The sequence below is a fragment of the Musca vetustissima genome, unplaced genomic scaffold, assembly GCF_032173495.1.
Source record: "Musca vetustissima isolate MV318-11 ecotype Yass unplaced genomic scaffold, APGP_CSIRO_Mvet_v1 utg107060, whole genome shotgun sequence".
Classification (NCBI taxonomy): domain Eukaryota; kingdom Metazoa; phylum Arthropoda; class Insecta; order Diptera; family Muscidae; genus Musca; species Musca vetustissima.
The window spans coordinates 58,042-121,868 of NW_026889147.1; the positions used below are offsets into that span (position 1 = coordinate 58,042).

General features: G+C 33.9%; 1 protein-coding gene across 1 annotated transcript; it reads left to right on the top strand.

The window, feature by feature from the left end:
- Nucleotides 1-19,116: 19,116 nt before the first annotated feature.
- Nucleotides 19,117-60,709, top strand: LOC133336859 (uncharacterized protein DDB_G0290685-like; the record flags this gene model as incomplete). The annotated part of the gene is made up of 15 exons (XM_061545132.1): nt 19,117-19,229; nt 19,260-19,324; nt 30,500-30,559; nt 37,721-37,881; nt 37,946-38,257; nt 38,415-38,558; nt 38,673-38,767; nt 42,218-42,515; nt 45,460-47,031; nt 47,104-47,304; nt 56,210-56,494; nt 57,110-57,256; nt 58,918-59,071; nt 59,151-59,308; nt 60,589-60,709. Coding segments are annotated over exons 2-15 (3,769 nt in total), but the record flags the coding sequence as incomplete, so codon positions are not given.
- Nucleotides 60,710-63,827: the final 3,118 nt, after the last annotated feature.

The window sequence follows — 63,827 nt, forward strand, 5'->3', positions numbered from 1 at the left end:
CTATAATCAGTAAAAAGGGCGCAAATATCACGAAAAATTGCCCAGGCTCAGAATATAGAACTGCCGAAAGTGTGTTTTTCGTGGTAGTTGTGTAGGGTATCCTCACTGGTTTTATACTGCAAAATGTCACCCTTCCAAAGAGCATAAGTCTGAAATCGATACTTTACGAGAAGTTTATCAGTACAGCCATCTGCTAATGAATTTCTTTTTTACCCATCTTTTACTTACTTATTTTTCGGTATATTCTCCTAGCAGCCTTTTTATTTTCGCAGTACATCTTAGTACTTTTCGATACTTATAGATCGAACTTTTTTTTAAAGCTTTGATACATGTATCTTACACTCCATCAGCGACTCTCATTCCAAATTTAAGAGTTCTAGCTCTACCTGTTCGCAAAAATACAAATAGTACCATATTTAGTACTTTTCGTGCCGTTTTAGTGCGAATTTAAGAAAAAAAGCCTTCGGACCAAGAAAAACGCTCACTCCAAATTTAAATATTCAGCAGATTCGTCTGGGCGTTGATAAATCGTAAGGTCAGTCAGAGTTCGGGAAACAAACCAAAATATTTGGGATTTTCAGTATTTCGGTGTGTTTAAAGACCAATCTGAGAATTTTCCAATCAGAGAACCTGTAGTTTGATATTTCGTTTTCTTCTGGGCGCAATTTATCATAACATATTAAACATAGCCCTTATATAAAGTTCCCTCCCCATTTATATATTTTGATCCGTTTTGTACTTTGCATTCTGGTATGCATTCGGATGGTGAAAAAAATATTTTTTACAGAAAATATTGATATAGGTCCTAAATATAGTCCCAGGTATTTTGAATTTTTAAGCCGCATTTTCCAATCATATATGTTGTCATGTGGCATTCTGGATACTTGGAAGATTAAAACATTTTCTAAAAAAATTCTGGTCCAAAAGAAATCTTCTTAATAGAAAATTTTCAATATACGCCCACCTTCTTTAATACATTTTCAGTATGCTGAACTTTGTAGCCCAGTTTTCCAACATGAGGGTCTGCAAATTTATATTCCCACCTAAAGGAACGGAAACATTTAAAAAATATTTGATTTAGTGTTGGAGGTTTTAAAACCCTAAATTAAGTTCGAAGATTGATGATATCATACCATGCCTTTTGGTTCTTACCTCACAAATTGGCCACTTTAGTTCAAAGTAAAATCATGGCGAGCATATGAAGTGTTGGCATTAGATACATTTGTCATTATCATTAATAATGTCTTCCTTAATTTGTCTTCAAAAATAAGTATATCTTTAAGAACGTATGTTTATCCTCCGCTAATAGCCATCCTTGCTATTGCGCATACCCAATACTAGTTTCAAAGAAATTCCAACGGTAAGATCTGCTATTATTTTACTTTTCACTCCAAAACTAATCATATTAATGATATTAAACTATTAAAATTGAAGTTAGTGACAAATATCGAAAGACAATTACATTAGCCAGGGTTGGAATTGAAGTCAAATTTATTTAAGCCTTTTAACGAATGATAAACCTTTGACAAGTGACAATCGGTTTTCAAGGTGAAGCAAATAACGAATATGAAAACCACCGAAAATACAACAACCAAACAAATACTAACAAAAAACACACACACATACACACTAATCATAATAATCAATTGACATACATTTTGTACAATGACCAAATGACCGAATGACCAAAAATTCCCAATACCACGGTGACGATATCGAACGTTGGCCGGAAATTAGGTCAAATTGTTGAAGTTATGACCACAAAAAACCAACAAAAACATAAAAGACAAAGAAAAAAAACTTTGGAAAATAAACAAAGCGCGATTTAAGGAAGGAAAGGAAAGCACGAGTCAAGGAATCGCCAAGAAATAAATGAATTAAGTGACTATGACATGACGAAGAAGTAAACGAAGGTGTTATCCTTCAAAGAGTTTGTTGTACTGCTGAAGTATGTGACAATGACGATTTTGGGGTGGTGGTGGTGGTGGATAGTAGTTGGTTGGTTTTTTGTTTGTCTTAGGTAAAGTAAAATAATAAAAAAAACTGTAAAGGGGAATTCTAGAAAACCCTAACTTCTAGAAAAGAATAAACATGAATATCCAATAATAAGGAAGTTGATAAATTCAAGGACACGTCATTATGTCTATTTTCGTGTTTGCTTAGTAATGTAATTGTGGGAAGTTATGCTGCCTAGGTTAAGTTAAAAATAAGAGGGGACAGTTGTGACTTCTCATGTCCTTCGAAATGGACACACGAGTCAGTAAACATTTTTTGGGGACTATAAATACATACATATTCAATTTTAATTAGTATGAAGTAATTTACATTAAAAAATCTAGAAATTGTGGGCTAATAATAAATAGGAGTTATTTTAAAAATAATAATAAAGAATTTCAAACTTTTAGAGTACATTTATGTTTCCCCCCACCATAAAATTTGATGTTCCGTTTTCAACATATCCATATGTTCCCTGGAGACCCCAAACAGTGTATTGTGGATTAGTATTGATTCAATGTCGATATATCCATGACCGCTCTGATGAAGGTCGATCCTTATTAAGCGGGTCAAATGGGCCCATACTTTTATGTGAAAAATTACAAAATTTGTATTCTATGGTGTATATATTTACTCCTGATGCACATAGACTTGAAATGTTTATAGTATATCCGAGAGGAGTGGTTAACCTTTATATTTAAACCAATTATATTGTTGTCTGTTTGTGGGTGTGATAATTTTAATTAAATACTTATCTACGTATTTATACCCTTCACCACACTGTGGTACAGGGTATTATGTCTTTGTGCATATGTTTGTAACAGGCAAAAGGAAACGAGATAGACCCATGGTTCCTTTTGAGAATATGCATAGAATCACTTTTTAAGTCGATTTATGAATGTCCGTCCGTCCGTCTGTCCGTCTGTCTGTCTGTCCATGTTAAATTGTAAACAAAGTACAGGTCGCATTTATGATCCGAATTGGATAAAATTTGGCATAGGTCACTTATTCGGTCCAAGGACGAACCCTATTGAAATTGGGAAAAATCGGTTCAGATTTAGATATAGCTCCCATATATATATTTGTCCGATTTAATGTAAACGGTCCCTATATATCATTCGATTTGCACGAAATTTGGTACAGCCTAATCATTTAGGTCTAAAATGATGTGTGTAAAATTTCATAAAAATCGGTCCAGATTTAGATATAGCTCCCATATATAGTTTCGTCCGATTTCATGTAAATGGTGCCCCAAAGTCCTAATATATCTTTCAATTTGCACGAAATTTGGCATAACGTACTGAATTGAGCCTAGAATGATGTGTGCCAAGTTTCGAGAAAATTGGTCCAGATATAGATATAGCTCCCATATATATAGTTTCGACCGATTTCATGTAAATTGTGCACCAAAGTCCCTATATATCTTTCGATTTGCACGAAATTTGGTACAATGTACTGAATTGGGCCTAGAGTGATGTCTGCCAAGTTTCGAGAAAATCGGTCCAGATTTAGATATAGCTCCCATATATAGTTCCGTCCGATTTCATGTAAATTGTGCACCAAAGTCCCTATGTATATTTCGATTTGCACGAAATTTGGCATAACGTACTGAATTGAGCCTAGAATGATGTGTGCAAAGTTTCGAGAAAATAATTTCAGATTTAGATATAGCTCCCATATATATTTTCGTCCGATTTAATATAAATGATGTACCAAAGTCCCTATATATCTTGCGATCTGCACGAAATTTGGTATAACGTACTGAATTGGGCCTAGAGTGATGTCTGCCAAGTTTCGATAAAATCGGTCAAGATTTAGATATAGCTGCCATATATAGTTTCGTCCGATTTCTTTCGATTTGCACGAAATTTGGCATAACGTACTGAATTGAGCATAAAATTATGTCTGGTATGTTTCGTGAAAATCGGTCCAGATTTAGATATAGCTCCATATATAGTTCCGTCCGATTTCATGTAAATGGTGCACCAATGTCCCTATATATCTTTCGATTTGCACGAAATTTGGCATAACGTGCTGAATTGAGCATAAAATTATGTCTGGTATGTTTCGTGAAAATCGGTCCAGATTTAGATATAGCTCCCATATATAGTTTCGTCCGATTTTATGTAAATTGTGCACCAAAGTCCCTATATATCTTTCGATTTGCACGAAATTTGGCATAACGTACTGAATTGAGCCTAGAGTGAGTTCTGCCAAGTTTTGTGAAAATCGGTCCAGATTAAGATATAGCTCCCATATATAGTTTCGTCCGATTTCTTGTAAATGGTGCACCAAAGTCCCTATATATCTTTCGATTTGCACTAAATTTGGCATTACGTACTGAATTGAGCCTAGAATTATGTCTGCCAAGTTTCGAGGAAATCGGTATAGATTTATATATAGCTCCCTTATATTATAGATTGATTTTAAGTAATTGACGCACCAAGGAACAAATATATATCTGATAGGAACAAAACGTACTGAAAGTAGTATAACCTAACCTGTACCAAGTTTCGTTGAAATAGGTTCATTTTAGCATCCATATATAAGTAAATTGTGCATCAAACTCCTCATATTTGTTAGATTGACATCAAATTTTGCACAACGTACAAAATTGAGCATAGAATAACGTAGTTGGGTTTTCTAGAAGTACAGACATAGCCCAATGGATTAACTATTGATATTTTTTTGAAGTCGATTTACATACTTTTGTCCCATTGTAAGAAACGAATGACATGTTTATGGATAGATCTAGGTCGTTTCACATTTAGATAAATATCACATATTTTATTTCATACAATTTCATGATAATAGTCCTGTTTAATATACCCATAGTGGTGAAGGGTATCATATAGTCGGCCCCGCCCGACTTTACTACTTTCCTTACTGGTTTGATCATGGTTATGAAATTTTACATGAGGTTTCGATTATGTTCAAGGACGACGCATATAATTTTCAATGATGATAAGTTCATCTAATGTGAATGAAATGAACCAAAAACTTTATTTTGTCTTGTTTTCTAGTCACTCTAGACGTTGTGTGTATCAGACGAACATCACAAATAATGATATAATTTTTTACTCCGGGAAAACATGATTCGGAAAAGATGGCGCAGAGGAGCTGTCAAGAGAGTACAAATATCGCGAAATATTACCAAGGCTCGGGATATAGATCCGCAGTAACTTAGAGCTCCGTAGTAGTTGTGTAGGGTATCATATGGTCATATGCTCGGGCCGTTCTACTATACTTCTCCGCTAATAATAATTAATGAATCGAATAAACTTTTTTTTTATTAATTTTTGATAAAAAAAAGTAAAAAAGACGTAACCCTAATATGTACCTTTCTAATATAGATAATTTGAGGGCCCTAACAATATTTTTCACGGAAGTAGGTATAATTTGGGCTTCCACAAGGTAAAGTGTATATTAAATTTGTCATCCCGTTTTCAACACCTCTATGTCGTTTTATGCATGCCGGTCCTGTATGTCTGTTGAAATCACGATAGATCCCACAATATTTAAGATAAAGCTTTAAAATTGTGCGTCTATCTATTTACTCCTAAATATAGGTTTAGTATTGGGTTTTTAACATAATTGACTGTAAATTACTATTATGGGTTCTCATTGGTTAGCAAATTTCTCTATTAAAAATGAGTCCACATTTTGGGACAATGGTACTCACCATTATTCGGTAGTTTTTGGAGTTTAAGCATGATTTTCTATCTACCAAAAATTATCAATATTGGTCAACTTCATACAAAACCGTCATATAAAGGTTTCGGTATTTTGGGAATTTTAGGCATTTTCTTAAGGGTTGGTAGCAAATCTCTCTACGAAAAATGATAAATTTTGGTATACTTTTGGGATATTGGTATTATGTCTCTCTCATGGAAGCCCTGCTCATATGTGCAAAAAACTCTAGTAGTCGATTTTCACAATCATTCCTAGATACCAATTTTTACCATTAAAGATATTTTGCAATGCAACTTCCCAGCCAAGCTTCCGAAGTTTCTGGCGAGTCACTGTGTGGCCTAGCGTTGTTCTGGTGGAACAACACACCTCTCCTGTTGGCCAATTCTGGTTATTTCTGATCATTGAGAATTTTTAGCTCCTGGGTGATGTTACGACTGCAAACATGGCGGTAAACTTCGATCATTTCTCAGAGGACCGGGATACTTGTGCGAGGTGCATCTTTAACATCAAACATTTCTGAACGGAATCTATGAAATGGATTTCATTTTCCCCAACCTAATATTACGATTTGCAAAGTTTGGATCAATAAAGACCTTCCATTATCTTGATATTGGAGCAACAAATTTTCAAAATGTTGACACTTTGTGGGAGAGGTACCAGAAGAAGTGTACTGATGGGCCACTTCTTTGAGTTCGATATAGGCTAGGTTCGTTTCATATACGATTTATACAATTTCAAAATTTTTATCCTTTGTGGGGAAGGTACTAAAACCACAGCTCCCATTTCCCAACAATATACAGGTGTGGTTAAAACTATTTTGGTTTGGTTTGATTCGTATGCTCTGTTCGCATGATGCAATTTCAGCACAATTTTCATAATTTTGTGGGGAAGCTACCGTATGAGTGACATTTTTGCCTCCATCTTCGAACTTTATTGGAGTTTGCAAAAAAAAAAATATATTTCGATGTGTAAAGTTATGATCATATCGGACATACCATTCACCAAATATTGAATTTAAAATTTTGACAATTTTACTCTTCGTGGGGGAGCTTCCAGAAGGAGTGTATGAATGGATCCCTTTTTCGAACATAATCTTGGCTTGGTAAGGATTAGGTTGTTTAAAGTTTGGTTAAAATCGGATAGTTCGTTCGCATGATGTTATGGAATTAATTTTTAACACAATTTTGACCATTTTGTGGGGGAGGTACCAGAAGGAATTCCCTATCTACGAACATAAACTATGTTTGGAACAAAAATAATACAATGTACAAAGTTCGAGCTATCGTGTGTATCAACCGGCCAGATCAAATCCAAATTGTCTGAAACGGATTTGCTCCAAAGAAACATGAGGTCGAAGACAAATATTTCGATGAAGAACATTTTTGCCGTATCAAAGTTTAGCCATATTCGCCATAAGGCTGAGGGTAAAACAATTATCAATGTTTTACTATAGCCCCCACATAACGGTACCCCAATTATCCGTTATTTTTGGGATTTTTCTATGGAATTATCTGTAATTTGATATTTGGGTTCTCATAGGTAATGGGTCCACTTTTTATCATTGATCCACATTTATCAAAGAACGGATTTTTGGCAATTTTTTTTTAACTGAATTGGCTGTCATTTGGTATTAACATCTTTTTACCAATAATTATTAATATGGGTAAATTTTGTAGGATAGATATAATGGTAATCCAATTTGCTCTAATTGGGTGTCAAATCAAAAATTTACCATGGCATAGCCCGTAATGTATAAAATATTACAGGTTACAGGTATTTTATATGTTCACTTCATGATGGAGAGTATAAAAATTTCCGCTCGGTTGAACTTAGCGACATTTTTACTTGTGTTACGGTATAGTTTTGAAATGCGGGTCAATGTTTAGACCTAGCATCAATACATAGGTACATTTTTCCATGTGACGTTAATTTGCAATTTTGAGTTTTTAAATCGGATTGCCTCTACCGATGTGGTTCTTATTTGGAAGTATGTAGTATTAGATCACCTCGCTGAAAATTTTCCATATAGGTTAATATGAAATTTTCGGTATTTTGAAGGTCACGAAGGTTTTTGTCGAATTTCTCCGAAGATTTCAGGCAACACATTGTAATGTAATTGGAGATCTAAATCAATCAATTGCAAGTCGTTCTTAAGGATTGGCATCGCACAGATAAGGCATGTTGCCTGTTATCATATCCATTTTGTGAAACCCTTTACATCTACGATTCAATACTCACTTGATGTTTTTATGTGGCTTAATTCTTCGTCTAATCATTTGTTACTTTATAACTTCAAGGGCATTCATTTGTTTGTTAATCACACTTATTTATCTTTCTTTTGTGCCCAAGGAGAACAAAACCAAAATGTATAAATAATTTCTAATATATGTTGTTGCTATTTCATTAAACTATTTTCCGATTAGTAATTGTTATTAATGACAAATTTCCTTATTAAAAGACATTTAATTAATAACCTTGAAAATGCGTATATCTGTAGGGCGGTTAATTGAAATCGAATTAAGGATGTTTAGCCTTCAATTTATTTGTCAACAAAACTATTAACTGTTTGAGCTTAAATTATTGGCACAAAATTGTTTTGTGTAGGAGAAATTTCTTTAACAATTTTTGAGGCATTACAAAAAGAACCAGTAAGGAAAGTAGTAAAGTCGGACTGGGCCGACTATATGATACCCTTCACCACTTTGGGTACATATGTATCCGAAAAGACGTCTCCTTTTTGGAGGAATTTTGACATGGAATTGAACGAACTTAAATATGTGATTTTTTTATCTTTCTGGAACTTATGCTAAATTTCATTTCATTTGGGCAAGTTTAGAGTCGTTTGCGCACAGTGGGACAGATTTGTGTAAATCGATTTAAAGCAAACTTGACACACGCTATTTGGTATGCTGCACTGTTTAAAATTTAAAATTTTATCTCAATAAATAAGTCGAAATTATATATGGAAGCTACGAGATATCTATATCTGAACCGATTTGAAGCAAACTTGCCAGAGATTAATTTATACCAATTTCAATACGTTGTGTCAATCGGTCTAGCTGTGGATCTTTAGTCCACAATTTACTTAAAATCGGACGAATATATATATAGGAGGTGTACACATCATTCCAGACTTAATTAAATACGCTATGTCAAAATTCGTGCAAATCGAATGATTTTCAGAGACTTTGGTGTACCATTAACCTAAAATCGGGCGAAACTATATATGGAAGCTATATCTAAATCTGAAACGATTTTCTCGAAACTTAGCACTCGTCATTCCAGACGCAATTCAATACGCTATGCCAAAATTCGTGCAAATCAAATGATTTTCAGGGACTTTGTGCACCATTTACCTAAAATCGGGAGCTATATTTAAATCTGAACCGATTTTCACGAAACTTGGCACACATCATTATAGACCTAATTCAGTAGGCTGTACCAAAATCGGAAGATATATAGGGACTTTGGTACACCATTTGCCTTAAATCGGGCGAAACTATATATGGGAGCTATATCTAAATCTGAACCGATTTTCACGAAATTTAGCACACATCGTTCTAGACTTAATTATGTACGCTATGCCAAATTTCCTGCAAATCGATGGATATATATGGACTTTGGTACACCATTTAACTGAAATCGGCCGAAAATATATATGGGAGCTATATCTAAATCTGAATCGATTTTCACGAAACTTTGCACACATCATTCTAAACATTATTCAGTAGGCTACACCAAATGTCGTACACATTTAATTTAGCACACATCATTCTAGACCTAATTCAGTAGGCTATACCAAATTTCGTGCAAATCGAAATATATTAAGGGACTTTGGTACCCCATTTACCTTAAATCGGACGAAAAAATATATGGGAGCTGTATCTAAATCTGAACCGATTTTCACGAAACTTTGCACACATCATTCTAGGCCTTATTCAGTAGGCTATACCAAATTTCGTGCAAATCAAAAGATATATAGGGACTTTGGTACACAATTTACCTTAAATCGGGTGAAACTATATATGGGAGCTATATCTAAATCTGAACCGATTGTCACGAAACTTAGCACACGTCATTCTAGACTTAATGAAATACGCTATGCCAAAATTCGTGTAAATCAAAAGATTTTCAGGGACTTTGGTACACCATTTACCTATAATCGGGCGATACTATATATGGGAGCTATATCTAAATCTGAACCGATTTTCACAAAACTTGGCAGACATAATTCTAGACCTATTTCAGTAGGCTATACCAAATTTCAAATCGAAAGATATTTAGGTACTTTGGTACCTCATTTACCTTAAATCGGACGAAAATATATATGGGAGCTGTATATAAATCTGGACCGATTTTTCCCAATTTCAATGGGGTTCGTCCTTGGGCCAAACAAATGAGCTGTGCCAAAATTCATCCAATTCGGATCATAAATGCTACCTGTACTTTGTTTACAATTTAACATGGACAGACGGACGGACATGCATAAATCGACGCACTTTGGTTTTCTATAATATCCATAGTGTATGGGGCTGCTATTGGAAAATCAATTATCCTGCAAGAGCACTTGGTCTTTTATATGAATATGTGTCCAGACATTATTTAAATCTCAACCGCGATTTCCATACCCTTACCTCCCACCCCATTGTTGTTGTTTAACACCCTTTATACTATTATACTCTTACCAAAAACTGCCATCAACAACCTAAACAATGTAATTGCGGCCAGTATGCAATTGACCGCAAGTAATCAATTATTTATAAACATTTTTATATGGAACAATTGAAAACCAGAAAACAAAGACAAACAAAGTTTCCCACAACAACAAGAACAACCACCATGGTATGTTTCACATGCAATTTTATGTTAGGGACATATAATCCTGCCGTATGATATACCCCAATAATAACAATGATGACTGATAATCATGGAAATATGTCGGGAACAAAATGACAGCTATCCCTTAAATGGTATCTGATTTAAATGAGGTGGCAAAAATGTTTCGTGATTTTTGTTGAGTTTGTTTTTTTTCTGGAATTTTTAAATGAAAAAAAAATGTAAAAAGGCTATTGTTGACACATAGGTTTTTCTATGGTATTCGGTAATTGATTCAAGGGGGCGTTACAAAAAAGTTATTGCGTTGGAAATATTGGGATTAATTTAAAACTCTAAGCTGCGAGTTGAAAATGTTTGCCAAAATCTTCAATAAATTCTAAAATTAGCTTAAATAATTCTTTACAAATATATTGAAAATACTTTAGAGACATTATCTACGCATTACCTTAGGTTTTTAGTCAGTTCTAACCATGTAGAGTGTAGAAACCCTATCGTGATATTTTGTTATATTGATTTTTTTTTTTCAAATTAAAAATTTAAGCAATTTCATTGCAATTCACTGAAATCGAAAAAAGAACAATGCGTGGGAAATCTATTGCAATTAAATTCAATTTAGAAAACGATTTTCGTTAGAAAATGCGAATGACGCTACGTAATCTTAGGCAATTTCCACGCTTTTGTCTACAGAAAAAATATTATAAATAATTTAATTTGTTTTTCATTTCAAATATGTTTTAATCTGCGTCAAAATTGAAAAAAAAACAGACTGGTGGACCTTTGATCAGGGTCACGTCAGGTTAATAAGACACAAAGGGAGATCAGAAGGTATCAACAAGCTCTTCTCACAGAATACATAAAGGTAGGTAGAATACCGGAAGGTATTATTATGGAAGACTAGAAAGACTTCTTGTTGATACCAGAAGATCAGAAGGTCTCATAGAAGATCAGGAGATCTTCTCATAAAAGACAAGAAGGCCTTCACGTGGAAGACCAAAGGGCTTCTCATAGATGTGATGAGCAGGAGGTCTTCTGATTGAAGACGAGAAGGTATTTTCATAACATATCAGGAGATCTTCTTATAGAAGACCAGAAAGCCTTCTAATAGAATACCAGAAGATCTTTCTATAGAAAACCATGATGTCTGCTACTGTAAAAATAAAATGTCTTCTCATAGAAGACCACATGGTCTTGTCATGGAAAGTGGGAGGTTTTTTTATAGAAAATGTGGTGGTGAAGTGAGGACCAGGAGGTCTTAGAAGACCCAGAGGTTTTCTCGTAAAAGACCAGGAGGTCTTCTCATAGAACAACCAATAAGTCGTATCATGGAAAGTGAGAAGATCCTTTCATAGAAAATGAGGTGGTGAAGTGAGGACCTGGAGATCTTCACATAGAAAAGTACGAGAAGATCTGTGAACACATACTGGTCTTCTATGCGAATGCCTCCTGGTCTTCTAGCCGTCATTCCCTAGTATTCTATATAAAGATCTTCAACTCTTCTATATAAAAACCTCCTGAATTCTGCAAGAAGACTTCCTGGTCTTCTTATAGACGACTTCTTAAAGAAGACCAGGAAGTCTTCTTGCAAAATTCAGGAGGTTTTCATATAGAAGAGTTCAAGGTCTTTATATAGAATACTAGGAATATGTGCAACTGAAAGAACAAAAGGTATTCTCATAGAAGTCCGATAAGTCTTCTCATGGGAAGTGAGGAGATCTTGTCAGAGAAAGTGAGATGGTGAAGGATAGGAGACCAGGAGGCCTTCTCATAGAAGACCAGTATGTGTTCACAGATCTTCTCGTAGAAGACCAGGAGATGTTCTCGTAGAAGACGTTTTCACATAGAAGTTAAAGAGATCCTACCATAGAAGTCCAGGAGGTCATCTCGAAGGAAATCATATCTGGAGGTCGAAGGAAATCATATCTGAAGGTCTTATTGGAAAGACCATAAGGATTTTTTATAGAAGTTTAAAATTTAATTTTATTGAAGACCAGAAGGTTTTCATAGATTAGACTAGAAGATATTCTTGACTGGAAGTTCCACTTATATAATACAAGGAGGTTCTCTTATAGTCAACCAAAAAACACTCTTATAGATGCCGGGATGATCAAATTATACTGTTATAGGAGGCGATTAGGCAGTATGATAAAGAAAATTCATAGGTATTAACAGAAGATCCGAAAGGCTTTCTCACGGAAGAACGGATGTCTTTAACGAAAACTTTGCAAGGCCTCCTCATGAAAGACTAGAGGGTATTCTGGGCTCTTAGGGGGCTGGCTTAAGATGCCGCTAACCACCCAGGTGGGTGTAATTTGGCATTTCGTCTTTGTCAGGTTTTGGCATAGTCTTCTCACTACATATTCCGTATTTTAAAGACTTCATCCGCATATTTCAACCTAAGAGGCTGCAATTTGGTATACAGGAAATCGTCTTTGTCGCTGGCTTAAGATGCCGCTAACCACCCAGGTGCGTGTAATTTGGCATTTCAAATTCTGGGTGAATTAAACTTCTTTCCAGAATATGTTCAATATAGGTCTATGCTTTTTAAAATCACTCACACAATGTCACCCCTATAATATCGGTGTGTTGAAGTTCCTAGCCAAGTTTTTCATCTTCAGTGTCTGTATTTTGGTGTTTAAACCTTTGTGGCCCAATGTTGCCCACTGGCAACAAAATGTTTTAGAGCTTATATTTTATATGTAGCTAGTAGATATGTATTATTTGGATTTCATATGTCAAGACCTGATTATGGACTACACATATCAAAAGAAAAATAAAAAAAAAAATCAAAATTTTGGTAATGTTATGAGATTTTCAATATAGAGAAGAGGGTAAATTAGTGTACAGTACTAATTTGTGTATACAGACCAAATTATTTAAATCGCTTCGTATTCAAATTGTACAAATTCTACCCTCAGAATTATTTTCGATTCTTGTAAAATTGAATATAGAGAATAATTTAAAATGATTTTTCTGACGATTTTGCATTTGGTTTTCTTGGTATTGGACTTTATTTTTTCCGAAAGAATATACTGTATCTCCCGAATGCAAGGTTATATCGATGTCAAATTTTGTGCATATCCTATTTAGGATAATTGCATTAAATCTGTGAACAGAAATTTGATCTAAATTTGCGGAAAAAAATTCGGGGCTCAAAGGGTTAATTTTCTTAGAGGTTAAATAATCTCTTGGCAGACATTTTACGAAATGTTTTCATATTTTATATAGCCCTATGGGTAATTTATGGTTCAGATTATGTTTTCGTTTTTTTGTGGTTTTCCTTTCAAAATCGATTTCACCATATATCGTATGCTGCTGGGCCATAGGTTCGACAACACGGTTCCATAATGCACTCCATTGTATTGGGTCTCTATGTCATTACAGCTCATTACAAATGCAACATGCTATAATGACAAAAGAAACGAAATCTGAATAGAAAAAAAATCACTTTAACCGAAAATCAAAAGCATATGTTTATTGAAACAAAAATGGACACGAACATGTGTTATCTCTAGAAAAAGAAGAAATAAATATAATAATCCTCCCCCATAAACCAGAAAAAGGACAAAAGAGAATAATACAAAATATTGTCACTGCACGAGAGAGAGAACCATCTTCGAGAGAATACCCACTATTCGTGTTGGACACAATATTTTATTATTATCCTTTAATGGAGATTGCGCCAGTTTCGAACATTAACTTATGGCCACAACTAAACAGTTATTCCTCTCCCCCCAAAACCCGCAAACACACACACTCACACATTTATATTCTCTAATCTAACTACAGTTGTACGCTGCCATTTAGTTTGAATAATTTCTTCGAATTCAAAACTCGTCGGTCAGTTGCAGTTTGTCTACGCCACTCTCAGCTACACGTTAACGTGTCCGGTCGATTGTCCACTTCTTTTTTTCTGTTTGTTTCGAATTTCAACGGGATTTGAAATGAAAAAATAAAAAAAGTTTTTAATGTAAATGACACAGCCTTATAGATTTTCAACGCCTACGGTACACAAATTTACTGCATGGTGAAAAAAGACACACACACACACATTCACGAACACAATAACTCAACACAAATGCAAATTGGCAATAGAACAAAAGGCAAACCTAGAAGAGAACGTGCCACTGAACGGAAGGAAATTCACAATAAAAAACGTGTGATTTTTAATGGGGCTAACCAACGTTCAAATTCGATACGCCCCACGTCAAACAAGTGGTTAAAAGTGTCAGTGTGCGAATGAGTGAGTTACGAACCGGTGCATAATGTTGTGAGTGTGTTTTGGTACGTTAGTGTGTAGATGTGTGTCGTGGAAATACATGTGAGATTGCAGTGCAGTTGATAAAGTTGTTGTATGAGCAATTTCATGTTAAGATAGATAATGTGAATGAAATATTTTCAAATTTTTCAGAAACGTGGTTTATCATTATTTGGGTTATTTCATAATTTTAGTGATGGGGTTCTCTGTGATTGTCTGACGATGCATTTTATTTTCTTAGCGTTCCTCAATTAGCCTCGGCGTCTGAAGGTTTGTTGAGCCTGGTTGACTTCTTTCGTTTTTATGAATGGTTTTTGGTCAACACCCTCATGGGCTTTAGGATGCAATAAAAAGTCGAATTCATCAGTGAAACTTTACATCTAGGAGGAATGGATTATACTTCATCATACCTTAACAAATATTCAAATAAGAATATGGGAAATTACACTGTAAGAAAAAGGTAATAGGCAATAGACTTTAAAGCTATTTAAACAAAGATTCGGCAGGATTTTACGACAACATACCATAAAAAGTTCGCAAAGTAGATTTATACTGGAAAAAAACTATAGCGTCCAATTGGATTCGTCAGAAGAAGACTTAAATAAGTCTTTGCAGAAAATGTTGGATATTGCCCCATTTAAGGGACCTGGCCAATTTTCCAATTTTGTTTTGTTTAAAACGCCGCCAACTTGGCTGCAATTAGATATTCCATATTCCTAATGAATAAAAACTTCTTTCCAAAAAATTTCAATATAGTTTTATGGTCTTTATAGTTTCCATTCAATAGTCCATCATAATTTTCTGTATGTTAAAGTTTCTAGCGCAGTTCCATGATATCATATAGTCCTCTATGACGGTGCTGACCGATTTTATCTATTGTAAATGTATACCTCATGGTATGGTCGGAAGTATTCCTGGAAGTATACGGGGGAATTCTTGCTTCGAAGTAAACAAGCAAGGGTACGTAAGGATTCTACAGACTTAAGTAGGTTACATGACTCTCGAAATATTCCTCGGAGATCCCTGCAAGCCAGATACATTGTACCGATATACAAATATAAATCAGTGAGCGGAGCAGTATAGTCCGACGGGGCCAACCATATGATACCCTACACAACTACCACTGGGCTCTGTGTTTCTGCGGTTCTACATTCCGAGCCCGGGTAATTCTTTGAGATATTTGTAATCTTTTGACCGATTTGAAGTCAACAGCTCCTTAGAGGCAAATATTCCAAATTATTTTTTACCGGAATAAAAATATTGTTATTTTACACAAAAAATACAATTGGTTGTATTTCAAGTCTGCTTAATATTTACTCTCTTGACCGATTAGCGGCCAACAGCTCCTCTTCGGCATAGTTTCCGAATTAAAAAAATTGGTTGATTTTCCCGGAGTATAAAAATTACTCCATAAGATTTAAATTTTGTTATTTACTCGAAAAAGTTTTGGTTCAATATTTAGACTGGCTATTCGAATTAGTTGGACAGATCCCCTTACCCATTGAAAATTCGTGATGTTCGGCTTCTATGCATCTAGAGCACTAGGCAAAAACAAGGAAAGATGTCTTCATCGGCGTTTCCAACTGATGTATATCCTCAGCCGTGGTTAGCGGAGGTCTTCAATTTGATGTTGATAAAATCAGTTATTCAATTCAAGGAGAAGACCCTTCGGGCTTGATCTAGGCTTGGTAAAGATAATAGTTAGTTCTATGTTTTGTTTAAATCGGAAATTGCATTCGCCTGACATTTGTGAGGAATGTACCAGAAGGAGTGGACCAATGGGTCTCATCTTCTGAGTTGATCTAGGCTTGGTAAATATGATAGGTCGGGCAATGTTTGGTCCAAATCGGACATTCCAATCGCCTGATATTGGATTTATAAATATTGAAAATATTTACCCTTTGTGTGGGAGATATTAGAAGGGGTGGACCAATGGATGCCATCTTAGGACTTGATTTTGACTTCGAGAAGATAATATTTTGTGAACATTTTGGGTCAAATCGTAAATTTCATTCGCCTGATATTGGATTTCAAAATATTGAAAATTTCGACCTTTTGTTAGGGAGTTTCCAGAAGGAGTGAGCGAATGAGTCTCATCTTCGGTTTAGATATAGGCTTGGTAAAGACAATATGTAGTGCAAAGTTTGGTTCAAATCGGACATTGGAAATATTGAATATGTAGACCCTTTGTGGGGGAGGTACATGCAGGAGTGGACCAATGGGTCCCATCTTCGGACATGATCTAGGTTAGGAAAAGATAACATGATGTGCAAAATTTGATTCAAATCGGACATTCATTCGCCCGATATGTGGAGGTATCAGAAGGAGTGAATCGATCGGTGCAATCTTAACTTAAACTAAGTTTAGAAGAAAAATTAGGACGTGCAAAGTTGTTATCCTGCGCACCAGCCAGTCCGGACATTTGTAAATCGACTTCAAATTGTGTGAAACGGATTTGGTCCAAAGAAACATGGGGCGACAATCAATATTTTAGATGAGACACATGTTTGCTGTAGCAAAGTGTATATACCCTCATTAGCCGTAAGATCTTCATCAGAGCTGTCATGCTTACTTCATGGTCAGACTTCTTTCTATGTGTAAAATTTCGTGATGTTCGGGTCATAATTGTGGTCTCTAGAGCGACTAGACAGAGAAACAGACAAACATTAAGTTTTTGGTCCATTCCAACAATAGCGATCTTCTTTGGCCACAACCCGTCCTACATGCAAAATATTGTGACGATTGGTCCGTAACTGTGGGCTGTACTGTGTTTAAAAAATTGCATTGAAGTGTCTGATTCTGACTCCACTCTAAAATAGATCCAATCCGCAGCTATTTAATGTATAACAGTATCAAAAAATATTGACTGTAAAACAGGATTTACATTAGAAGTTTTTACCGGGTTAACCTACAGTATGAGGATTTATTTGGCATATTTACAATATATATTGCCAATTTTTACCCACTATGTTAACGAAATCCGATACAATGTAAACGTACTATAATGTGGCCTTGTATGGTACCGATATATTTTTTTCATTTTTAATATCGAATCCGATAGTTATATATGTGTCACAGAATGGACCTATTCAAGTGGGTTCATATTGTCGCATTACAACCGATTTTGGTTAAATAGTTTGAGGATCCTAGTCGAATTTTACAACTAAAATGGCTTCTTCGTATAATAACCGAACTGTTCATATGTTCTCGGCACGTCCAATTTAAGGTGTCTTTTTCAACAAAAGTGGCTACACTTTCTTCGAACAATTTAATATTCGTCAAGTTCCAAGTTTGAGCGGAGACTAAAATATTTTCTAGCAGAAAATGTTTTGACATGGCCCCTGTAAAAGGGCTCCGCTCGATCTTAAGTATTTTGAAGCCCCAGCATCACTCTTCAGCCAAAATTATAGCAATTGGTTATTTGAGGTTCTCAGGGGATAAGATATCAGTTCAGATTTAGACATAGTTCCCATATGTATTTTCTTCCGATTTGATTAAATGATTTTGTAAGCAGATTTACATATAGCTTCCATATATATTTTCGCCCAAAAATATAGGAAAAAATATTTCCTATTAAAAAATGATAGATTACAAAACCTCCCACCGTAAAAAAACTTCGTCCCTCTGCATGCAATGGTTCATATTCATTTCTCTCAGTCATCAGTGTATGTGTGTGTGTTTTTTTAACTTTATGCATTTCGTTCTAATTTTTTTCAACATCATTATTACCACCAAAATAATAATAATTATTATAATAATCATCGACATGAATTGAATTGTCCAACAGGATAGTGACAAAATATGAAAAGAACACTAATACAAGAAATGTTTTGTGTAAAACCCCAAGTGAGAAAAATATGACTTATTTTCCGGTGTCATTTCTATTTCACAGAATATAATAAAACAACAACAAAAATGGAGAATGCAAAAATTCCACCTCAGGCCATAAGATATGATAAATTAGTTTCAAACACGATGTTGAAATGAGGTGAACGTGAGCTGATAGACATCAATGCAATGTTATTAGCAAAAACAACACCAAAAATAAATGAGAGACAAGTGAAATATATAAAAATGCATATGTATGAAATATTGTGGGGAAAATTTTTATTAAAAACAATTTGTGACTTGTAAAAAAATAATAAAAATAAATGCTAACCATTTGTTAAACATCAACGAAGTCTTCGTGAATACGGTCGTAATCTTCAATCGTCGTTATTGTCGAGTCGTATAGTTGTTGTATTATTGAATTCGTCATTACATTTCGTTTCGGTCATTCCATGTCATTCATTCATCGCCACCGTCGTCCTCGAGTTCAGTTTTCTTCCATTTATCGATGAGAATTGTAAAACGGAAATTAGACCAACAAATATTATCCGCCCTAATGAATTCATTGTACCCGGCGGGTAAATAATTAACAAAGTTTTTGTTGTCAACAATTAAATATTGAAACGAAACGAGACGAAAAAATAGAAGGAACAAAAATGCCTCCCAAACGTCGACGTCGTTTTCAAGGCTTATACTATCATTCGTCACCGCCTAAAGGTAAGTTGGGAAATTTTGTTCGTGTATTATTGTAAATCTATTTATTATTGTATTAGTATATTTCATGGAAATCTTTTAATGTATTTGAAACCTGTCGTTGTTAATTAATATTATTAAAATATAGGCTATTGACTAAAAATGGAAATTGTTTGGAAGGTTAAAATGATTTAGAAATTCAAATCACCTTCTTGGAGGACATATTCTCAATGTTCCCAGATTTAGGGTCACATTATCGATGTCCTTCGGAAACAAATATATTTGTCAAAATATATTTCCTGTATCTTATGAGTTATATATCTTAAGGAAAACAAAAAAAAAATCAGATGGGCCGATTATATGATACACTTTACCACTTTGACTATATTCAAGAGATGTGTTATATAAATCGGGCGAAATTAAATAAGTAATCTGCAAATTTCTGTGAACGAATGCCATTCTGCAATCTATGCAAAATTTAATTTCATTCGGACCAACATAGAGTCGTAATATATTAATATGGACGGACTTAAAGCAAACTTGACACACCATATTTGGTATGCTGCAGCACAGCGCACTACAAAATATCATCGTAATTGGTGAAAAGATATATTAAAATCTGAACCTGAAGGGTATAATTATTTGAAAAATATGCCATGAATTCATAAATATTTTTTCGTTGGCCACATTTTGGGTATACAACCTTCTTAAATAATAATTCCATTCAGTGTAATCCTTTGCTATAAGGGCCATACAATGGTCAGTTCCGTTTTAGAAAATTTTGGGTATACAACCTCCTCAAAGAATAATGCCATTCAGTGTAATCCTTTGCTATAAGGGCCATATAATGGTCAGTTCCGTTTTAGAAAATTCGTGGGTATTAGGGTCATATTCCATATTACAGCCGAGTTATAAAAGAAATAAAAAAATCGATAACTTCAAAATACCTGAAATCGATCAATGAGTCTAGCAGAAAACGAAAAAAAATCAAATGAAAAACAAACTGAACTGAACAAACCCAGGGCTCCCCCCCCCCTGCGTACGTCCCTGCTCCATACTATGGTGGAGGGTATAAAAATAGAAAACGACTCCAAAGACCCTGCGTAGGTTTTCGGAAAAAAAGAAAACATAGGAAAAGGCTTTTGACCCGGTGAATATGACGAGTATATTAATGTTGTCATTTCGTTGTAACACTTAAAAATATGACTCCTTATTGTCCTCAGCGGGTAAATGTTTCAGTATACTCATATATGTCTGCTTTTTTCCAGAACCCATATAAAGGGTTCGACAAATTTGAGGTTTTTGATTTTTTACATGTCCGGACCTTATATCGAGACAATGCCATTGTGTATAGTTTATTAGTAGGGAAGTGTATTCTATATCAAGAATGGTTAGAAAATCCGGCTAAAACCCTCAAAATACCAAAAAGTGAATCGTTTTGTGGGAGTTATACAAAACGTGGACCGATATACGCCATTTGCAATAACGTGACAGTATGTTACATGATGTTAGTGCAGAATTTGAAAGCTCTACCTTAAATATTGCAATCTCTATCGTGACAGACAGGCGGACGTGACTTGTTCGACAAATTCTGGTTAAGCATATAAAAGATTTCAAAAGTTGTTAAGTCATTTTTTTATTTTCAGTTGAAAGTCTGACATTGAGGAAAATTGATCGCTTAATAATCTCAAAACGCATACAAATTACACAATCGTTCAAAAACTTAGGTTTCTGAGGGGCTTCAAGTAATTGTAGATAGGCCATTACACCCAAAAACATCACAGCTTAGTGCGTTCTTTGGGTCGAAGGTGTGATTGGATATCACTTCTTCGAAATCGACGATAGAACGATTGTCACCGTCAATACGGAGCGGGAGTGTGTGGTTTCAACAAGACGATGTATTTGGAAGATATTAACCATATTTTCTTAACGAAGTGGATTTATTTAGACATTTCGGATTATTGGAGGATGAAAACATTAAAAGTCCTGATTGATTTAAGAATAACCCACCATGTTGTATGCCCGCTAAGTTTAATTTCGTTTTTCTTTACTTTATATTTATGGCAAATTTTGTTTATTTTTTTTTTGGTATACCGTCTAATTTTAAATTTTATCAATTAAGGGGACCCCCAAATTTTCGGGGTCAAAAATTTTTTTGATTTAATTCGAATCTACACTAATTCAAGAATGTCCTTACAAAATTTCAAGAGAAAATCTTAAGAATTCTTGAATATATAGCCGATTTATTGTGTCAACATCAAGTGATGGCTGAAGGGCTTCTCAAACTTTAAACGCATTTTTCTCTTTTGTGAATGGCTGGCACGATAACTCAAAAACTAATGACCCAATCGATTCCAAGTTTTTACACTTTTCTCTGTGAGTGTATAGCTATCGTATGAACTAGGATAATGCCAATCGGTGAAGATCTTCCTTATTTTTTAACTTGTTTTTTGGTAAAAAATCGGCGATTTTCCAAAAATATTTTTTCAAAGGTCCGCCATTTTGTTAATTTTAGAGCGAAGTCAATAATCCTAGTTCATACGAGAGACAGACATGTACTCTTTCTAACACCGTTGGAATTTTCGGACTCCGATGTTCCAGTGGGGAGTTATCATGCCCGCCATCAAAAATAAGGAATTTTCTTTAATTACAAAAACAACAACAAAACAATAACAAAAATTGTTTGTAAATTATTTTTCTTCTCTTTTAAATCTTCAAATATATATGTACAAAGTTACAAACCTTAACAAGCACTGGTATTGATTTACCAGCCCATTGAAAATCTTGAAAAAATAAAATCGAGATTGGAGGCTCATAAAACTCATATTACGGACCAACACATCCTGTGGTTCCTAACCATCAAACTGCAATGAAGTTATAAGAGGAATGTTTTTTATATGTGGAGTTACTCTTGTCAGACAACCTGAGTTACAATATCATTACACCTGTAAGTGGAAGATTCAATCCCATTTACTACACATCCCATATCCTTTAAACATGTCTTCCTTGTACGAAATAACATTTACCTTGGTTCTAGACCAATATTGCATGCATTGGAGAGACTGTGAATATATTGTCGTTCTTTCAGTCTGTTCTTGGCTATTTTTCATAAAAAACTTTTTCAGCAATTTCTTTAATGTTAGAGGTACATTACCTAAGTCAACAGCATTTTTGCTTCAATGACAATGTATCTTCCTTTTAATACCATTTTTTATTTTTTTCTATAATGTTTATATACCCAATGACAAAATTCATGCATGTTTTTGAAAATTATGGTAAACATAATTTGCATTATTAAAGGTTATGACTACATTTTATCGTTTATAAGTCACGAGTCTAGAGATAACCGCACATAATTCCTTTGTAACGAAAAAAAAAAAAAACAGAAAACACATCATTTAATTGGCTATTCAATCGATAAAGTGTTTTTAGATAATTTTTCTGTCACTCAGACATGCAAACCCCAAAGAGACAGGAGAATTCACGCACACTAAAACGCGTACACAATCATAGGAAATATGCGTAGGTTGCGTGTTCCCCAAGCCCACCAAAAAACGTGGTGATTAGTTTCTTTGTAGTTTGATGTTGGGGAACAATTAAGTTATACATTAGTGGTGGTTGCAAAGGTGTTTGTCTACATGTATTTTTTATTAAAGTGTGATTTATAGTACAGTAGGCTCCAGCTAAATGTGAAATATAAATGTTTTAGTAAAAGATCGATAGATGTTGTTTGTAAATTGCATTTACCTCACATAAAGAAATATTATTACTTAGGAAATAGGTACTGAAGTACTATGCATATGTAGGGGTTTCCAATAACGACCAGTTATCCCAGTGATACGGCTACATGACAGAGTGAATATGTACCTTTTAATTTTAGAAGTATACATGTTATTTCCTGTCTATTTCCTATAGGCCTATTACGAAAAGCGTACATTTGCTGATTACATTCAATGTATTTGATACCCCTTTAGAAAATCCTAGTTCACTTATTTATTAAAGATTTGAGTTGTGATTATCTGAAGTCATCTGTACTTATATGTAAAGTATTTTCACATAAACATGCGAAATATATATAAATGTGTATGTAAATAATACATGTACAGATAATTAATATTTGACAATAAATTTCGTATATTGGCGCCATGGGATATTAATTTACTTTTTTTGTAGGGCAACAAGTGTTACTGCAAATCACGAAATGTTGATGATTTATGTGTCGGTTAATAATTGTCCCAAGCAAATCTATTAATATGACTCTTGAGAAGTTAATAATTTGTTAATAATGACTTTTGTATGATATTTTGTTTGGCGATCTATGGAATCATTCGTGTCAAGTTGATGAATTTTTATACCCTCTGTCTTATGGCTAATGACACGGCAAAAAAGTGCCTCATCGAAATATTGTTTCTTTTGACCAAATCCACATCAGACAATTTGCAGTCGATTTACAAATGTCCATCTTATGTCGGGCAGCTTGTGCGCACGATAACTTTCAAAGGGAGTAACCGATTTTATCCGAATTGTAGATACATATTTCTTCCCAACATAGTTTGAGTTCGAATGGGGAATATCGGTCTACTCCTTCTAGTACCTCACCCAAAAAATGGTCAATATTTTGCAAAAAAAGAAAATAAAAAATTAATATATATATGTAATTCCGAAGACCTCCGTAAACCATAGACTGAGGGTATATATATATGTAGGCAACACCGACAAAAACTTTTAACAGGTTTTTATGAAAATTATATGTAGGCGAAGTTGGGTTTTACTTCCGTCTTAGGGAGACTTCCCTCTTCTCGGTTTCTATTTAATTCGAATCTCTAGAATGTCACTTTAAAATTTCTAGGGAAAATCTCAGCAACTGAGATTTTCTGATTCAGTGCATCAGAAAATTAGTCGGCAAAGGACCTATGAAGTAGGTCCCAATTTTCAACCACAAACAACGCTTATTGGTTTATATTTTATCTCTTTCAGACCCAGCTTAAGGGGACCCCCCCCATTCTCGGGGTCAAAATTTTTTTTGATTTAATTCGATTCTACACTGATTCAAGAATGTCTCTACAAAATCTCAAGAACTCTTGAAGATATGGCCGATTTATTGTGTCAGCATCAAGTGACGGCTAAAGGGCTTCTCAAACTTTAAACGCGTTTTTCTCTTTTGCGAATGGCGGGCACCATAACTCAAAAACTAATAACCCAATCTAATTCAAAATTTTAACACGTTATTCTGTGTAATATATATGACAGGATTATCTATCTATTAAGACCTGATTAACACTTTTGGATAGGTCGATATAGTTCCGAAGGGATGTACACTGTTAAAGTTATAAATATAAATAAATATAAATGTCGGCTGAATACAACGTATATATTTTAAATGAGCTTATTAAAACAATTTAAAAATACTGAGTTTACTCTCAGCCTCTTTTAATTTTTCATTTGCTTCGCCATAAACATTTTGAAACTGAAAATTCACAGGACATCCTTCCAACGACTTTGTGTCGTTCCTTTACACACTCTACTTCAAGGAAAGTAAGACAGAAACCCAACGAGAATATCCGTTTTTTGTCAACACATACTTGCCTTCCTGCTATATTCCGTACAAATAGAATTTCAAGAATTTTCCTTAGCCACTCAATGTTTTTTCAACGAACTGAAAAAATGGCTGTGTGTATTTTTTTGTAGAAATAGTCTACATGATTGAATAGCTTTGTTTCTAATAATAACATGAAATTCTTATAAATAATTAAGTTTTAGGACAGCATAATTAAGTAGCATTTAATTTGACGATTATCGAAATTAATTAAAGAAAGAATAAGAGGGAATATATGGGAACTCTGAATTTCAATTGAAGTCGATACAATTCTTGCTTAATATGCAAATATTAATCAAACGCTTTGGGAAGTGGAACATTATGATAAGAACATGATTGAAAGGGTACGTTAGTTTGGAGTGATTGGTTTTTTCATACAAATAAATGTAGTTATAAACAAAGTATATTATGGTTCGCAATTGTTGCTTTAATTACTTTAAAATTATTGAAACTTGCATGTGGTACGCGCAGTAACATTACCTTAGTTATATGCACCTCAAAAAGGATCAAAAAACAATTTTTATAAGAATATGGATTATTCTAAAGAAGCCTATTATATATATCGTTAGCTAAAATTTGAATTTTTTAGTTACGCCTTTTTGCATTTATCAAATAAACCCACTTGTAGTTACGTATTTTAGTTTTTTGTTAATAGAAGCTCCTTTTTTGACCGCAGACGTGTCAATTTTCAATTTTTTGTTAGTTACGCCTTTTTGCATTTTAGCTGACGATATATATATATATATATATATATATATATATGGGCAATATTGCCAATTTTTTAACATAGCTGAAGCGGAGGTTCACCCCTTTATAACTCGGGAATTACTTAAGTATATGAAAAAAAGTGAATAGTTTTGGGTTAATTGATCTGTCGTTGCAAACTGCTCATGATATTGACCTCCAAACTTTATTTTGGTGGAAGCTGTGTCTACTTTAATGTAAAAAAATGTGTACAAACACGTTGATGCGAACCAGTTTTTTTTATGTTCTCTATCGATTTGTGACTAAGCCACTCATTGCACGGTCTTCGTGTCAAAATAAAACTAGAAGCCAACAAAATGGGGACTACGCCCCTTATGTATCATTTTTCAAAATTTTCACTGCATATACCTTTAAATGATGCTGACATTTTGAAGCTCGATTTTTAGTGTTTTTTTAATTTTAATTCTAGCTTTAATACGCAAACAGGAATTTCTAAAAATCGATTATAAGATTATTGTAGTCGCGAATCTGCGTCATTTGATATGTATTTTGTGTATGTAGTATGCACAGCTTCAGAGTAATACTCATCCGAAGGTGAGAATTTTGTGCGATCAAATTTCTCAAAAACCTATTTTTCGGTCCAAATTTTTAGATCTGTCAACTGAATGATATGGGTACCCGCGATCAATAAGGTTTTTTACGTTTCGGATGATATAAAATCTTCTTCGTGAAAATCCATCTACTAGAACGGTGGGAACTGGCCTTCCAAAAACACGAAATTTGGCAAAAAATGTTTTTAAAATATCGCGGATTTATTTGCGTTTTCTGTGTATCATTTCCGCATCAATAAATGACCTCATACGGATTTTGATCTTTTTCGAAAAGAGAACTTTAAAAACTTCAGCCGAAAGAGAGATGTACGCAATTTATCTCAAAAATAGATTTTGCTGGCACATCCATGGTTCTTAATGGACCACATTGAAATGGTATAGATCGATGTATTTTTTTAGGGTGCACACCGAAATCGGATGCGCGTTAATGGCATACGGAGTTTTCGGAAATTATTCGCGTTTTACTATTTTTTGGGTACTTCAATGTAACGTGCGGCACATCTTAGCCGTCAAATGAAATTTCGCAAAATATATATGGATTAGAAGATAAACTTCAGTACTTCCTGGAAACCGCATGCGCATCAAATGATTTTGAGAATTACGCGATTTAGACGCAATTTAAAATGTATATTTCATAATATTATTTTATTTTAAGATTTATTCCTATTTATAGAATTCTAAGATTTATCGGAAGGGTCTTGATATAATCCGCAAGGCGTATACTTATACACAAAAAGTGATTAGTTTTATATATGTAAATTTTTCGGCGAAATTCGGGTAAAATAGCAGAATAACCCCAATATTTTTTTCTGAAATTTCTTGTATAAAATTAAAAAAAATGAATATGATGACATTATTTTTTCGAACCAAAAACAAATATCTTTCCTCAATATCTTGTTTTGTTGTCGCTGTGATTTAGAAACCGCTACACGGTCTTGTGTGATTTTGATATCATTTGATTCATCATGGTTTTTAGATTATGTAGATATTTTTAAAATAATTTTCAGGTGTGTGTATGTCATTAATATAATGAAAATATTGATGTAATCTGCTATATTTTTTTATTTTTCACATATTTCGCGAATATGTGCAACTTTATCGTGATTATTATAATATATTCATATTCTTATTTTACGGAGGAAGATATATATCAACGTTTTTGGTCAATATAATAAAAAAAACATAGATGTGCCACAAAAACAAAAAAGCTGATTTTTTGAAAATGGAATATTAAAAAATTGGCAATATTGCCCATATATAGAATGTATTTACAAAGAAAAACCAGCATTTCATTATATACAATATCAGAATATCGCCAAGGGGAATCAGGTAAACTATAAAATAAAACCAGTGAGAGGAGCAGTGTAGTCGAACTTCTATGGATCTATATTCGACTAGAAAAATGCGATTCTGGTCCATTTCGTTCAATAAATATAATTAGACTACCATAGAAAACTGCAGGTGTCGTCTTTGGAAGTTAATGAACATGGCGATAATGGTAATACTAAACAATAGCAGAATAGGTGGAACCCAGAAAATATTTACCAAAAATATTTACAACAATTCAGAGGTCAACTTATATTGACCCGCTAAATATTGACCGATTATCATGAAAAGCCATGTTTGTTTCTGGGTCGTATCAATTTCTCCGTGTACAATTTTGTTGTGTTCTTGTCAGAAAAAGACACAAATAAGATTTTTGGTCCAATCATCTCCTAAATATTAACCGATCAGTACCAAACCGAGCCGAACCGATGGTACATTTTGTGAGGCTTGGTCCATAACGCTGTATTTACAAATTATAATGCACAGGCGGGCGAATAAGCTGTCTATTTCGACTCAGCTAGTCGAGATATGGCGATCGGTATACTAAATGGCATACTCAGTAATATTACACTGAGCAACAAGATTTTGGGGAGAGTGGAATTTCTTATGTGAACGAAAGGCCTTGGTGAATATATTTAGAATTCAGAAGGCCCGAAGTTGCTATAGGTCAAGTTTTTGAGTTATGGCGTGATGAGTTATGTCTTTGTTTTCAGTTAAGCGGGTTACTTTCGAAATGATATGCCTTCAGTCAAATCGAATAAATATTTGATTATGAAAAACTGTCGGATTTGTCCTATGACCTCACATTAATAACATTTATTTGTGAAATGGAGAAATTGATGCTTAAATTCTCACACACATTCGATTAACACACCATTTTAAAACCAGTGAGTGATGCAGTATTATCGGACTGTGCCGACCATATGATAGCCTACCCAACTACCACTGAGCTCTAAGTTTCTGCGACATTTGAACTCTCTTGGCCGATTAGATGTCAACAGCTCCTCTGCGGCGTCTTTTCTGAAACTTGTTTTCCGGGAGTAAAAATATTCTGAGCCCCCATAATATTCAAATTTTGTTATTTTATAAAAAAAGTTTTGTGGAGTTCGGCTTATAATTATGGGGTCTAGTGCGACTAGAAAGCAGACAAAAATAAAGTTTTCGCTCCATTTAAATCCCGAAATATCATCTGATCGTCAACGAAAGTTATAGGCGTTATCCTTGTGCATAACTGGAACCGCATGTACAACCTTCTTGCCGTCGGCTCTAAATGTATGCATTCTAATGTGGTGGTGGTAAAACTAAAACAATATCAGAATACATAGTCACCTGTAAAATTTTACGCATAACTCCCACATCCAGCGACATACCCCAATATAGTTGGTATCAATTTAAAGACCAAACAATTCTCTTTGATATAATGTCGACTTCTCGGGTCAATGTCTTTCAGGAGTAAATGTATACACACCAGAATTTTGCACACAAAAATGGTGTCCATTTGACCCGATAATACAGTTATGCTTATTCTATGGTCAGACCCCTTTCTCTGTGTAAAATTTCGTGATGTTCGGGTCATAATTGTGACCAGAAAAACAGACAAAAATAATGTCCATTTCATCTCCTAAATATTTACGTATCATTACCAAAAACAATATGGACCTTCTTTGGTCCATAACTGTGGCCTGTATCGTGTTTACAAATTATAAAGGGCAAACGGACGGACACACATGTCAAGATCGACTCAGCTATTCGAGATATGACGATTGGTATGCTTTGAGATGGGTATAGGACCAATATTCGTATGACACAATTTTTTTACAATACCTCAAGTAGTTTGAAAGTTGTCGCACAAGAACCATAGTCTAAAATTGTTAATTTTCGGAATTTCAATCTACAGCATCAATAGATGGCGCTGCGGTCGCAAAATAGTAAAGCAATATATATAACATTGTCCATATATGGTGTAAAAAAATAACTTTCATGTTTAAAGTCTTCTTATAAAATACCAGAATATCTATTTTTATAATTTCTAACATTCCAAAAATACAGCTACCCACATTATTAATAAGAATTAACTCCAACTATGACTTATGAGGTTCCATGTAAAAGTGTTCGTCCACAACATGTTGAAGCAAACAAATAATTTTCCTTTATTGTTAATGTGAAATTTTAGACGATAACCACCACTGGTCATTAGTTTTATGGGTCGCAGGTTTTGGACACCAGAAAAAAAAGGAAACAATAACAAAAAACATACTTGTGGTATGATGATGATGACCACAATGTTTATACACGCTGATTGCTTGAATGTGGGGCTGTTGACGACGGCGACGACAACATACACACCATGTTCTACATATTGACCATGTCATTTGTTTGGTCATGTCAAAAAAGCAACGACGGCGAAAGAAATCACAAATAAATAATATGCACCTTTATATTAGTGGCTTTATAAATAAAAATCCTTTGTCCTTTTCCCACTTGGAGAGATATGGGACACATTTGTGGGTGAAATATTTTTTGGGGAGTTTGTGTTTTTTTCTGGGTTTTAGTTGTTGTTAAAAAGGTTCCATGAACTTAACTTTTTGATTTAGTTGTTAGCCGGCTTTGTGGGATAATACACGTGTCCTTCTGTTCAAAAATATATTTTCACTCTTTGACAGTTGTAATCAGTCAGTCAGTCTGTGCGCTAAGCAAGGAGTCATTCAGTCAGCCAGTTATCATTAGTGTTGTTGGAAAATAACATTTTTTGTTGTGCGCTTGTGTGTTCATTCGTACATTTTGTTGAAGTTGTAATTATTTGTTGGAAAATTTGAAATAATGTATATAATATTTTAGTGAAATTTACATTAGAGTTGATTGATTGTTTTTAGTATTGATTTGGTTGTAAAATTGTAATTTTTTGAATAATGATTTTTTGATTAGCTTTATTTTAATTATGTACATTTTATTTACTTACAGTACTACCAATGAATGGTCAGCTGCCAAATGATAGTGCCCGTAAACGGCGTGGAAGCGATGGTAAGTTTGGGTGAAATATGTGAAAATGATTTGACTTAAATAAAAGATCCACGGAATAATATTGTATGTTTACGCCCAATAAATATAGAAGATCAAAATTTGTTCATAATGCAGATAAGAATGTTATCAAATACCTTCTGGCCTTCTATTGGAATTCCATCGGGTCAACTAAAAATACCAAGAAAATTATTTTACAGGAGTATTTCTGATGCTCCTCTAGACAATTATTGTCTTGAATTATATACATAATAATTCCAATAGAAAACCATTATAATTCCAATAGAAGACTAGGAATTCCAAAAGAAGACCAGAAGGTATTTTTATACGAGATAAAAATATATTTTTATAGAAGACCGGTAGTTTCTATGAAGACCTTCTTCTTATATTTTAAAATGAAAAGCTGAACTTCCCAGGCGGGCTTCTTTAAAGAAATCCATGTGGTTTTCCGACGGAATACCTACTATAGGCCTTTTTATGGAATACACACAAATCTAAGTTAGAATGCCCAGAAGGTATTTTTATAGGTTGAAGGCTGAAAGACTAGAACGACTTTCTACAGAAGACTAGAGGGTCTACTTATAGAAGACCAGTCTTTTTAGAAATCCATTGTGGTTTTCTAACGGAAAACCATACGAATTTTTTATAGATAGTATAGTTCCTACTATAGGCCTTTTTACGGAATACGATCAAATCTTAAGTTAGAATGCCCACAAGTTTTTTTTAAGACTTGAGGTTGAAAGACTAGAGAGACTTTCTAAAGAAGACCAGTAGGATTGGGCCGTCTTATGAAAGAGTAAAATGTGCAAGTGGTAAAATGCTTGGGAAATAGTTTTTTTAATCTCTGCATTATCAGAGGATTGAGGACAATTTTATTTATTTTCTGCCAAAGCAAAAGTTTGACAGATAAATATTTTAAAAATCCCCAAATTACCAGAGGCTCAAAAAAAGAACCCCTTAAAATTGACGCATTGACAACATTTTTTAAGAAAAAAACCAATAATCCAGATTCTTAAAATATAATTCCTCAAATAATCCCTGCATTACCAGAGGCTTGGAAAATATGTCTTCAAAAATCTCGTCCTGAACCCGAGGCATAAAGAAAATTTTTTTAAAACACTTAGATAGCCACATGTTTTGTAAAATGTATTAAATAAAGCAGCTTTAGCAGGATAGAAAAATAATCTTCAAAAAATCTCCACATCATATTTATTGAAAAATTCCTAAACGACATTCAGATATTTTCTTAAAAATATCTCTTTGTTGGCGGAATTATTAAAAACGAATCCTTCAAAGCATTGCTTCCTTAACAAAGATTTTCAAAATACTTTACTAAAAATCCGCACTAAACTAATAAGCCGGAAGAAAGTGAATTCCACAAAGAAAACCTCGGCTTGAAAAAAGAGGTTTGAAAATAAAATGTAAAAAAGTTTCGACATTTCCAGCCTTTAAAAAATATTTCTGAAAAAAAGTCCTCAACCCCTTTTCTTACCAGAGTTTTCGAAAAAATGTTTCATTAAAAAATTCTCCTGGTTTTTGTAAACCAAATAAAAAAAAATATATATATATCCTCCCCCGCATTATCGGGAGCTTGAAAACTCCCCTAGCCATGAAGAAGAATTATTCCAAACACCTGGATCGATCGAGTTTTTCAAATTGTTTTTAATAAAACAGAATATAGAAAAGTGCTATTCCCTGTATTGATAGAGGCTTGAATAAGGTAATTTAAAAATTCCGGAATTATTTCCCGAAGATTTCCTAATTAGAAGAAGCTTAAAAAACTTATTTTTCAAAATACTACATTAAAAATTCCCATTGACCAGGCTTCAAGAAATTAAAAAAATATATATATGCTTGCCTAACCAATATCCTTCAAAATATTCGTTAAAAGGGTTTTTTTTAGCAAATACGCTCTAAGGTAGGCTAGAAAGAGAAGTCCTCAATGAAAACCTGGGCTTCAAAATATATTTAAGTTTCGATATTTCCAGCCATTAAAAAAGATTTCTGAAAAAGATATTCTTATTCCCTTGTCGTATCAGAGTTTTGAAAAAAATATTTCTTTAAATAATCCACGTTTACAAAAGTCAAATAAAAATTTAAAAGACAGATTTTACAATTATTCTTACTGAGGTTCAGAAAAACAAGTTAAAGAAATCAGTGGCTTATTAGAGCTCAGAAATAATTTGTCTTTAAAAACTGCAAGGCTTAGTAGAGACTCGAAACCCATTGTTCAAAATATCAACACCTATCCAAAGTCTTTAAAAATTGATTCCTTTTAAGAGACTTCATAAATATTCAATAATTTATCCAGGCCTTACCAGTAGGCCTATTCTGTAACTTTTTAACAACATTCGATATTGTTTATTTTACAACAATTTCATTTGTTTGTTTTGTTGTTTTTACAATAACAAAAGAAATTTAAACAATATCGAATGTTGTTTAAAGTTACAGAATAGGCCTACAGGGCTTAGAAAAATATTCTTTCATTAATTTTTCTTTATGAAATCCAAACCCCACGAAAGATTTAAAAATACATTGTTTATGAAATGGGGGATTTGAATAATATTCTAATATCTAAGATCAAAGGTCTTACAATACATCCCATATTCACATAGCAAGATTCTATATTGTTAAGAATGAAAAAATAAAATAGAACATATTATGATTTTCAGAATTTATATATATTCGATATTAGGTGTAGCGCATATATTCAAATTATATATGTAGCGTAAAGATTAATTGAGTTAATATACACTAATTTTCTTCTACATATATGTATCCCCTTTAGTCACCTTTATTTGGTTAACATTTCCCTAATAACATGCTTTTTTTCTTTGGTAATGGTACTTAATGATTGTTAGATAGTTGTCATTACTATTTTTTATTTATTTATTTATTTATACACTTAGTTAAATATAAGAAAGCGCAAAGGTCATTCGCTCTTTCCTTTTTATTACACACAAAGAAACCCATGCTATTATATACAAATTAATTCGTTTAATGGAAATTCCCAAAAATAGTTGTGGAAATAATTTCAATTGTTCTAGGCCAATGAATTTACACGAAACACTTTTTTAAAATAATTGAAAAAAAAACGACAAATAACAGACATTGTAGTCAGTTTGTGGCACGTCATGTGTATCAGTTCTCATGGGAAATATTAAAACAATTAACGAAATTAATTTAAAGAAATTGTCAATTTATACTCAAATATAAACGAGAACATACACAATTTGGAAACTACTAAAAATCGATGATCTATGATATTAGTTAAATTAAAGTTAACAGTCTTATAAATAAATCCATATTTTAAAATGTCGTTACAGGAGAATATTGGTTAAAGAAAATAAAAAAATGTTTATTTATTAATTATATCGATTAAAACACTCACAAGTACACCCAAACGTATACGTAATATACATAAGTCAAATATAATATAATAAATAAGTCAAATATAATATAATAAATATATAATAAAAATAGATAGAAAGATATAGATTCTACATTCTCTGAAATATTTGTATATGAACTTAGATTGTAGATTCGGTTAATATTATTTTTGGTATCTAATTTATGTAAAGAGATTTTCCTAAAAATATTTTTATATTTCCTTTAAAGCCGTACAATTTCCTTCTAAAAAAGTACAAAGTTAACCAACTTCGTGTATATCGGAATTTTAAAGGTGTAGCCACAATTGGCAACAAGTATAATTGTCGTATAAACACACCAAAATGAGGTGTAAATTACAGCCACATCGGTTGGAATTTACCCCTATCAGTATCATGGACGGACGGGGCTGATCATATGATACCCTACACAACTACTTCAAAAATTTAGCTTTTTGCGATATTTACATTCTCTTGACTAATTATAGGTCAACAGCTCCACTTTCTAATCCTGGAATAATTTCCAAATCCGGTTTTCCTGAGGTGAATATTTACGCCGTAAAATAAATATTTTGTCACTTAAGGTATTGGTTGATTTGACCCTCAAAATATTGATCGATTATCATTTGCAGCCGTTCTAAGTATTTGGTCAGATCCCCTTCACCGTGTAAAATATGTGATGTTGTGCATATTATAACAAAGTTTTCGGTTCATTGCACCTACTAAATATAATATAAATATATAAAAATATAGGCGTCCTTCTTGACCATAACCGGATCTTCATGTAATATTACATAGCGACCAGCGTAATCTTTTGCGTCCTATAGAGGGGTAATAGTAATACTAGACATTATCATAACACATAGACACCTTTAAATATTTACGTATAATTCCTACATTCGAGTACATATACTGTCAACTTATTCGATCTTTGCCAGTTTGGGGTAAAAATGTACCCCCCAGAATATCATTTTTGTCATTTTTCACTGTAAAATTTCGTTAAAGGCCTCTTGGATACTATACTATCAACTTCTCGGCTCTATGTCCTTCAGGAATAAATATATACGCTATAGAATACAATTTTTTCATTTTTCACACAAAAGTCAGGGTCCATTTGACTTGCTAAATATTGACAGATCCTTATCAAAACAGGCTTGCTTATTCTCCGGCCCTATCCCCTTCTCCATGCAAAAATTCTCGTTGTTTGGTCCATAATTGCGGCCTCTGGAGCGACCAGAAAAACCGACAAAAATTCAGTATTTGGTCCATTTCATCACCTAAACATTATCCGATCTTTACCAAAAGCAATAGGGGTCTTCATTGGGCGAAACGTTCCTACATGCAAAATTTCGTGAAGATTGGTCCATAACTGTGGCCTGTATCGTGTTTACAAATTATAATGGACAGACGGAAGGACACGCATGTCTAGATCGACTCAGCTAGTCGAGATATGAAGATCGGTATACTTAAAGGTCGGTTTAGGAACAATATTTCGCGGCGTTGCAAACTCTTGGGGCTGCACAAAAGCTATAATACCCTGACAACATAGTTGTGTAGGGTATATAAATACCTAAAATTCTTGGGACCTTAATTATGCTGCTATATATTTGCCCACACACAATTTAATATATGTGATGTATTTCAATAAGTGTGTTAACCAACAAGAATCCAGAATTCAAAATTACGGCCTTCTTGAATGGACCATAGAAAGACATAAAATGGGGTGGTGCCCTTATGTAGAGATTACATCAACAACATGTTATAACTGTGAAGAGGTCGTTATGTTCGACCTGAGCTGGTCTTTAAACACTAATTCAGTTTGAAAATACGCCCAGTATCATAAAAAGTGAGCGAGACCTGTATATGAGGTATACCTCAAAATGAACACTTTTTTTATATTGAATCCTGGATTTCTTCTGAATAATATATAGCTAAAACATTTAAGATGTCAGAATTCGGAACTATCACTTGGGACCTATTGGGACCAGAGGGTGGAAGAAGCTGGACCACGTTTTCTTTCAAATTTATGTTTAAGGAACTTCAAAGGACCCATCAAGAACTTGGAACGTGCCAAGAGTGATGGGGTGAATTATTTGTTGATTCTAATTTTTTTTATTTTCAAGTGATAAGTGATGGGACCTATTCCATAACGTACATGTGTTTATCTTAAAATTTATGTTACTCCTCTTGGAAGCATAGGTCTTCGACAAAGCATAGTCATCTTGCTTCATTAGTCCTTGTGTTACTTTCGTGTTTTTTATTCCAGTTGAGTAAATGATTGATCTGCAGTCATCTCTCGCTGCCTAGAGAGAAATAATGCCTCATTGAATTTTTGTAATGATTGTGGTCCTGGCTAATTTTACCATTTTCTTATTCTTATTCATTCCCATTTTGTGTTACCCTCATGTGTTGATACAATTAGAAGGCCAGGATCCTTCGGATGCTTCTTATATCGAGGTTAGCCTTTTTTTACAAATATTCGAAATCCATGTTTTATTGCACTTTATTATCTTGTGGTATCCCCCTTGGGAGCATCGGGTTTCCACAAAGCATCGCTATCTTATTCCGTTAGTCCTTGTGTTAGTTTGATGTTTTTTTATTCTAGCTGAGAAAATGATTGTTCTGCTGTATCCTGCCCTAGGTGATGGACCAGTCATTTATCGTTGCCTAGAAACAACAGTTCCTTGATCATTGTGGAATGGTTGGGGTTCTTGCTTATTTTAGTATTATTATTTTCTTGTGTGTGGCGCTATCTCTTGTCATTCCTATTTTGTGTTACCCTCATGTGTTGATGTATGGACCTATTCCAAAACCTAAATTTGTTTATCTTCCAATTTTCTTCTGTTACTCCTCTTGGGAGCGTATGACTTCCACAAAACATTGCCATCTTATTTCATTAGTTCTTGTGTTAATTTAGTGTTTTTAATTCAAACTGAGTAAATGATAGATCTGCCGTAGCCAGCCCTAGATGATGGGGCAGTCATCTATCGTTGCCTAGAAACAACGGTTCCTCGATCTTTGTGCTGAAGTCCCTGCTTATTTTTAGTGTTGCCATTTTATTCTGTGTGGCGTAATTTCTAGTCATTCCCCTATTGTGTAATCCTCATATGCTGATGTTGATACTACTAGAAGACCAGGGTCCGTCGGATGTTTGTGTGAATGCACTTGGAGGGAATGTGCCCTCCCATTTTAAAATCCGATCCACCAGACATCAATCTCTTCAAGGGTTTCCCCAATTTGTTTTTTTATTTAAATTAAAAAAAAAATCCTTCTACTTTTTGTTGCACCTTTTCGAAAATTTATTTTCCTTTCGTCTAATAAACAACCTTGAGCATTGATGGCGATAAAACTTTCACTTTTCAACCTTTCTCACTTCAACTTACTTTTACTAAAGAAATTTATAGTAATGTCATTTTCATTGCTTTCAATGATTGCACTTGAAAACAAATTTCATAAAAATTCTCGATGAGTATTTTTGTGGGGCATGGAACAACCAATCCAACAAATATCTGCAATTTTTGTTTTATTTAAAGAAGTAGTCAGCGTGTGAAATAAATCACAAAATAAGTTTGCTAAAAAAAACTTGTCTTGATTGACATGCAAACATGCAATAAATAATAATTGAAAAACAAGAGTTTTTCACAGGCAAAGACACTACAGGCAAGGCGAGCACAAAACTTTAAATTAGTTCTCGCGCTCAAAGGACTTTTTTGTTTTTGGCGAAAGGAGCAATGAAATGCTAATTTTGTTCATTTTATTTTCTTTGTTTCCTTTGTAGATTTCTCAGTCAAGTTATCGACCATACGAATATGGATGCACGAAAAGGAAATTGGCAAATTAACCCGCATTTTATGGGCTGGTCAGGGAAATCGTTTAAGGCAACAGGCCAGTACCAATCCAAGAGTTAAACGATTTCTAGCAGCAGTGCCTTATGTGATGGTGAGTAAAATATTTCAGCATTTCGATGACAATAATCATGTAATGTATGTTGTACATACCTTAGAATTCCATACGCGATGTCCATCAAGCTGTTATCGATAATAACTTGGAAAATCTGCAGGCCCATTTGGAACCGCCCGTACCACCTGCCCTGGTAACATGTCGGGATGCCAATGGCTTAAATCTCATACACAAAGCGGCGGGTTTGGGCCATGCCACAATTTTGGAATATCTGATCACCACCTGGCCCGATGGCGTACATGAGTGTGATATAACCGGCAAAACCCCATTGCATTGGGCTGCCAGTGCCAAAAATAATATGCGCTGTTATACGCTGCTCACGCAAGCTGGCTGTGACGAAGAAGCCGTTGATTATGTAAGTTTGTCACTTTTGGAAACAATTTTTAAATTAAAAATCCAGGGCAACAAAATTTTGATTGAAATGTTTTGTTTGACACTTTTCCCTCTTCCTGCTCCATTCCTTTTTGTTCGAATGACATCGCCAATTGGTTGCGACTTAAATTATAAAACAGAAAATGAAAACGCCTTCATTTTATCGCCATAAACCGCATGAAATTGAAAGGGCGTTTCTGACGTATGTACCCGAGTCACCACGAGTCTCCCCAGATGTCGCCACAGATTGGGAGGCCCTAAGCGATGACAGTGGTGATGGTAAGGTGAGTATACCAATGGTTTTGTTTCTGTGATTTTATTTATTCAAGGTGAACTGAATTAAAAATAATTTATTGCTATTTTATTTGTTTTATTTTTTTTTAAAAATTTGCCCTCAGAAGCCCGACATTAAAATACCCGAAATGAATGGTTTTGGCAGACATTCAAATACGGAAAGTAATGAAAATACATCGGAAGCCGAAATGACAGAGGGGTAAGTAGTGAATGTTTATTTTTTAAATAAACTAAATAAATCATGACCTTGATCAAAATAGATCAAAATTGGAAAGTCCAAGGCCTACCACAGTAAATCGAATTGGTTTAGTAAAATTAGGTTTTTATTCAACATTGTCACCTTTGCTTCAAAATATACCTAATTTCCGACGATCGTATTATGTGAGTGTGTTTTTTATTCCATCTGAGTAAATAATTGATCTGGTGTAGACTCCTGCCCTATGTGATGGGGCTGCCATCTATCGTTGCCTAGAAACACGGCTTCCTTGAACTTTGTACAATGGTTGGTGTCTTTGCTTATTTTAGTATTACCCTTTTCTTCAGTGTGGCGCTATGTCCTGTTTCCATCTGCATGTTCATACATGGATGGTCATTCCGATGCTTCTCATATGGAGGTTATAAATATTCGTAATCCACTTTGGAAAAAAATAATAATTGTTCTTCTTCCGCTGAGAGTAATTTGGGTCTTTGAGTAAAATACACTTGGTGGGAATGTACCCTCCGATGTAAAAATCGGGTCCGCCAGCTATCGATCTTTTCCATACCACATTTTCGACAATCTGTTGATCTATCAATGATCTTAATTCCAGGAAATAATTGATCTGCTATAGCCTGCCCTAGGTGATGGGGCATCCATCTATCGTTGTCTAGAAACAACGTCTCCTTGAACTTTGTGCAATGGTTGGGGTCCTCGCTAATTTTAGCGTTACTATTTACTTCTGTAATTCCCATTTTGTGTTATCCTTATGCGTTGATGTTGATACCATGCTTCTCATGATACCATGCTCTCATATGCTTCTCATATGGAGGTTACAAATATTCGTAATCGACTTTTCCGCTGAAATTTATTAGTGTGTTTGTGTAAAATGCTCTTCGTGGGAATGTGCCCTCCGATGTTAAAATCGGGTCCGCCAGCTATCGATCTTTTCCATACCACATTTTCGACAATCTTTTAATCTATAAATGTTCTTCATTCCAACTGTGTAAATAATTGATCTACTGTATCCCAGGTGATGGGACAGCCATCTATCGTTGCCTAGAAACAACGCCTTCTCGAACATTGTGGAATGGTTGGGTATCCTTGCTAATTTTAGTGTTATTGTTTTCTTATGTGTGGCGCTATCTCCTGTCTCCATCTCCATGTTGATACCATTATAAAACCAGGGTCCTACGGATTCTTCTCATATGGAGCTTTTTTTTACAAATATTCGTAATCCACTTTGAAAGAGTTTTTTTCTTCTTGCGCTGGGATTAATTGTGATGTTTTTGTAAAATACACTTGGTGGGAATGTGCCCTCCGAAGTTAAAATCTGGTCCTCCAGCTATCGATCCTTTCCATACCACATTTTCGACAATCTTTTAATCTATAAATGTTCTTTATTCCAACTGAGTAAATAATTGATCTGCTGTAGCCAGCCCCAGGTGATGGGACAGCCATCTATCGTTGCCTAGAAACAACGCCTTCTTGAACATTGTGGAATGGTTGGGTATCCTTGCTAATTTTAGTGTTATTGTTTTCTTATGTGTGGCGCTATCTCCTGTCTCCATCACCATGTTGATACCATTATAAAGCCAGGGTCCTACGGATTCTTCTCATATGGAGTTTTTTTTACAAATATTCGTAATTCACTTTGAAAGAGTTTTTTTCTTCTTGCGCTGGGTTAATTGTGATGTTTGTGTAAAATACACTTGGTGGAAATGTGCCCTCGGATGTTAAATTCGGGTCCGCCAGATATCGATACTTTCCATACTACATTTTCGACAATCATTTAATCTATAAATGTTCTTTATTCCAGCTGAGTAAATAATTGATCTGCTGAAGTCTGCCCTAGGTGATGGAGCAGTCATCTATAGTTGCCTAGAAAAAACGGCTTCTTCACCTTTTACAAGGATTGGCGTCTTTGCTTATTTTAGTGTTACTCTTTTTTTCTATGTGGCGCTATATCCTGTCTCCATCTCCATGTTTATACCATTAGAAGGCCATGGTCCTTTCTATGCTTCTCATATGGAGGTTATAAATATTCATAATCCACTTTGAAATATTTTATTCCTCTTCCTCTGGGTTTCATTAGGATGTTTGTATAAAATAAACTTGGTGGATCGATGCATTCCAAATCACATTTTCGACAATGTTTTGCTTTATCAATATTCTTTATTCCAGCTGAGTAAATAATTGATCAGCTGTAGCCAGCCCTAGGTGATGGGGTAGTCATCTGTCGTTGCTTAGAAATAGAGCCTCCTTGAACTTTGTGCAATGGTTGGGGTCCATGCTTATTTTAGTGTTACCCTTTTTTCTTTTTTGTGCCGCTATCTCGTGTTATTTTGAAATGCAAAATTACTTCCACTTCGAAAAATGCGGATATGACCTTTAAGATATCTTAAATTGAAGAGGTCAATATAGGACCATGACCTATATGATATCATATATTAGTCATGGTCCTATATTGAATTGCTTATTTTTTTTGGAAGAAGTGTTTCTGTCCCCTGCAAATGCCAATTGCTGTCTCTATATTTTAGAAACAATGCTTCCTCGAACTTTGTGTTGTTTGGGTCCTGCATTTTTTGGTTTTACCATTTTCTTCTGTGTGGCGCTGTCTCATGTTTTTCCCATTTAGTGTTGTGCTTCGGATACTTCTTCATAAACTCATCCTAAGGAAGTACATTTTAGAAACAACGTCTCATTGAACTTAGTGCAATGGTTGGGGTCCTTGCTTATGTTAGTGTTGCTATTTCTTCTGTGTGGCGCTTTTTCCTGTCATTTTGTGCTATCCTCATGCGTTGATGTTGATACCTATAGAACGCCAGGGTCATTCGGATTCTTATCTAATGGAGCATTTTTGAAGATTACGCTTTGAAAGATGTTTTTCCTCTTCCGATTGTATGTGTTGTAAAATACATTTAAAGTTCAGATCATAATTAGGTACATTTTGCTAAAAAATTATATCAGGAATTATTAGAAAGCTTTCTTTGCAATTTTCTTATCAAAAAAGAACCCTTGATAATCGTTACTTTATTGAAAATACCTCAACCCATTTTAAAGTTATTTCAATTTTCCCAATACTTGGGTTTTCCGTTACGAACTGTCGACTGGGACGCCATCTATTGATCCAGATCGAAATGGCAAAAACGAAAAATAGAAGGTTTACTTCAATGTTCAATAACTTTTGAAATACTTGAAATAAGCGGGCGAATATTAATATTTTTTGGTAGGGAGATTTGTTACCATATACGACTACAAAATACCAAATTGCAGCAAATTCGGTTAAAAACGGCCTCAAAAATTGGTGTCGTATGAAAGATACGAACTCTAGCTATTTCGATATGGACTCATAAGTTTATAAAACTAAAATGTATTATACCATTTCATTCAAATATAAGAGTTTACAAACCATAAATATAAATCTATTTCGTATTCCGTATCAAAACACAGTGCGAGTGCTGCCGATGATGATGATGCCGGTGGTGGTGGTGATGATGAAGCCCTAACCGAAGAACCAGAAAAAGAAGAACCTGCCGCTGATGATGAAAATGGTGAAGAAGCTGAGGCACCAGCCGAAGATGGTGAGGAAAACGAAAAACCAGCTGAAGATGAACAACCTGATGAAGATGAGGACAATGAAGATGATAAGGGAGGAGAGGAGGAAGAAGAAAAGCCCGAAGAAACAAATGAAGAAACCCAAACAAATGAAGCTGATGCTTCGGACGATAAAGATGAACCACAAGATGAAGTAAGTACTGTGTTTTATAAATTGCTTGTTTGCTTTTGAGATAAATGCACCCCTTAAGATTAAAGTTAGGGCAAGAAGTATGTAAATACAATATTTAGGAAGAATATTATAAAACCAGAAGCTTTGACATTTTTTTAAGAAAATTAGCTAGGCCAAAAATAAAACAATAAAAGCTTTTATTATATTATAATTTTTAATCATAATTTATTTCGTTTTTAATTTTGAAAGAAACAATTGGGATTATTATATACAAAACAAAAGATTGTGCGAAAGAAATAATTTTGTAAATATTAAAATTTTTTGTTATGTTAATAAAAAATGCTTGAAAGCACCATGATCCTTATGCAAAACAAAAAAAAAGCTTTTCTTGATTGTCTAATTCCCATAACCCACAATGTTTTACTGACAAACATATAATAATAAGAACAAAATGAACTTAAAAAATAACAACAAAATATGATCTGTTAAAAGTAAGCCATTGTCGGCCTTGATTTTACTCCCCCCCCCCCCCCCCTTTTGTTCATTTTGTTAAAAAATTTCCTTTAATTCTATTTTAAGATGGTATAAATTCGTTTAAAATGTGGATGTCTTTAAGCTTAATATATGTTCTAAAATTTAAAGTAAAAGAGAGAGTGAGATAGAAAATTTCAATATTCAAATTTTAAGCAGGAAAAGGCACACTAGCAACACTAAATAGAAATGATTTAAGAAGGTGAGACACTATTCACAGCCGTTTTGGAATATCCTGATATCTTGTCTTTTTCGAGCTCTCTTCAAGACTGTAAAAAACAAACAATTTGTCGGTTTGGATATGGAGGCTATGTTAAAACATGGATCTATAATGATAATTGTCAGCCTCCAAAACCCCGAAGTGTCAAATTAGAGCCTTCTCGTTTGAAAAATGCGGCTAAAACCATAAAAATACAAAAAAAAAAATAGGCGGGGCCTTTATATGACGGCAATGTCAAAACATGGACCTATAACGACCAGTTTCGCTTGGGAAAAGTGACTAATACTCGAAATACCGAAAATTGCGTGGGATCTTTAAATGGGCCTACATTTATCATTTCCTGCATAGATGCCAGTCCATAAAAATCTGGCATGTCAAACTACAGCCAACTCAGTGGAAAAATTCGTCTAAATCTTTTATAATACCGAAATTGGGTGGTACCATTATATGGGAGTTATACCAAAACATGACAAAGTTCTGCATATATGAATTTCTCCCTTCAAACACCCGATATACCAATTCACAGACCTTTGTATGAAATCTATACCGAAATGTAGACCAATATACCCTATTTGCAATACCAAACACCTTAGGAGTACTAGCAATGTTAATACAAAAAATTTCTGTCAACAGTCGGATATCGCTAAATCGATTTTGACCAAGAATATATATTTTAGAGTCTCCGATGATTTTTTGTAAAGGGAATGACAAATTTAATATACACTCCAGCTGGAGGAAGTGATATTTTCAGGAACTACATTTCATTAGAAATGGTATCGAATTCCTCTCCAAAATATGTTACACCACATTGCGTAATCTAACAGTGAAAGGTCTTGGAAATATTGGCGACCTATATACCGCCTACTATTCTTGCCCTCAGATTAAATATATAGAAATATCGATACAAAATGTCTTTGGACCAAATCCATCTACCTGACAGTTTCTAGTGGATTTACAATGGTCTCTCTGGTTGATTGGTGCGATTGATAACTCTGAAATGGAGTGATATATCTTCAAAACTTATATAAGGACTTAATATAGAGCATATCTGTCCACATCTTCTCCCACTAACGGTCAACGTTTCGATGAAAGCGTATTATTAGTGACAATATGATCAATGTAGATCTTGATTTACCGACTTAACAAATATTTTACAAATTTCCCATCAACAGGGCCGAAATTGTGCACCCTCTACAAAAAATCCAGATTTATCATATGTACATCTGTGAAATTTCTAAAATTTTTTACTATATCAAACTATGGGCCTATATATATAAAATCCTCTGCGACACTGAAATGCCAAATTACGCCCACATCGGAAAATGGGGATATGCCATTTAAAATATCTTAAATTTAAGAGGACGATATATGGTCACTGTCCATTTTTTATTTGCAAGGAGGTTTTCTATCCCCTGAAAATGCCGAATTGCTGTCACTTTTGTCAGCAAAGGTCACTGAAGATTCCAAATAAAAAAATGGGCGAAGCTCTACATGGAACTATATCAAAACAAATGATCTGTACTACAAAATTTTACTTTCATATCATTCTCTATGAGACCAAAATACCAGATTCAGATAAAGTATGAACCTCAGGCTCTCAATTTTCTACTCATTTTCTGTAATTGGATGAGCCGTACTAGGCTGTGACAAATAATATGACCATAACACTTCGTCAATAGATATCCAACTAAATAGGACGCGTTTACATTAGTTTCCATTGTAAAACTATGTTCCACATATTTCTCGCCAAGAGAGCACGCGAGCAGTAGCTTGCCTAATGCTACTATACAAATATTTTTCATGTATATAACATAATTAGCAGGTCTTCTATAAATAGGAGAACGTCCTTAGACATCCAGTGGATAGGAAAATTTCCATGGAATACATTTAGTATGTTTTCTAATAAGGCGACGAAAGGACGGGTTTTCTATGGATAGAATTACGACATTCTTCTTTCATTACTGAGTAGGTATTCTCCTCTCTCTCTCTCTCTTAAATCCTAATTATATTAAGCTTAAAATACCTCCTTCAAATTTTAACGACCATATCATCTTAACATCTTTGTTCTATATTTCTCTGTGCTTAAAATCTCCCTATTAAAAACTGCAGAGGTTCTTAAAAAATAAAACAAAAAACAAATCCCTCAAAAAACTACAACAACAAAAACAAGAAAAAGACGAAAGAAATCAGTCGACAATTGTTTACTTTTTACAGAAACAAACACAGTCTGTAAATGAAACGAATGCCACCACCACGACCAATGACAACGAACAACCGGATACGACACAGGAAGCGGATATCGAGGAAAGTGAAAAACAAACTGACGAAGATGAGAGTGAAAATAATGAGGAGAATAGTAAAGAAACTGTAATTGAAAAGAGTAGAGGAGCGGATGAAAAAGACGAGGATGGAAAGGAAGCTCAGGAAAAAGATGAACCGGAAGTTAACGAAAAAGATGAAAAGGAATCTAAAGACAAAGAAGAAAATGAAAAAGAGGAAGGAAAAGATGAAAAACCCGAAGAGAAGGAAAATGATAGCAATGGCCTTGAAGAGACCAAAGAGGAAATTGAAAGCAGTGATACTCAAACTAAGACCAAAGAAGAGGAAATAGATCTAGAAAGTCATGATAAAGAAGAAGAAGAAAGTGTGGACCAAACTAAGAAAGATGATGATAATAATGGAGAAAATACCACCTCAGATGAAAACGAAATGGATGGTAAAACAATGGGAGAGGAAAATAAAGACACAGCAGACAAGGAAGATGAAAATAAGGTTGTGTTGGATGACGACAAAAAAGGTGAGCACAAAGAAGAGGAAGTAGTAGACGATAATAACAAGGAAGGTGATACAGTAAGTGGGGAAATGGAGGGCAAAGAGGAAATTGCAACGAAAGTTGAAGAAAAAGGAGAGGAGGAAATAAAAGCTCATGAAGCTCAAATAACAGAGCAAGCTGCGAATGAAAATGAAAAAGAGAGTAATGGTAAAAAAGAAGAACTGGTAGAAATCTCAAAAGACTCGGAAAATGAAGATGACAAAGAGAATAATGTAAAAGATGAAAAAGAGGATAAACACGAAATTGATAAATCCCTTGATAAGGATCCTAAAAATGATAATGAAGATAAAGAGAATGGTGATAAAAATGTGGCACCCATGGATGACGGTAAGCATGAAGATGGTACAGTTGAATCGACAAAAGAAGAAGAAGCTGAAACGAAGGGAAAACCTGATGAAAAGGTGAAAGAGATAAGTAGTAAAAATACAGAAAATGAAAATGTGTTAGGTGAAGTTAAAGAAAATGCCAAGGATAATGAAAAAGACTTCAAAGATGAAACCAACACAGATGACAATCAAAATGAAAAGGAAGCAAATACTACAGAAAAAGATGAAGAAAAGGAAGAAAAAGTGGAAGAAGAAATCAAAAAAGAAAGTATTACTAATAATGAAAGCTCTAACTTTCAGCTATTAGATGCTACACAAATAATTAAAAAGGACCAACATGAAATTTCTACAAATGGCGATAAGAAGGACACCGAAGTGAAAGAAGAAGACGAAAATAATAACAATGCAACAGCTAGCACAACTAATAAAGATGACGAGGATAACGATAAAACTCAGGATGACAAAAATGGTAACAGATCCTCAGAATCTCCACAAAAATCACCTACCAAATCCCCCAAAGCATCAGAAGAAGATCAAGACCTCTCAACTACCGAAGCTTTCCTCAAAGAAACCCAACAAGAAATTAGTGATAAATTCGATGAAATTACGGATAATTTAAAAGAAAATGTTAAAGATATTTCCAATAAAATAAAAAATATTTTTACCACTTCAGATGAAAATGAAAATAACAAAAACGAGCACGAGGAGGATGACGATGAGGAAAATAACACCCAAAAGGATGCGAATGAAAATGAAACGAACGATATTGTTGTAGGTAATGCTGCCATTACTCCGAAAACTGAACACAAACTAAATGGCAAGGGCAGTGGTCGTAAATCGTCTAAGCCACACCCGGGTGGTAGTGGTGAGAATAGTAGCGAAGACGACGAAGATGATGAGGTACAATTTGGCACTCTCTAAATTCTTTCGAAATGTTTTTTTGATTTGATTATCAAACTTCTAAGTAGTGTTGGATTGTTGCAAACCTATTTTTTCGTTAATCAAAACAACAAATGTACTTCTCACACCTAACTCACCAACCTCTCCCCCCATCTATTCTCTTTTTAACAATAACAAAAAATAAATAAAAAACTAAACAACAACAAATACCTTTGCACTGTGGATTCGTATACGATTTTTATGAAATAAGCAAATCTAATTACTTAAGTGATAAGTTAAAAAAAAAACCAACCAAAAAATGTTTCCTATTTGAAGTAGTTCCATAAACTTTGTATGTGTGTGTGATTTCTATGGCACAGTAGTTTCTATCTTCTATTTTTGTGGTCTAATAAGAGCATCATACATATATACATGATTCTATCAATTAAATAATAAAATTAAGTAACCAATATATATATATTTGTAATAATTTAGTTGAATTTTTCCTTGAAGTTATTGTGTGTAATTGTCTAAAATCTTCTTTATGTTATGAAGAACATGTTCGAAATAAAAAAAAAATATCTAAAAAATTTTTTTGAAATGTTTGTTGTATGTGGATTTTATTCTAAATTTTTTAGATATTATAATTGGCAAATAATTGTATTGTAAGGGATAAAATGTTATTAGGGAATATTGAAAGTGGATGTATTAATTCAGAAAATATAGATCGTCAATAATAATTCTATTCTAGGTCTATTATGAAATTTATTAATTAGAAACTCTAATAGATGTAATTTTTTCCGGTTAATGTGGAAAATAATATTGATTCTAACCTTAACTAAGGGTGTTTTGCTAAATGTTTATAGCATAAATGACTTGATCAAAATTGGAAATTATTTCAGAATATTTTTTATTGGTCCACCTTTAAGTATACCGATCATATCTCGACTGGCTGAGTTGATCTAGACATGTGTGTCTGTCTGTCCGTTTGTCCATTATAATTTGTAAACACGATACAGACCACAGTTATGGACCAATTGTCAATTTAGTAATGATCGGTTAATATTTAGTGGATGAAATGGACCAAAAACTTTATTTTTGTCTGTTTTCTGGTCGCTCTAGAGGTCACAATTATGATTATGCGGCCTTATTATAGAATAAGCATGACTGTTTTGATACTTACAGATGTCTTCGTTTTCTGATGTTGTTTAATATTTCCATTACCGTGCTAGAGGACGGACATGTGGCGTTGATGGGTTGGAAATTTTGCTTGCATTTCTGGTTATGGTCAAGGTCGACGCCTTTCAGGTCGGTAGTGATCAGATGATATTTAGGGTTTAAAATGGACCGAAAACTTTATTTTTATCCGGTATTCTAGTCGGTCTAGATGCCACAATTATAAGCCGAATATCACAAACTTTCCATGGGTCAAATCTACCAAGATCCCGGTGAAACAAAATTTGGAAAGTATGCCAGGGTAAGAAAGAGGGACTGTTGATCCCTATTCGCTCAAGAGCGTGCAAATGTTATGAAATATAGCCCGTGCTCGGTGTAGGGTATTTTATGGTCGGCCCAGTCCGATTATTTTGCTCCGCTCACTGCAATACCGAGTTATACTGCGAGTACATCCTGATTACAAAATTTTAGGCTGAAATCTTCAAAATAAAAATAAACCGGATATTTTATATGGGGGCTACATCAAAACATAGATCTATACTTCAGAAAAAAAAAATCGACTAAAAATTTCAATATAACAAAAATAGGTCCAGTCCTTATAATGGAGTTTATATCAAAACATGGAGCTAAAACGAACATTTTCCGAATAATCCTTTTTAACCCTCCAAGAAACCGGTATGCCGAATTTTGGCCATTTTGTTGTGGAAATTAAGCAAAAATCTTTCAAACTTTCAACCTAAATCTTTAAAATACCAAAAAAATGGAGCGGAAATACCAAAAAATACGGTCCTATATTGTTAATGTTTTGCATAGACATATGATGGCTTTCGAAAACCGAATCACCAAATTACAGGCACTTCAGTAGGAAAATGTGTCTAAATATAGAATGGAGTTGGCTATAATGAACACTTCCAGCAAAAATATTGCTCACCGTTTAAGAACACCGAATGTTAATTATAACCACTTTGGTGGATGAATTCGGTAAAAATATTTAAAATCGATACATGGTACTATATTCTACATTTTTGCATAGATATATGACGGCCCTCAAAGCTCCGGATCACCAAATTACAGGCACTTCGGTAGGAAAACATTAAAGTAAACAATAAAAATTCCGGATATGGGGCGGGTCCTTAATAAGAGTGCTATATCAAAACATGGAACTAGCATTTTATATAGCCATAGGTCGGCCTTCAAGCCCTGGAACATCAAATTACAGCCACTTCTGCCGGAAAATGTGGGTAAAACCTTTAAATTTTGAAAATGAATATATTTTTCACCCTCCTTCAAAATATAGATAACAGAGCGGTAACTTTATATCGAGTAATAACATGGACATATATGGAAAATCTTCTGCATATATGTGTGTCAATCTACAAAAGCCGCGATCTCTAATTACAACCACTTCGGTTAAAAAATTGGCTAAAACCTTTAAAATATCTAAAACGTTTAAATATCTAACCTTTAAATATCTAATTTACCGACTATTTTAAAGCGCGGACTAGGACTAATATACCTGATTTGCAATACCAAACATTTTAGGTATTGTAGCAAAAAGTGCTCGACATGGAATTTTCTAGTCTGATCAATAATATCTCGAGGTGTTACAACCTACATGACATATTTAATATACATTCCACTTTATGGTGCAAGTGGATTTATTCTGATCATCTTATATTCGTCATCAACTGTACTCAAGTTTTCTAAAAGTGTACATGTTGTTTCATAGAGTTTTTGTCATTTCAATCCCTATCGATTTATCGGAACCATACATACCAAAATTCAAAATGACCAGTCACATCAATCATTTATAGTACAAACTCGAACAAACGGTCGTTATAGGTTCCTTGATTTTTGGTCTTTTGGGGCAAGATTTTTGTAGAATAATAGGAGGCCAGACAATCTCGTCTCATTTATGGCGGGAAAACAGAACATACTAGACGTACAAGGACTCGAGATAGCAGAAGGATATGTTTTACAAAAAATATTCCTCATTTGATTTGATTGAAAAAATGCAATTCCAATAATACCGTGTAATAGCCGCATACAAAGTAGTGGGCGTTTTCTTAATGCTAGTTTCGACTTACCAGCAAAAAATTAATCACATCATAACGCAAAAAGTTGACCTATCTTCTTGGATTCTTAATATACTCGCTAAGGGCTCTCACCCCAATAAGTAATATTCCATCCCAACATTTTCTTGCACAGTGATATCAATAATTTGACAACATGTAGGTCTCAATGATACTTGTTAGACTCAATTGAGAATGTCTAAAGCATACTTTTAGGCTGCTAATAAAATAACGCAATATATGAGACATGTAAGTAATTTTTTATATTTTTTATGCATATTAAGCATGGAAATTTCTAAAGAACTTCCTTCTACATATTAAATTTATTGCAAACTTTCAATTTTATAGTAATCTCTAAATATTTTTTATATCTCCTACAATATTGATTTTTTTCCATAGCATTCCTTAAAATGAAATTAAAAGTTATTTCCATAATAGTACATTTATACCTATTTAGTTTAATATATTGACTTTCATAGAATTTTAACCTAGAAATAGTTGTTGTTTTTTTTTGCAATATATATTTGTTTTTTGATTTTGCCATAACTGTCAAACAATCGCCCGTTTTTCATGGCGCGAAACTACAGCGCTATCTAAAATGGCATCTAAGCATGCAATTTATGTGTGCGGTAAAAAACAGGTGAATTGTCTTCTGAATTTCTGTAGTTCAGTATTTTTATTCAGCGTCAGTTGTAACTTTGCGATATGACACCACACTGACAAGTTTCAAGTCAATACATTATTTTTAGAGTTGTATTGACGTTGGCATATTGAATGCTAGTAAATATGTCAGTGTTGTGCGACGTAGTATTTTAAATATGACACTTAAAAATTAAAACGAAAATGACAAGTGGATAGAGATACTGTATACAATTTATCTAATTAATATCTCAGCTGTGACAAAATAGAATATATAATATCGTTGTTTTATTTATAGTTATGTAGAGGTACCAAAATGATAGTCAAACCAGTAAGGAAAGTGGTAAAGTCGGACGGGGCCGACTATATTATACCCTTCACCACTTTGATTTTCACGAAACTTAACACACATCATTCTAGACTTTATTCAGTACGCTGTACCAAATTTCGTGGAAATCGAAAGGTATACAGAGACTTTGGTACACCATTTTCCTTAAATCGGACGAAAATATATATGGGAGTTATATCTAAATCTGAATCGATTTTCACGAAACTTAGCACACATCATTCTAGGCTAAATTAAGTACGCTGTGCCAAATTTCGCGCAAATCAAAAGATATATAGGGACATATTCTCAAAAGGAACCATGGGTCTATCTTGATTCCTTTTGTCGTTATAAACATATGCACAAAGACATAATACCCTGTACCACAGTGTGGTGAAGGGTATAAAAAACCAAATTACAAAGAATTTGGTTGAAAAACGCGCTCCCTTATATGGGGACTATCCGAAAAAATTGACCTATATTTATAATTTTTACTAGGGAGATTTGCTACCCAATAAGAACTCAAAGTACCAAATTTCAGCGAATTCGGTCCAAAAATGCGATCAAAACCCCCAAAATACCGAAAATTGGGGCTACCCTTATATGGGGACTATCCGAAAAAATGGACCTATATTTATAATTTTTAGTAGGGAGATTTGGTACCCAATAAGAACTCAAAGTACCAAATTTCAGCGAATTCAGTTAAAAAACGTGCTAAATAACCTCAAAATACCGAAAATTGGGGGGTACCCTTATATGGGAGCTATGCCTAAACGTGGACCGATTTTCTCCAATTTCAATAGGGTTCGTCCTTGGGCCAATTAAGTGACCTGTGCCAAATTTCATCCAAATCGGATCATAAATGCGACCTGTACTATGTTAACAAAAATACATGGACGGGCGGACAGACGGATATGCATAAATCGACTCAGAAAGTGATTCTATGCATATTCTCAAAAGCAACCATGGGTTTATCTCGATTATTTTTGCCTGTTATAAACATATGCACAAAGACATAATACCCTGTACCACAGTGTGGTGAAGGGTATAAAAATATTGTGGTTTGCAAGGTTTGAGCCAATGAGTTTAATGAACGCATTTAATGCCATATGGGCACGTTTTTAATACTTGAATCATTTATGGATTAATCGAATATATAATAAAAAAATATAATAAAATCGTTTGCGTTGTGACGCCGCTAAATATTAGACATAAACCCATATCTAGGCATATGTGTCCGTCTGTCCATTATAATTTGGAAACACGATAAAGGCCACAGTTATGGACCAATCGTCACGGCATTTTGTATATAGGATGGGTTCTGGCCAATGAATGTTTTTGGTAAAGATGGGTTAATATTTAAGGTTGTATTCTGGTTGCTCCAGAGGTCGCAATTATGGCCCGAACATCGCGAAATTTTACATGAAGAAGGGCCCGATCTTGTTTTCACAAAGATCGGTCTATATATAACGGGTCAAATTTCAATATTTCTAGTGAAAATCTCAAGGATTCTTGAAGATATAGCCCAATTATTGTGTCAGCATCAAGTGACGGGTGAAGGGCTTCTCAAACTTTAAACGCGTTTTTCTCTTTTGCGAATGGAGGGCACGATAACTAAAAAACTAAGATCTTCCTTATTTTTTGACTTGGTTTTTGGTCAAAAATCGGCGATTTTCCAAAAATATTTTTTCAAAGGTCCGCCATTTTGTTAATTTTAGAGCGAAGTCAATGATCATAGTTCATACGCGGGCCAGACATGTACTCTTTCTAACACAGTTGGAATTTTCGGATTCCGATGTTCCAGTGAGGAGTTATCATGCCCGCCATCAAAAATAAGGAATTCTCTTTAATTACAAAAAACAACAACAAAACAACAACAAAAAATTTTTGTAAATTATTTTTCTTCCTTTTTAAATCTTCAAATATATATGTGCAAAGTTACAAACCTTAAAAAGTATTGGTATTGATTAAAATCACGAATGGGTTTGGTTCCCTTAAATATTTACATGTACTTACGCATTCAGATAAATATTTACATGTACTTACGCATTCATTACCACACTATAGGGCGAAAATATAGCGTTGATCGCTTTGAAATTTTTCCATTAGGTTCCAGCTATGGTCAAGGAAAAGGCCTATAACTTTCGGTGATGATCAGAAAAAAAACTTATTTTTTTTTGTTTTTTTTTTTTTGAGCCGCTCTATAGACCACAATTATAAGCCAAACATCACAACACAACCCACGGTGAAGGGAATCTGGACATGTAATTAGACGGGTTGAACTGAATATTAGCAATATTCGGAAAGTATGTCAGTATAAGAAGAGGTGGTAAATCAGATTTTTAAAAGGATACATACAGAAAATCACCAATATAGGTTCATGTTTTGACATAGAGCCAAATAATCAGATCCAGCCCACTTTTTTGGTATTTTAAATGTTCTAGAAGCTTTAGCAACGATGTGGCTGTAATTTGGTATTTCGAGCTCTAGATGTGTATAAACCATATTTGTAGCAAATAGTCCATATTGGGTCATATCCATCATGAAAGGCCTCGGCCCATTTTCAGTATTTTTAATGTTTTTAGCGCATTTAAAACCAATTTGCTTACCTTTTGGTGTTCAGGTTTTTAAACATGTCTGCACAAAATGTTCATTATAGGCCCATAAAGGCATCTCGACATATTTTCAATATCGAACTATTCGGCGTAAGAAAGATCATTGTAGATTTTTTGTTGATATATGTCTATGAGTCCCTATATAAATGTTCCTCCACATTTACGATGTTTTAAACCCAACATAGGGCAGTAATTCGGCATTTCGGGTTTCTGGTGAATAAAAAACTTCATTCCAGAAAATTTTCAAAATATTTCAATGTTTTAAATAGCCACCATACCCCATTTTCTGAGAATAAGGTTTTTAACTCTCCACGAATCCGAAATGTGTAAATTAATTGAAATCTCTCAACAACCCTTTCAATACCTAAAATGGTGCTGGAACTTTATACGGGGGCTATGTTAAAAAGGTAGGTTTATATCAGGCATGGGCAGAGCGTAAAAAATTCTGTTCTCACGCACTTGTCTTTGTGTGTGTGTCAATGGTTTTTCAATTGGTTCAGTTGAATGTGTGTGAGAGAATAGTGATATTTACTCTCGCGTGATATTTGCACGCGTGCGGTGGTTAGGCCAACTGTGGTTTATATAGATATTTTCTTTGAAGAAGGGACAATACCGAATCGTAGGTCGCTATATTTTCGAAAATACCCTTCAATGATGTATCTGAAATATTACGAGCTGGGACAGGGGGCGTAGAATTTTATACTCAGAAGAAAAAAATGCCTTAGGCCACAATTTTTGATTAGATAAGAAAAAGCTTTATATCTTTGTTTATTATCGCCCTTTTCCACGATTATCCGAGCCTATATATGAGGAGTAATGACAAATTTAGTGGAAGTGATGCAAATGTGGTATAGGTTGGTAATGTGGTATAGTCACTTTTTTTGTAAACTGAAATTTTTAGAATAACTGAAACATGTTTTATTGTTTGCTGTTCTCAAAAAAATAAGACAGCAATGATCTGTTTAATTTATTTAAATCACGTTGAGAATCAGTACCAAAAATAAAATTTTTCATGAAATTTACTTTTTTTCGGTTGAAGTTTAAAAATATTTTTTTGTTTTACGGATGTAATTTAATCGTTATTACTAAAGCATTTAACTAATTAGTATGAACTAAAAATCAAATAATATGCGCGATTGCACCACATAATCACCAATTTAGGAAAAAAACTCGACATTTCTTCAGTAAACACAAGTGTTGGTAATGTGGTATACCTTGATTCTGCATGAAAAAATGCCAGCACTAGACAAAATCTCATTACTATGTGAAACATTTGTACTCTACGAGAGTCTACCATGAATTACAAGGATGAAAAACATAGGCTATGAGTTTTAACAAGTTCTCCATGCAATAATTAAATATTGTCATGTGTAGACATTATTATATAATAAAAATTAAAGTTGCACTCAACGTATCCGTTAAAAATCTTAATAGACATAAATCTCGAGCTAACTCGCATTCATTAAAAACAATAAATTTTTTATGATATCAATTGGAAGTGAAAATTATAATATACCACATTAACATCATGTGGTATACCACATTACCTGCACTTTTTATAAAATCACTTTTTATGGAATTTCCAATATTTTCTCAAATATCTCTTAAATTGTAAGAATAATATTATTTTCACATTGATACATGGAAAGACAACACATGTAGCATGTTAAGTGTAAAATTTCAATTTAATCGTATAAAAAATAAAAATTTGCCAATCTAAATACAAATGGGTATACCACATTTGCATCACCTCCTATATATGGTTTAAAAATAAAGCCTTTTTTCAGCCTTTCCTAAATGAAAAATATTAATATCGAAATTCTTCTAGACCCAATCGATGTATTATACGGTATGTAAAATTTGAAAAAAATATCCATGTAGTAAGCTCCAAACGAATTTATTTATAGAACATTCAAGTCGTAGAATAGTGACCTAAGAATGTAGATATACTCGAATATAAGTAATAGTAAAGTAGTTAGTGCATGAATACCCTAGATATTATAGTAGATTTTGTTGCATTTTAGCTGAATTGGCCATTAAAAAAATCGAAAAAATCTAGAATTCCTTTCCAAAGAAAAATTCTTCCCACTTTTTCCTAGGCAACTGAAACGGAAGAGGCGGTGGGCGAAGACTCTGCAAATCAAGATGAAAACGAAAATGAGCTAAATAATGACGTCACTAACGACGAAACTGAGGAAAATGATAATAAACAAGAAGAAGAGGAAGAAAATGCTGAGCAAGATGAAGCTGAGCAAGATGAAGCCGATGGCACTGAATCACCCACCTCATCACTGGCCATTGAAGGTTTTGTCCAGGGAGTTGCCGATGATAATACAGTTCAGTCACAAAAAGCTGCTATTCTTGATGATCATGATAATGATGAAGTATAACTTTTCAAAAACCAACTCCAATTGTTGTCCTGTTTGTTTATTTTTATTCCTCTCAGCAAACAAACAATACTGAAGCTGATGTTGCAATCTTTGATATTTTCATTTCTTATGAGTTTTAACAAGACCTTGTGCGTCGTAGTCTTGTCAAAAGCACACACTTGTCTGTCACACATTTTCGTTGAATCAGTCAAAATGGTGCACCTTTTCGAAACATTGCCACTTTCTATTCCAAAAAAAAAGTTCTCTTCAGAGATATTTGGCACATACACTTTCTTCTAATACCGAAGCTTTTCTTCATTCCCAATTGATTCTTTCTATAAACAAAATTTAATTTCTTAATTTTCTTTGGGCACCTTTTCTTAAAGCACCATGCACCTTCTTCATTTGTTATGTCTTTCTTGTCCTTTGTGTATTATTGGGTTTGTTATATTTGTTTTTTCTTTCATTTTTATATTTTATGTGTTTTTTTTACAAAAATTGAAATTATATTTATTTTTGATATATAACGCCATCATATTTTATCATCACCGAACCCTACTACTCCTGCATTCCCAACTCAAAAAAAAAAAAAAAAAATGTTAAACCAAAATAAAACTCAAACATCCAAAGGAATCACGTATCAGCAGAATCATAGCTTCTGGTGATATGGAACAATTGGCCCAAATCGTATTGAATGGTGACGGTCAGAAGCTATTGAATGTGAAAGCCAAGGAGCCGGAAATCCAGGCATTTTTGCGTAATGTACCAAATTATATGGTAAGTGCTATAATTTTGATGGGTCTTCAAAACTTGATTTATTTTTAAAAGAGGAAAAATGTCGTAGAGTACGGAAAGTCTGAACTTTCCATACATCATGATGTGTCTTAGCCATTGTAAAGGGTTTCTCCTCCGGAATACTAAATAAGAAACAATCAGGTTGGAAGCATCGGCTAGGACCCTCAACATACCGAAAACGTACGTTTGTGTTAATTATAAATGTGGATAAAACCTTGAAAAGTGGGCTCTGTAAAAATATAGAACTTTGCTGACCTTCAAAACATCGAAAATGGGGTGGGGCCATTATATTGGGGGTATGCCAAAACACGGACATATAGATCTTCCAAACACCGAAAATGGACTGGACTTTGGAAGCTTTTTTATAGTAAAAAGTAGACCTCCAGCTCATATATAGGAAGAAGTAGGCTTCCAGCTCTTCTATAGGAACAAGAAGACCTCCAGGTCCTCCATAGGAGGAAGACTTCAGCTCTACTATAGGAATAAATAGAGCTTAAGCTCTTCTACAGGAAGAAGACCTCCAGCTCTTCTTAAGGAAGAAGTAGAAGTCCAGCTCACCTACAGTAAGAAGAAGGCTTCCAGCTCTTCTATAGGAAGAAGAAGACCCCCAGATCTTCCATTGGTAGAAGAAAACCTCCAGCTCTTCTAAAGGAAGGAGACTTCCACCTCTTCTATAGGAATAAGTAGACCTCCAGCTCATCTACAGTAATAAGATCTTCAGCTCTTCTTATGGAAGAAGTAGACGTCCAGCTCACCTACAGTAAGAAGAAGGGTTCCAGCGCATCTATAGGAAGAATAAATCCTCCAGATTTTCTAAAGGAAAAAGAAGACTTTCAACTCTTCTATAGGAAGAGGTAGATCTCCAGCTCATCTATAGGAAGAAGAAGACCTCTAGCTCATCTATAGGAAGAAGAAGACCTCCACCTCTTCTAGAGTAAGAAGAAAATTTTCAGCACTTCTTTAGCTTTTCTAAAGGAAGGAGAAGACCTCCAACTACTCTATAGGAAGAGGTAGATCTCCAGCTCATCTATAGGAAGATGAAGAAGGCCTCTAGCTCATCTATAGGAAGACTAAGACCTCCACCTCTTCTAAAGTAAGAAGAAGATCTTCAGCACTTCTTTAGGAAGAAGAAGACATCTAAAGAGATCAATAAAAATATTGACCTACATGGACATATTTCAGGAAATATGTTTTTCACCTTCCAAGCAGCCCGAAGACCAAATACAGCCGGTGATATTTTTGGTAAGAAAGATTTTTCACGCAATAAGAATCCAAAGTATAAATTTAAAGCCAACACGTTTGAAAAACGTGTCCAATATATCGAATAAATATAAGGTAGATCGATATGTCTCGTCAATACCAGCGATAGCAACAAAGTGTATTTAAAATTTCCAAGCTCTATCTGAAATATTAAATACTTAAATAAGGATAGAGATTTAAATAGGCAGACGGACATGGCTAATCGACATAGAATGTTATTCCGATGAAGAATACATATATTTTAGGGGTCTCAGCGAATGAAATGACAAATATATTATACCCTACACCTTATGATGTATTTTAAATAAATAGTATAAATCATGTTTTGAAGGCCAATATAAACCTATCATAAGTTACAAAAAATATTAACATTAAATTTACAGGATAAAATCCGTCGAGTCCATGAGGCTGCCCGCGGTGGTAGCTTATTAAATCTGCAACAAGCCTTGGATCGACGAAAGTTTGCCATTGCCAAAGATGAAATATCACCGAATGGTGCAACGCCACTACATGTTGCGGTATTATTTGGTCATAGTGGTAAGTTGGAGGATTTACACAGAGAGATTCATATTTGGAAAGTGAATATAATTCGAATATGTTTTTGTTTTGTTTTCAGATATTGTACGATATTTGTCTGCCCGTTTCCCTGAGACGACTTCGGTAACGGATAATGATGGACGAACTGCTTTACATTATGCTGCAGTTATAAATGACAATGGACATTTTTATAATGTTCTACAGCAATTGGGCGCCAATCCTAAGGCATTGGATAATGTAAGTGAAATTATGAAATATTCACAGATATAATATATTTGAATCAAGGAATACAATTTTGTGAACAAAAAATAGCACCACCATTACAAGAAATATTATAGTCCTCAATATCGTAGAAGTCCATGACATATAATAGCACCAATTTGTGTTTTCAGATTAGGGATGAGTAAATACACTTTCGACCAATTGACTTTTTGTATTGAAAATTCTAATAGTCGAAGTCGACTTTGAATCTTTCAGGAAATTGCAAAGTCGAGTTTTAAAGGTCAGCTTTCTAATCTTCATTGATTAGAACCGCTGAATATGGACCGATGATCTAGCTAGTTGGCCAGATTTACCTTCAAGAGTAATGTGTTGTGGTGTTCAGCTTATAATTGTGGCTTATAGAGATACTTGAAAAAACAAATCAAATTCACATTTTTCTCATAAAAGTCTGGGTCCATTTGACCCGCTAAATATTGACTGATTATTTTCTCCATGGTCAGACAGGAGAAAAACAGACAAAAATAATGTATTTAGTCCGTATCAACCCCAAAACATTTACCGTTCATTACCAAAAACAATAGAGGTCTTCTTTGATCAGAACTGGACCAACATTAAAAATTTCGTGAAGATTGGTTCATAACTGTGGCCTGTAGCGTGTTTACAAATTATGGCTTCTAGTGTGCTTACAAATTATAATTTTCGTCATATCTTGACTAGCTAAGTCGATCTAGACAATCAAAATATGACGATCGGTAAAAGATGGTTGATTGATTTTTTTTAGTACGAAGGTTTTCTACGCAATGAGGGAGGGCCTAAGTCTAAACTTAGGTTAATATTGAAATGTTTTACAAACAAATCCTCATTCGTTGTTATTGTAGAAATTTAAAAATACATGTAATACAAGAAAGCTACAAATGATTATATGAAGGTATCTCTTCTAGTATAATAGGGCCCCCAGCAAACATATGATCACGCCATATCTCCGAAAATTGGTGAATTATTCCTTCCTTTTATATCTTTGGAATCACACTTACATTTGTCATAATAATCAACTTTAATTACTCATCAATTACACAAGTACTACGAGTAAATGTCTTCAAGTATATTCATTTGCCAAAGTGTTAATAATCTAGGGCTGTACGACAATTCTTGGGAATTAACATATGTTCATACCAATACGTATGTACTTGATGTCATCTCTCAATTATGAGTTGAATAATCAATAACATGATTCATATTCCTTTACTATTCCAATAAACACATTTTTCATTCATATTTGTTGTCATCTATTTCAGTTGGGTAAAACACCAGAACAATATCTAACAAATAATGACCTCAAAGATACATTCAACTATGGACAGTTATTGAAAAATTTCGGCGCCGAAGAATTGGAATCACAACTTCTAAGCGACCAAGGTAAGTAGTAATGGGGTACTGTAGTTTTCTTTTCTTGTGACCTTCTTCAACTTTTTTTTTGATTTTATGTGGGCGGGTGGATATTCCTTTTTTGACTTTGAGAAGAAAATTATTTAGTATTTGATTTTCTATGTGTGTGTGCTTGCATGTGTATGTGTATGTTCGGGTGCATAATAAAACATGTGTTTTTGTTTATTTCCTTTTATTGAATTTTAATTAACTAATAATGGGGTGTCATCGCAATCTGTTTTTTTCGTTTTCAGTTTCTATTTTTCATTCCTTTGTTTATTCAATGGCTTTTTATTGTCACTGCTATTTAAATAAAATGGATTGTAAATAATTGTTTGTTTTTGGTGTGATTAAATTTTTGTTATTTATGTTTTGTGTTGTTTTATTAAATATGAGTTAAAAGGCTTTCCATGGAATTTTTAATCACAGAAATGAATAATTACTGAGGAAAAATAACTATGATTGAAGGGTTAATTATACAGGTTTATCCATCTCGTGGTTTCAAAAGTGAACGTATACATATTTTTTGAATTATATATCATCATACCCTACTCAATAGTGTTGTAGGGGTATTATAACTTCTTTGTGTGGCTCAAGAGTTTGTAACGGCACGAAATATTGGTCCTGGACCAACACGCTCCAGGCCACATTTATGAATCAATCGTCACCAAATTTTGCAAATAGGACCGCTTTTGGCCAAAGGATACCCCATTAGTTTTTTGCAATAATCCGTTAATATTTAGGAAATGAAATGGACCAACAACTTTAATTTTGTATGTTTTCTGGTCATTCAAGAGGCCGTAGTTAAAACCCGAACATCAAGAAATTTTATGTGGGGAAAGGAATCTGGCAAGACAGCCTGGATTTCAAGAGGAGTATTTTTGAAATATTTTTTTAAGCCTTCATGATTTTTTTTAAGCCTGGATTTCAAGGATTTCAATTTTTTAAAGATTTCTTTAAAGCCAAGATTTCAAGGCGAGGATTTTTTTAAGCCTGGATTTCATCTTTTTAAAGATTTCTTTAAAGCATGGATTTCCAGGCGAGAATTTTTTAACTTTTTTAAACCTTGAATTTCAAGGCGTGGATTTTTTAAAGACTGGATTTCAAGGGAATATTTTTGAAATATTTTTTAAAGCCTGGATTTGTTCATGATTTTTTTTTAAGCCTGGATTTCAAGGATTTCAATTTATTAAAGATTTCTTTAAAGCCAAGATTTCAAGGCGAGGATTTTTTAAGTCTGGTTTTCATCTTTTTAAAGATTTCTTTAAAGCTTGGATTTCCAGGCGAGAATTTTTTAACTTTTTTAAACCTTGAATTCCAAGGCGTGGATTTTTTAAAGCCTGGATTTCAAGAGGAGTATTTTTGAAATATTTTTTAAAGCCTGGATTTATTCATGATTTTTTTAAGCCTGGATTTCAAGGATTTCAATTTTTTAAAGATTTCTTTAAAGCCAAGATTTCAAGGCGAGGATTTTTTAAGCCTGGATTTCATCTTTTTAAAGATTTCTTTAAAGCATGGATTTCCAGGCGAGAATTTTTTAACTTTTTTAAACCTTGAATTTCAAGGCGTGGATTTTTTAAAGCCTGGATTTCAAGAGGAGTATTTTTGAAATATTTTTTAAAGCCTGGATTTGTTCATGATTTTTTTAAGCCTGGATTTCAATTTTTTAAAGATTTCTTTAAATCCAAGATTTTAAGGCGAGGATTTTTTTAAGCCTGGATTTCATTTTTTTTTAAAAATTTCTTTAAAGTATGGATTTCAAGGCGAGAATTTTTTAACTTTTTTAAACCTTGAATTTCAAGGCGTGGATTTTTTAAAGCCTGGATTTGTAGGCGTGGATTTTTTAAAAGCCTGGATGTGAAAGCTTGGATTTTTAAAGCCTAAATTTCAGGACGTGGTTTTTTTAAAGCCTAAATTTCAAGACGTGGATTTTTTAAAGTCTGGATTTCAAGACGTGAATTTTTTAAAGCCTGGATGTGAAAGCTTGGATTTTTAAAGCCTGGATGTGAAAGCTTGGATTTTTAAAGCCTAAATTTCAAGACGTTAAATTTTTTATGTAATGGCATATATTCAATTTCTTGAGGATTCTCAGAACCCAAATCCCGATTCATGTTTGCTACTTTTTTATTAACATAGCCAAAGTTGGAAAATTCCTAATGACAATTATTTGTTAAATATAGCACTCATATATTATTTATTATGCGTTAAAATACGATTCTTAGTGATTTGAGTCTTTGCCATACTGGTTAATGAATACCAGTTAAAAATGTTCAAAATTTTAAAATTTTTAATGTGTAATTTTTGGTTTCATTTCATGAAGTAAATACCGGATAATACGTCGAAGGGGTTTTTTTCCATTATAATGTTTAAAACAAATGTGGTGGCGCATGGTGTATACTTTTCGCTATAGTTTTTCTCTTTTTAGTTTTATTTTAATTTCTAAAAAGTTACAGTGTCTCTCATGCCAAAAAAAAAATTGCCACTCTACATGTAATTTTTCAGGGTCATCCACTTGCGTGCATCTAAAAATTAATACCCTTGGTTTGTTTCCCCTCTATCTCTTCGTACCGAAATATATTCTCTATTTCATTAAATATTCAATTAAAATTTTAACTAAATTCGGGTCTATTTCGTATTTCTTCAATAGTTTGTTTTCTTTTGCTGTCTCCACGTTTTCTTGTAGCACAATTCACGACACAGATTTGTGGCCAAATGGTTATTTCTCTCTTTTCGGTTGTTTACTCAGCGTTTTAAATTATAAATAATGTTTGATAGGTAACCACCTACAGTAGACCGTAGGCAGCCCCCCCAAGTAGGGGGTTTAACCTTAAACTTGTTTGACCAATGGCTAAAGTCGTCTAAAGTGGATGGGGGAGAGGGAGGTGTTGCACAAAAGGATGACATTACTACTAACACACGGATCGATGTCAAGTTGACGTTGCCGCATGACAGACAGGTCATGAATTACATTTTTAAAATCTCTTTAGTTAGTCGTTGTTTTAAAGTTTTACTCGGCGGTTGTTGTCAATCATAAATTGTCCCACGGATAACAAGGATAAAAAAGAAAATAATAAATAGTATTTTTTGTTTTTTTTTTTCTCCAGTGCTA